Source organism: Topomyia yanbarensis, chromosome 3 (genome assembly GCF_030247195.1).
Source record: "Topomyia yanbarensis strain Yona2022 chromosome 3, ASM3024719v1, whole genome shotgun sequence".
In the NCBI taxonomy this organism is placed as follows: Eukaryota; Metazoa; Arthropoda; class Insecta; order Diptera; family Culicidae; genus Topomyia; species Topomyia yanbarensis.
The window spans coordinates 5,895,996-5,956,943 of NC_080672.1; the positions used below are offsets into that span (position 1 = coordinate 5,895,996).

Sequence of the window (60,948 nt, forward strand, 5' to 3'; positions counted from 1 at the left end):
TGATTCTAAATCCCACAAAATGTTCTGCAATCACCTTCTCGAGGAAAAGAGAATATAAAACTTCGACTATAATCTCTCAGGACTGCTTATTCCGCGATAATGTCCCGTAAAAATCTTGGAGCGATGTTAGGTTCTAAACTCACTTTCAAGAAACACGTCTCCTCATATGTTATTGGCCATCACAAAACCTGAGGTTTATTTACCAAATCTTTCACGGATATATACCGAAAATTTATACGATTCGCTCTGGCGGGATCGTGTTCGGCTACCTAGCTACGAGAGCCGTTGTCAACTAATTAAACTCGACACCCTCCATCAAAGGCATTGAAGCATTTTTCAAATACTATAGTGTATAGGTACATGAAAAAGTAGCGAAACGTGGCTCCATTGGTCATCAATGATATGAAACTTAAATAAGTAAACGATTTATATGTTAATTTATATTTTAATTTCATTCGCGCTGAAAATATTTTATTTGAGTTAACGCGATTACACGCGTATCCATTCTCGATAACCACACAACATCGATAAACATCTATGATATTCGAAATATAACGAAAAAAATTATCCTCTACATTTCGTGTTTAAGTTTGTAAAACTGAGTCTCGAATCCGTTGAGAACACTAGTGATATAGTAAAAGCTAACTTATCTCATGACTAGTAGATTTCAAAACAGTCCTTATATTTAGTAGCAAGTTTTAAAAAAATTTCCCACTGCAAAAATTTATTTATGCGAATACTATTTTTATTAAATTTCGTTATTAAATTTCTTGATAGCAGTTGTTGCAAAATAAATCTGTTAGTTATATCTAGCCTTACGTTGATTTGTTCAGAAGAATGCACAAAATATAGTTTACTTTCATCTATGATACCACATTAGTATCATGGGGATCTTCAACATCAGAGTCAATTATACATTCATCACTTGATGTTTTGCTTATTGTGATGACAGGAATGTTATCTACCCAGGTAGATGTATTAGATTTGTTATCAATATGATTACTTTTTCCAGAATTATATTTTTTGCCACTGGCACATTCTAAATTTTTCTTTTTGGTGTTAGATGTATTCGAAACAGAATTAGATTTTAACATGGTCAAAGTATTATCATCACAAACAGTTTGTATCACGTCTTCGGTTTCCTGATTCTGCTCTTTGCGCAATGCTTTCTTCATCATTTTTTGCAGCAACTCACGATGCTTGTTGTCACTGTTTTCGCATGTTTTGAATTCATTCACTTGGGAGTAAGTATTTAATTGTGCCGAGTTTAGTACTTTATGCCAAGAGCTTGATAATCCATTGACACTCTCATTTTGTTGACAATGTTGTTTAGTAGCTATTTTGAACATTTTACGTCTTTCTTCTGTACGTTCTTTCCTTAACTGTATTTTTAAATCTTGATTTGCTTCTCTAAGCGACCCAGTCAGTGAAATAAGGTAGTAAATAATTAATATAAGAAGAACCAGTAATGGAATAACTGCAGCCGGAGAAACAATATAGTTTGTGATGATATCCGGAACAATTTTGTCGGTTGCGTTGGTGAGTAGGTGATAAATTCGGTTGGATTGTGAGAACGGTCCACAGTGCCAGGATGGTTCTAAGAATACTATCGCGTAGCTTACTGGGAGAACACACAAGAACAGCATTGTGAGCAGTAATGCAAAATAGAAATTATTGGATCGAGAAGCTCTGTAAAGAATTTTTATCGTGACAAAATAAGTGATTGTTATCACATTAATGCCTTACCGAAAGACCACCTCATGAGGAACGTTACAGGTAAGAACAGTCCATGAGCGAAGATACATTATTATGACTAGTTTAAATATGTTTAGCACTGCCAGACCTGGTGAGAAAAACATCCCCATCCAAACCATTCCTTGATTGTTCACTAGGTGAAGAATGTTTTCTGCAATCTTGAAATCGCCATACTGAAAAATAGTATTTGAGAAACTATTGGAATGAAATGCGAACATTTTTGTAACCTACCTGAGGGTATGTTTTTTCCAAATCCCAACACCAGCAATTATTCATGTAACGTACGAATAAGGCTCGTAGAAAATCGAGAATCATTGTAGAAAGTATTGTCACAATCTGTTAAAAAATAAAGTTTAAGATGAGCGTTTGTTAGCGGTTGCTGATAATTACCAGATCCATTATAGTTAATTTAGCTAACTCTTGTCCAAACATAGTTTCCCAGCATAAAGTACGTATATCGGCATTCTTAAATTTTCTCTCTTCATGAGCACTCGAATGAGCTTTATCCATATTAGATGGTTGCCAGGAGTGAGTTGGTTTATCAGTAATTGAATGAATGGTATGTGGCATTGTTGATGCTTCTGTAGATTCGTCTTCACTATAAAACAAGACAAACTCAGTTGAAGATTTCGTCTCGTTGTGACAGATCCATTGAAAGCATTTTGAATTTTCTACAATATCATCCCCAGAATTGTTGTATAAACCAAGCAACTCATCATATTTCTCGGATATGTATGGTTGTTTTTCATCAAATGATGTTTCTAAATCATATTCAGTATCATACAAAGTAGTTTCAACTAATTTAGCTACTGAGTTCGTTTCTATGGCATTAGTAGTTGTATCATTAAGGTAGTCGAAAGTGTTGTTAACTTCCCTCTTATTTATAGGAATTCCATCAAATTGATCATTCGGCAAGTTACGCATGCGTTGCTCCAGATAATAGGCCGCATCTTCTTCGTCATAGTTGAAGTCATATTCATCGACTATTTCTGTCTGTGTCGCTTCCAACGCAGGATAGATAGTTGACGTTCTGTAGTCGGTAGTTAAAGATAGTTCGCTAGAACTATACGAGAGCGTTGTTTCATCTACGTTAACATAAATCGAAGTTGGAACGACAAACTCTGGCATGACCGGCACTGATGTGTAGTTTGATAAGAACATAGTTGTTACCACCGCAGTACTTAATGTGCTATGTTTGGCACAATCCACGACAATTCTATAACAATTGCTAGTTAAATCTGATATCGATGTTTGAAAAAGTGGCTGGAATGACGGTTTATCAAGAATTACACTTGATACATCAGAGTAGTTCATATTTGAAATGAAACATTGGCTATCATAAGAAAAGTTAGGTTTCATTTTTCGCAGTTCTTCCGTCATATGATTAATCTTATCGAATAGTGCAAATATTAACGAATAAAGATTTAGCAGATTCAATACCATGATTCTAGCTAATTGTATTCGCAACTGTTTTCGGGGATGATAATACTCAAGTAACCCTAGTGCCTCGAAAAACATTGGAAAGAAGAATGTTATTAACGACATAACGACAGTTATTTCGTTTCGCGTCCACCACGAGTCTGTTTCTTTAATGTCCATGGATCGTTTTACTACATGTACTACGGCGAATGCGGATACTGCCAGTAGAGCAACAATAACAAAGTTCACCGCTAACCGCAATAAAATAATTCGCCAACTAGAAATATAAGTCGTATGAAACGTGGAATTTATACACTGCAATTGTCATAAAATCTAGAACTTACTTTCTCGTATCCTTTTTCTTCTCAGCCTCTTCGAGTAGGGCTTCCTTGAATCCCAAAATTATAGAAGCCATTCGATTTTGTGATGTCTCTGTATGTCCAATCATATAATCCCAACCAGTAAACAACTTCCACGAAAATACATAATCATCATCTTTTGACGACAGTTTTGACATTCGTGAATTTTTCGCCATCCTACAAATACTTTATTTTTTATATCAAATAAAACAAATTATTAGTCCTCTTACTTTTTAAGTGTTGCTACGAAACTGTATATGTAAACTACCAATCCAGTCAAAAAATACGCCAAAGGTAAATTGTAGCCCCATGCAATTGCCCCAGAAAACGTAGAATAATAACTGTGTACGGAAGGAAAGTGTTTTATGGTATTTGGAACCACATTGTAAAATATAAACTTACCCATAAAATAATGCAGAATACTTCAATCTGCCTTCAAACTCCCATATTGTACTGAAATTTGACGATATTTCTTGCTCTTGCCGCGACATGGTTTTCCTCATGTCACATTTCACTTTTTCAGAATCAACATAAATTTCTTCTGGTACCATTACGAACACTACCAGCAGAAGTGATATTACTATATTCACCCAAAACAACCATCTGAGGAACGTGAAATATGAAGCTACAACAGAACCAAAATGAGATTCTATTTCCTTTATCCTGGATTCCCATGGGACCAGGTACGTAGAAAGGTTAGTGATTTCACGTAATATCTGCCGCCATTTCTATAAACGAAAATTTGTCATTGATATAGTATTTTTTTAAGTGCTTTCATTTACCGTGGCTAAAAAAATGTGGAATTGTGTAAGCAAACTCTTTGCAGTCCTTGAGGTGAAATGTTCCTGTAGGGCCCCTTCATGTTTAGAAACGTAACTTTTTGCCTGAAATAGGAAAACCCTTATTTTGGTTTCTACGTGACATTTGAACATGGACATACCTGCTTCACTAACTTTAGCTTGCGTTTCATGCTCCAGGGTTCTAGTTTAACGGATTGTAGAACTTCCTTATGAAGGCGAATGTTTTCGAATATTTTATCTTGTGTGGAATCGTCTTTTGCTTCCTCGAGAGTTACGGCAGTTCTAATAAAAATGACAGTTTGAAACGCAATATATCACTCTATATTAGACTGTGGTTCGAGTTCTAATTCTACCAGGGACATCTGCTCCAAATTTAATTTTAATCAAGTCTAGCTACTAAACCAACACGACATGCTTGAAGTTTGAATCCTAAAAGATAATACAACTTTGTCGACAACACTTTGTCAGGAGTTGGTTCGGTAGCTAGACATTTTTAATGCTAGTTTTTTGTCTAGATTATAGATGTTTTAACCTTAGAGTCATTCGACTCTTTTTCGGGTTAGAAAAATCACAAACTCTCTTTGGGAATCAACATCATGTAAGCTGCACACAAGGCAATAACTTACCAACTACGCTATACCGTCCCCCTAAATGCTAGTTTAGTTGACACAACTCAATGTGTAAGCTTGACTGAGCCATTAGTCTTTTAAACTTTTACAATGGTATGTAAAAACACGTGCGTCAACAAGACTCAACAGACAGGCACTAATGTTATGCCTGTCTGTTGGGTTTTGTCGATGTAGTTTACTGCTGCTTTTGAGATCCTTTTTCTTAGTGGTGAAGCATTAGCTACATTGCTCATTGCAGTTTGTTAGTATTCTCACTATTTTAGACATCGAAATCGATTCGAACACTAAGAATACGACGACTGACTTGAGATACTAACTTCTTACCTTCTGTACCGCAAGTCGACTAGATGTACAAATTTTCGTGCATAGAGTTAGATATTGTTCTATTCCGAAAAAGCGAATGACTCGCAAATCCTAATCTCTAGGTTTAAAACAAATAAGAAAAGTTAAACGAATGTGAATGATCTAATATCAAACTTATGGAAAATAAACGAATGTGGTAAACTTTACAATACTAATTTAATTACCAAGGATATGACTAATTCTTAATCGTGAGCAATATGTGTTAGGAGGTACATAAAACATTGTTTCAAGTTCGCTACTTACTCTCCTGAGCTAGTCGTATACGCACTCGAACGCCTTCTTTCTGCTCTAACGGATCCCATGATTGGATTAACTAGACTTGAAGTACGCCGATGTCCGCGCGATCCTCGTTTCTTTTTAACACTAGCTTTTCTTTTAAAAATTGCATCTATGCTTGCGGAATAATCCTCGTCATCCAACTGTTGCATCTCAGAATTGCTATTTGTTCTTTGGAATTTGAGAAATTTAAATTATATAATGCTTTTAAAAAAATTAAACGTAGTATTCCAATTATTATTATTTGATACTATTTCTGATGACGCCATTGAATATCGACTGTTCAACATACCTCGATGTGTTGCTGTCAGTTGTTTTCATGATACCTAAATTATTGTCCTCAAACGTTCTATCGTCACTAATTTCAATACGCGCATCTGTTTCATCGCAATCATTATTACTATTAAGTTGAAAAGCCCACGTTACTGACAATTGAGGTGATACGGTAGATGATGGGGAGAGCTGCAAAAACAAACATAATGGTTGTTGTATCTTTAATATAACTATAGTACAATTACGATTGCGTTATATACATGGTGTAAGATGAAAATGCATGTAGGTCTTTCCTATCTAGGTGTAGGTGCAAATCACCACATTGTCATAAATTCAGGCGGATCGATAAGTAGTTAATACATATCCTTTGGTATTACTTTTCTTCTCTTCGAACTTGATGAAAGCATAAATAGTTGTAATTTTGGATTGAGAGTAATAAAACGATTAGCCATTCAAAGTGTAATGGCTTAAGTGGAAATCCTTGGGGACGGAAAACACTGCCTCAATTCATATTTTTAAAACGAGAAAGTTCTATTAAATTGTTCCCGAGGGTATTCAAAATATATACAATAGGAATCTTTGGGGGTGTGCGGGTTAAGGCATATTCTGATGCAGATTAGTACCGTGAGTTAATATCTCAGTCCTTTTTCAATTTTTTGGCCCGAAACTATTGAAAAAAACATTTTTTAGTTTGTTTCCTTTTAGAACAATAACAGATCCAAACCCATGCGACTTGCACGACCTTATAGGTTGCCTTATCAGATCTACCATAGTTTGCAGATGAAACTTGGGATGGCAGGTTGCTAGCGGATTGACAAAGTACCAGATCATGCTGTGTGGGGTGCTGTCCCGGTTAACAATGAGGCGAACGAGATATTTGCAGATACGTCATTTAGTAGGACAACTGTCAGTTTGCTGGTTGAATTTAATTTGTTTTTTTTTTTTTTAATTTAAAAATCATAAAAGAATAATTAAGGTTTAAGAATGATATGAGCGTACACGTAAGGACACCCGCTACCAATACATATGAAAAACTGGCACAATTTTTCCAAATTAAAGATCCCTATTCAAGTTGTTTTATAGAAAAGGTGCAAAAATATGGTCATTTTTCCATTGTCTCTCTCGCAGGTTGTACACTGGTGTCTAGTGTTGCGGCTAGGACGCTGGACATATTGCACCGAACTAATTGTTGTCGCTAATATCAACGTACTTTTATTGCTAATACAAAGTATAAGGTATTTGATTACACACTTTTGAAAAAACACTTTTGTATCCACTTTTTATATCGACAAAAAATCTACCTATAACGAGGGGGGTCGTCCAGCCCAATCCTAATTTTGATCAGGAAAAAATGATACTGTGAGCCGTTTTGACACATGAAATGTCATTCGAGTTCGGTCACTCTAGAAACTAGGTGCTGAAAAGGATTATACGTCAAGTTGGTCGGCATGTCCGGATCTGTTCATGTCTCGATATAAGAAACAGTTGTGAGTAGACCCGTTTTACAACAAAGGTTGATCAGCCAATTAGCAACAGCAGTAAAGGAGGAAAATCACCACGAACTAACAACTCTTAACTGACAGCTAATCTCGTCTCGTCGGAGTGGCTGAGAACCAAATGGGTCACGAAAACGGGCATAGGTATCGGGAGAAATTCCGCCGCCGGGAAGCTCTCAGCTGCAGCAAGCAGATAAAAAGGAACGAGTAGCTCCAAGAAGGATAAGAAACCCTGCGAAGATGGGTTTAAAGAAATGTAGTCCTTGTGGTCGGCACCTTTGAATCGGTTCGTGACGATAGCTCATGATATTTGCAGCAGACCTGAGCAGGTCAGCTATACCGCAACAGGTTGGACAGCAAGTAAGAAACAACAGCAATGGAGAAAAATACGAACGATTAACACAAAATAAAAAAAAGTCATATCGCAAGCCTTCCTAAAGTGATGTTGAAGATTACTTCTCAAAAACAGCCATTGACCCAATTGGTTGAGTTGAGTGAATTGGTACACAAGGCTCGGTCCTCCAGGCCTAGGAAAAATCTTCAAAGTTTGAGACTTTTTATTTTATAAGAAACGCAAAAAACAACTGAACAACAATCAACAATCCTGAGAAGTTCCTACCCACGGCTTTGTTAGTTATTATAAATAAATTATGAACATACAAATAGTCCCCTGAGATCACACAGCAATATCTGAATTTCGGCGCAACTCGTACCAACCAAAAGCGAAAAAACCCCAACATTTTTTTTTCTGAAAAAGTTTAATTAAAAACAACAGGGCGTTTTCTTGACTGCGCTGGCCGTTTTTTCGCTGAGTACTTGTTTGCACGACAAGGACGTATCGCGTACAGCGAACTTTAATTAATCAAATCCATGATACTGATGCGATGAAATCCAATCGAAAAATCCATCATTCACTAAAACCAGTCACGTAGTATACAACTATGTTTTATATTTAATTTATTTTCTCCTTGATAAGACACGATGGTGAGAATTTTCGAAACAAATACATGATACGAAAAATATTGAAAACTGCTGCACTAGTTCAAGATATAGGTGTAATTGATAAGACCATGTTATCTTCAATTTTTCCATGTAATTCTTTTTATAGGTACATCACTGTTTTAAATTGTGTTTGCTGTTATTGTTTCTGTTACTAGAAGTTTGTATAAGCATTACCTTCAAGTTAATTAGGTAAATGTTTTCTAATTACTAAACTAATCATTAGCTGGGTCATTCCATGCGAAGTGATCAAAAAAAGATGCAAACTTGAAATCGACCTTCACGGATTTGAACAAAATTTGGAGGAATTGTTCATCTAGGGCCAATATATAAAAACCCAAATTTTTGTGTCAATTGAACCACCCCTCGTGTCATGGGAGCACCCCCCGTTTTGTAAAATTGCCAAAACCCTTGATTTTCTTTTGATCATATCTCCGGTTCTATTTACTCTAGAATCAAACCATAAGATGGCTTTTGAAGAAAATTGTTCAAGGAGTCTATAAAAAATATTATTTTTTGCCGACAGTGTTGCCAACTATGTAATTTTTTCAGTTAAATATTAAAAGTTACTTTTTCTCTCAATACGTATATGTTAATTTTGAAAATTTTAATGCCATCGCGTTTCTCAGACATTTTTACATAAAAAACACTTATCATCCCAATATAATATGAGCGCATCCTGAGATATACCGTTTTAAAGGGAAAAACTCCGATTTTCTCATATAAAAATACATTTTTATTGGCCAAAATTGAGAAAATCTTCAAACTGTCATAAAAATCGACCCTGATCTGCTAGAAGCAAACCAAATACGTAGTTTTTCATCATTTCTCGTCTACTTCACGAAAAATTATGTTTGAACTCAGAATACTCAAGTTGGTTTTTTTAGTGTTGTGCGCTTGCGATTTTATATGGGAAATTGCGGTTTTTTCTCTTCAAAACGGTGTATCTCAGGATGCGCTCATATTATATTGGGATGATAAGTGTTTCTTATGTAAAAATGTCTGAGGAACGCGATAGCATTAAAATTTTCAAAATTAAAATATACGTATTGAGAGAAAAATTAACTTTTAATATTTAACTGAAAAAATTGCATAGTTGGCAACACTGTCGGCAGAAAATAATATTTTTTATAGACTCCTTGAACAATTTTCTTCAAAAGCCATCTTATGGTTTGATTCTAGAGTAAATAGAACCGGAGATATGATCAAAAGAAAATCAAGGGTTTTGGCAATTTGTCAAAACGGGGGGTGCTCCTATGACCCGAGGGGTGGTTCAATTGTCACAAAAATTTGGGTTTTTATATATTGGCCCTAGATGAACAATTCCTTTAAATTTTGTTCAAATCCAGGGAGGTCGATTACACGTGCCTTGATCACTTCGCATGGAATGACCCAGCTGTATTTCACCATTTCACATTTTCCGGTTTAATCATGGTATAATTCTTCAGCTTTCTAAACAAATAATTATTAAACTTTGCCTGCTATTTTAGTTCCTTTATCCAGAATCCTTCACACTTAAATATTACACTGATAACCGCACGTTCATTCGCCTCAAAAAACACTGCAATACTGAAGGACAAGGTATCTGCAAACCAAGAATACTGTTGCGTCCAGTTGACCACCCGTTGATTCGTCATACCCATTTCATCGTCGATATAAAATTAGTTTTTATTTCTTCTTTGTGGGAGCCCGCAAGACATTGGTAGGCAATGTAGCAACATGAAATTATTAATGTCCGATTCAAGCCAAACCTCGCCTTCCGGCACCAGTGTAGCATCCGTTGAATTGTAGTCTTTCCTTCATGGTGGATTCAGTTGTTTATATTTCGCTCACACTTAATGCTGTCCTATCCTTAATAAACAAGCCCTTCTTTTGGACTAGATTCGCATAGCTGATAACGTTCAAGTGATAGACATTTTCGTAATATTCATTCACTTATATATAACAAAGAGTCACGCTAGTTTGTCTGCTCCAACTATTGGGTCTAATTATTGGCTTAAGAAAGATTACAGTTTTATATGCATTTTTAACACATACCACATCTTCAACTATGGTTGACGGTTCAAATCCAGTTGACGAGCCAGATAACCTCCTGGTTCTTAGAGGATCCAGTTTCAAAATTCCGGGATGCTTTCGCTTTGTTCTGCCGTGTTCGGAGTCACTCATTTTATTAGATACTATTAGTGGTACGACTACACTCACCAAATGAAGAATGAATAATGTTTCTGATGATACAATCCTCTAAAGCAGTGAGATGTTTCACGTTAGGTACAAATATTTACAATCTATGCTTGATTCCTTTTATGCTTGTTACCTGTGCTAATATTGCTGATTAAGTTACCTAGTAGTGCAGAAATATCAAAATTAATCATGAGTATTTGAGGAAAACACTTGCATTACCTTACCACGCACTTCGAAAGACATGAATCGCATATCTTGTACAAATGTGTATAATTGATTTCATGTAATTTGCACTGAAAGGCAAGGACGATAATGGTTTCTGTATTTTAGAAAATATTTATCTTTATTATAATCATAATTTTTCCACTTCTGGATTCTTGTATATTTACGGCTTAGGTTTTTGGAATGTATTATTCTAATTCGTCAATAACTCGTGTGATTTCCGTATCTTCAGATGCATTTTTCTACATCATATCAGATAATACCTCTTCCTTGTCGCAGATCGCAAAAAAGTATTAAATAGCTAATGTGGGGGAAAGGCTGGCACATTAGGTTTCACCGATCGCTGGAATAGACACGCAAGGATACTAGAGCTCGAAGCAACAACACTCGGTTATGCATGTAAACGCGCACTGTTTTTCATTTATAACGGAGCTTTAATGTATGTCACACCCTAAAATAACTAAAGCAAAGCGTCATATCAACAGTTCTTCATTGAATTATTTTTAAAGCAGATGGATACACAAAGGTACACATAAAAAGCACATAAATTTTTATGTTTTAATGAAATCAATCCATCTAAATTTCGACACATATTGTTTTCAACATGAATCAGTGTGTTGAAGCATATTGAAGTGATTAGCCATAATCATGGATGAATTTATGCAAAAATTCAACACACAAAATTTATTGGAGGATGGTGGCGTGGCCAGAGTTTACGTATATTCCTCTCTTCCCTCCCCACCAAACTAAATTTTCTCAACAAGAATCAGCGCGGCTTATGTGATCTGGTGCCATGCACAAAAACATATAAACAATCGAGTAGTAGAATTAAATGGGAGCAGTGATGTATCAAGGAGGGTAGGTTGGCGATTAACAAAAAATGAACTTCAGCTTATAAAACTACTTGAATGTTATAATTGTTATGTTTCAAGTGCTTTTTTGTTAGGAATTCTTAGGACTTTTGAAAATTGATCTTGTGCCAAAATTGTCAAATCATGTAAATATCAAATATTATCATATTGTTGATCCAAAACATGTTTTTGTTACGATTACCTAGGACTAATTCACATATTTTTTCGGACTAGAATTTTTTTTAGGAGTGATTCACCTCTTTTTTTCGTTTTTTTTAATTCATTGCACATTCTGTTGGAAACCTAGCCAAAAGTCTTAAATTGCATGGTAGAAATTTGTCTTCTAGTACACATAGTCATTCAGATGGTGCTGTCGAACGCAATTTTTTGTGGAACACGCCCAAATTCCCATATGTCAGATGCTGGAACAAATAAAATTTTTACCGCCTCACACTTTTATCAAGCTCTTGACAGATCAATATTATTCAAGTTCGATAGATTCATATTATTCAAGTATTTTGTGCCCACCGCAAGATTTTCCATTTGAAACGTTTTACAAATCTTGCCCAACATCGTCTCTTTTTGGGTAATCTTCGATTATGGGAACATTATTACCATGGAGGCTTATTATAAAATCTTTTTCGTTTAAAATTTGGACACATTTTTTTTAATGACAGTAGCATCTCTGGTTTTCGAAGCTAGAGGCGCATATTCATCGGGGCCCATTCATTAATTATGTGACGCTAAATAAATTGCTCCGAAATTAACTCCCCATCACGTACGTTACGAGATATTTTTATTTTATTTATTCTTTTTTTTTAAATTCGTTTTTTTGACACGGCTCAATGCGTTAGCTTAGTGGAGCCATTGGTCTTTTATATACACTCAGGTTTTTTACGCGTTTTTTTTTGCGCGGTATTTTTTTACGCGGTTTTTTGCGTAGATTTAGCAATTTACGCGTTTTTCATTTACGCGGATTTTGAACAAAAGATACCATTTGAAATAACTTGGAAGTAGTTTCGCCATGTGTCCTCCGTAATAGCTTCCATTGCATCGAAATGAATCTTTTAATTGCCACTTTGTAAGTAAGTGGAGATAAATCATGTAGTTTAACTTCTATATTTCCATTATCCATGTATATAGGAATCATGATTTCAGCGTTGTCACACACAAGCACCTGTTTTAAGTTGTTCTGCGAAATGAATCTTTTCGCCTGGGCGAATTTGTTGAAGGTTATCAGCACCGCATGCCTGACGTGCTCAAGTTGTATGAAGGTGACTTCCGAAAACACGAAGCTGCATTTTCACCTTCAGCAGATGTTCCACATCACGAATACTTGGTCTTATGCGAAAAGACCTGAAGTCAATTGACCTATTCGTCTTCAATCGTGATCACCGCATACCTCTTAAATAAAAAAACGGGTTCGGGGAAAAAGCCATAACTCCGCCAATTATCAATATATCAATATATTTTTAAGCTTATGGTTGTTTATTTCACTGAAAATTGTTCTACCAAAATACTATAAGTTTGATGTGATGAAATCATTGCTTTATTTCTTTACGTAAATATAAACATTCTTCACATTTTTCTCACAAAAAGGTATGTAACCCCGGTTTCGACAACATGCAGTAGCAAGTTACTTTACGCTTGTCCGGACATGCCGTAGACTCAGGTGATTCGCATTTCTAATGGCAAAAGATCCTGACTCCTGCGGTAGCAGACAAAGGGTTAAGTCGTCGGTAAACTCTAAGCTTGCTCATATGACACTATGACTATGACCCATATGACGCTTTTCTAAAACTTTCTTCCTTCAACTCCTTGCTCTCCCTGAGGTGCTATGGCTTTTAATATTGAAAAATATACTTCACCTTCAAGTCCCCTGTTAATTATATGCCGTAACAACAATTTCCCCGTAATCAGTATCTTGTTATTATATTAAATATAACTTAATACCATGTTCACACTACAGAGTTAAAACATGTTATAATAATTAGCAACAAAAAAAATGCCATCAAGATAGCGTTAAAACACGTTTTAACTCGCAGTGTGAACGTAGTAGTAGTAGTAGTAGTAGTCCGAAAATGACATATATGTTTTTTCACGGAGCGCGCGGTAGACCAGGAGGGGCGTAGAAATCATAATCGGTCTAGCAAAATAAATGAGGATAAGTTATGAAATAAGTCAGGATAAGTGTGCTATTTCAAGTCAGGATAAGTGTGCTATTCTATAAATATATCTGACGTTTAAGACGCGCAAACTGACATCTTGCATTTTTCTATGATTTTCTTCCTTTAAGCCCAGAAGCGGTTTGTTTGGCTCTCAAGTCACCGTGTAAACGATTTGTTTTGCTCCAGATTCAAACGTTCAAACGGCTCAATACCAACGCAGTTGGATAAGCCTATATCAGAGCCTCTGACTGCTTTGACAGCGAATTTTTTGAGAAAAATAAATTGAAGACGAGATCCTACACACCCACCCAAGTCGTTTTCCAGTTTTCTTTAACTTCCCAACATTTTTCGATTGGGTGGAATAAGTATTTATTTTTGTTCAATTTTGTTCATCTAACATAAAGTCCCAATAAAACTAGTGTTTGGAATGCTTTTTCGAAATCCAGATTCGGTAAGGTTAAAATCAAATCGGAGAACTCGTTGATCATCTATACCATTGCGATGTCTGGATTGTTTGGCAGCCTAGTTGGTCTCATTTCGGGAAGAAGTGTACCTGATAAACCGTCTATGAGTCCGCTTTGATCCTATTGATCCAAGCAGTATGGTAAAGATTCCAAACGACATTACCAAAGTCCAACATCAAACGCACCAACGAACAGTAAAGAGCTTAACCCTCCGGCACTCATGTGAATAGCTCCCCGAATGAGCAGCCGCTGGTGCTGAAAGAAGATTTCGCTAGAGTTTCTGAAGGTGTTACACTAAATACAACGGCGCGAGTGCCGGAGGGTTAAAGCACAAAAAATCACGAAATTCACTGGAGATCTTAAACATGAGTTGTCAACTGTAACAGAGAGATACCGATGGTAACTAAGCTAGTAATCCAAAACTTACTCCAATGCCTTTAATGTAGTCAACACGTTGCCAACGATTTACAGAAATATTGTAGTCACATTCATGGCATTTCTGGTGTCATGAAAACTGATGACACAGCATTTAAGAATACACAAAATATCGACAATGTCATTAACAAACAGCGTAAATAACAGCGATTCGAGTGTACCGCCTTGAGGAACTTCAGCTGTTTGAAAAGCAATTATTTTGAGCAGTGCCAATATAACTAGCAAATTAACGATGAACGAGACAGATTGAATCCAGTCAGAGAATCTAGTCGTGAAGCAAAGTTTATTAACTTAGCAATGAGGATAGGGGCCATGCATAAATGACGTAGCATTTTGGGGGGTAGGGAGGGTATACCAAATTTGTGACAAAGTGTGACGAGGGGGAGGGTAGGGTCAGAAGTTGTGCGACGTAGCATTATGTTTAAAACCCATTGTTTAGAGAAAACAATTTAATGATCCTCCATTCCCAAGAGAAATGAATTTAAATTCCAACAAGTTACTTTTGATGCAGTTTTTCATGAAGTAAATTTTACGATTCGCAGAATTTCAATTTCAAGTTCGCAAAAATACGAAAAGATTTTGTCTGCAGATTTAACTTGCTACATTAGTTAGCTAATGTTGCTAACTAGTAGACTTAGTTTGGAAGCTGAATTAAATTTTCACTTCGGAATCAACCAAACTAAATTTAGTGATTTAGATGAACGTATGCTTCTTAGAATCATTGGCAGCTACAGGATTGAGAAAACTTCTCTTCGTGCTCCCCTTGACATATAAAATTCAAAACAAAACTATCAACACTATATTTGTGATGAAATGGGCTTGCACGTAATTTGCTGTTATAATGAAAATGTTGATAAAAGTCGTCAAACATTTCGAAAATTAAAATAATTGAAAAGCATGTAATTTTTTTTCATCACTCGGGCGCTGTGCATGGGACGAGGGGAGGGGGTAGGTAAATGCTACGTTATTTACGAGGGGGAGGTTAGAATTTTGTGACCAAATGCTACGAGGGGGGAGGGAGGGGTCAAAAATCGCTGAAAAAAAGCTACGTCATTTGTGTACGGCCCCATATCGTATTTCACTCTGTGAAAAGCGGATTTCAAATCTGTACATACACATAATATCCATACAAAATGACGTAAAGTTCACAGGATTAGTCTCCAGCGAGCGGCCAGGATAAAAGCAATGCTGACAAGTGTACGAGTTTTTTTGAAACCATGTCCTCGATATCGGTACCATGAATACCGCAAGAACCGTTCAAACTATTCTCTTCATTTTTATAAATTAAGTTATCGATTCTTCAACCCTGATTTTTTTCAAATGCTTTGAAGTTTTGAAAAAGATGGGTCAGACAAGATAATAAAATATGCTTTAAGACTTTGGTTGAATTTTTTATTTCCGATGAACTTATGAGCCCCAATCCTTGGTACCATTTATTTTCTGCATAGACAACTTTATAGAGCCAGAGGGGAGTGGTAAAGCCCTTTTCGCATTAAATTTTAAGAAATGAGCACACAGTAGTTCAGAACAAGGTATCGGTGAGATCGTTTAATATTATTGTTCAATGCTAATATATATTATATAACTCACCTTTTGACGCCAAAACGAATTACCGAACCTGTCTACGCTTCGGATAATTGCGCTGTCCTTGCAATAATAGGGGCCATTTTGCCCCAGTGGGGTATATTATACCGTCTTACCATACACGGTAAATTAGTTCTCACGAACTCAATGAAATCGCGAAAAAAAACTCCGCTCATCTGAAAACTGTTTCAAACATGCTATACTCGTACCATACTATTTGGGATGTGTATGTATACTTGAGGAATTTCTCTTTATTTCTCCATATTAGAATACCAAAAATGATAGTTGTATCATATTTTTGTCGTATGTATTATCCTGAATAATACGCGATAGATTGATAACGAAAAATATAAATGTGTGCTCGAAACATGATATACTTATATGAGCACAAATTACAACTTCTATTTCACTGATTTACTATCTATACATTTCACTATTGTAAACTGGAATCATCGCTTTTCATTAAAAAAAATGTCAGTCTTAAAAATTGTTCTAACGTTAGTGATTGATTAGTTAGTTAATCAACTTCCGTAAAACGCAGATATTTAAATTTTATTCTATCGATAGTAAGATATTCATCTCTGCATCTAAATTAGCAAATCTTTTACTATCTACCTAGTAAGAATGTATTGTCTACTGCTAAAAAATTAAGTTTAGTATCTAATAGTACAATTTCGAGTAATTTTCGATGAGTTTTCGGACTTTAAAAATAGAACTTAAATTGTAAGATTAACTAATAGTACGTATTATAGTACCTACGTTTGAGAAGTCCAATAAGTGCTTGTAACACCATAGGCACACAGCATTCTACTCAATGAATAACATTCTAATGCTCGAATGGGAGGAGCCTTCCACATAATAAACTATGTTTCTATTTTTAGGCAAAGATATGAAATGTTTATTTTCCACTTCATTAACCATTTATCTTAGAAATGAATTCATCATCTAATATGTAACCTTATTCTGTTTGTTCTTGTTTCCTTCATCTAGTATCCAATGTGGGTTTGATGTACTGGAAAAATCGGCGTAAATTGTAATACCATAAGTTTGTCAACCTTTATTCTGATTACAACAGCGTTTAAACTTGTCGCCATTGAACTATAAATCGGATTAGGCTCAAAACTGAAAAACACCCCCAGTGTTGTGCGAAAATTCAATACGATTCTAATAAAATGGTTGAAGAACTTTCAAATAAGCTTTTAAAATTCAGACTGAACTTTTAACAGTTTGAAAAATTCGAGGGATAAACTTTTAATTTGAGTTCTCGATTGGTGAAATCTGTCAGCGGTTACTGCTGAAGAACTCCAAAACGCAAAAAATTTAAAATCATGAAACTTTTTTTTTGCAAATTAGTGTTATAGTGTAGACGATATTTAATTTATTTTACTGAGCCAAATTCAAAATGTTGTCACTTTTCCAAGTTTCATACTTAAGAGCTTCTTGCGTTTCTTAACATTCAGTTTACTCCATAAATTACTAGTTCCCTCAATCAATAAATATTCGTCGCACAAATCCACATTATGTTGCTGTTGATGGTCTTTGGTTATGCTATCCGCTATATCTGCTTCTGACTTCTGGATCTTTTCCGAACGCGAATCGCCTGACACAAATCCACTTTCTGGTCTCGACAAGGGTTGAGTTTGATTTGTCCACTGTAGTTGATGAAACCAACGAGCTACTTTAGCTGAAGACGAAAGCTGAAAACAAATACATCACGATTAAAACACATATTTGAATTCTTCTACTAACAGCACGGTTCATAGAAAATATGAAGTTTAATAATTGCCACAATCAGTTGGGTACATTTTTGCATAAACGACATTTATAATATTTATAACTTTTCGCCTAATTTCACCGTTTCTTCGGTCTTCAAAGCACCATAAGAGAAATATTCAATAACAATTTAAGTATTTGTAACAGCAGACTGCGGTCGTGGAGAAAACGAAAAGACATAACCGGTTGATTGGCACGCGTTTAAAGCAGGCGAATTTTCCTCTTCATGACTGGAATTGAAAATATGGAAACCTCAACCTGGTAGCCGCATGATGCCCGTGAAATTACAGGTAGACACTATTATAGTTATAGAGAACAGTTAGACACATATTTTTAGAGAACATTAACGCAAATATTGATGCGAAAATTAGTTAATCGATTGAGCACAATCACAATCCATCTCAGGTACCGCTGTAGTAATGCTGGAGTCTGATTGTGCTCGATTGATTAACTGGCTTCACTGTTTGTGTCACTTTTGGAGTGCCTCTTTACTAACGCCTTTGACAGGTAGAAGTAATGTAAGGGATATAACCAAGTGGATGACATGGCCATGTTCATATGTTCACGGTAACCTGAACGGACTGGTACTACTTTTGTACGTTCTTCTACGCTCTGTTGGCTACGGAACTTAACCTGACTACGCAAACCGTGTATAGTGCTGAATTATCGATAGCCCCTGATTGATTAAAATTAATTTTCGGAGAGTGTTTGTCGCTTGTAAAATATGCTACATCTAAATATCTCTGATGGTGTCTTGCAAAACGGCCTTTAATTTTTAAATTGCTTTCCCTCTTAGGTGTTACGATCAAAATTCAATCGACGCATGTATTTTAATCGTGCATTAACATCCTGAACTTTCTAATTTGGTAGGTGTGCGTGCGCAGAATGAGGCCTCTATTTAGATTTTGTAATTTGAGTGAGCGTCGTGTCGTCTCGATTTTTAAATGCAGTGTAACGAGGGGGGAAGGTATAGTGTCAGCAGTTATGCGACGTAGCATTAGATTTTAAAAAAGCCAAACCTCAAAAATTGTTTCCAGAAAACATTTTAATAAAAAAAGATGTTAAAATTAATGTTTCCTCATACCTAAAGGAAATAAACAATAGAAATTCCAAGTACATTCAAATCAACTTTCACTTGGCTACGCGGTAACCCGAGCAAATTCTCATGGGCTCAAACCCCATACAACCCCTTAAAAAGACTATTAATATGGTCCGTATCAAATTTCACAACCATGAAAACACCATAAAATGGTCTCAAATATGGTTTTTACATGGGATCTACCAATCATGGTGATGGTGTTTTTCATGATCCCATTACAAACACTATCAAAATACCATATAATGGGGCTGCATTTGGACCATGAATATATGGTGGTATTATGGGCTTTTCTCTTGCTCGGGAAGTTAGTTTATCAATTCGTATAATTTCAAGCTTGCAAAAAAAAATGTATGGGCTTTCTTCAACGCACTTCCTTAACCAGAAAAGTAGAAGACTGACCGAAACACGACACCTTTTCAGTAAGTAAACCTAGTTTAGTAGCTGAACTTAATTTGCTTGTTTTGGGAAATCGTATTCTAGACGAATGATTCAGCGGTAAAACTACAGACATACTTTGGAGTAGTAGCATAAAAAACCTTTTATAGTTTTTTTTTATTTCGATTATAGAGGTTTTACCCTTAAGGTCATTCGCCTCTTCGCGTTAGAAAAATCTCTTATGAAAAATCTCTAACCCTATGTGCGGGGTCGGGACTCGAACCCAGGTGCGCTGCAATCGATTTACCAATTACGCTACGCCCACCCCCCTTTTATAAAGTGTCATAAACTAAAACTCTCTTCAATTTAAATATTTTACTAGCATCGTATATTCAAGGAAAATGGCGAACTGACAACCATTTCCCATAAAACGATTCAGAAGCTAAACAGAATAACTGAGACTCTATGCTACAATATGACAGCAAAGAGGAAACCATGGTTGTGGGCAACATCGCTGATGAAAGTAAACTAAAACCCAGCTGTTATTACATGACGCTGAGAAATCTGATATATGACCAAAGTCAATGTGTGTTCATCATTCCCAACAAGGACGTGTCTTCTCAATACATTGTAAAAACTTTACAGATTTAGCATACATGAAGTTTTTGCATCACACTTAAAATACAAGATATACGATAGCACATAACAGTTTTTGCAACCGGCCGAGACGGTTGTGCCTCCAGGTGGAAGGTTTTGTTCTCGAGAGAGTGACGGAGTGCGAGACGCTGTATGCGTTTTTGTGGGAGAGAGAGAGACCAGTTTGTTAAGTGTGAGTCGACAGTTGATACGTCGGAGGCGTGGTCAACGGCATCCTCGGTGTTTTGACAGCAAACCGCGGGTAGACGAATTTGCCTACCGCGGTGGCAGAAATCGACAGTGATCGTGCCTGTACACACAGAAAAAATATATTGTATTGGTGTCGTCGGGCAATTCTAATCGACGAGAGGGGAAGCGTCACAGGTAGACCCATTTGCTCTATTCGTCTACCGCAGAAGTGGTACGACGAATAAGGAAAATAAGTGGCACCGAAAAGTGCCGCATCGACAGTGGGATTTTCGCAGCAAGCCACAGGTAGTCACATTTGTTTACCGCGGCGGTGGAAACGGAGAGAACGCGCTTGTGGTGGTGATACCGACGAGCAGCTTAACCGGAGAGAGTTTTGAAGTGTTGCAGGTAGGCCTATTTCTCTACTGAAGAAGCAACGCGACGAAGAAGGACAGCAAGTGTCACATTGTCAAACAACGGGCACCGAGTTTACAACGTAACACATGAGGTGTGTTCTACAGGTATAACAGGTATATTTTTCATTCCTTTTTGTGATAGTTTTTCTTGCTAGGTAAAATGGATGAAGAGATGGGAGAACGAGTAACAGACCCTCCCCCTAAGCCTTATGCTGAAAATGTAAATCCGACTAGAATTAAAATTTACCCAGAGTCTTCAACGGGACCATGGATTGTATTTATTAGGCGTAAAGTAAAGGCGCTAAATATTATTCAAATTTCTAAAGATTTGACTTCGCGATTCTCGGATGTAAAAGAGATCGTCAAAGTCAATAAAGATAAAATACGCATTGTCGTTGGTAGTCTCAAACAAGCCAATGCAATTGCTTCTTGCGAGCTTTTTACGCGTGAGTATAGAGCGTATATTCCTTCAAAGGAAATTGAAATTGATGGGGTCATCACAGAATCGAGTTTGACTGTTGATGACATAATTAAGCATGGGGTTGGTCGTTTCAAAGACACCATACTTAAAGACGTAAAAATACTTGAATGCAAGCAATTGCATTCAGTATCACACGAAGGAGATAAAAAAGTTTATCGACTGTCTGACTCATTTCGAGTGACTTTCGCTGGGTCTGCGCTGCCCAACTATGTCATTATCGATAAGATTCGTCTCCCTGTTCGTCTTTTTATTCCTCGTGTAATGAATTGCCTTAATTGCAAACAGCTTGGCCACACAGCCACTTATTGTTCCAATAAGGCACGGTGTGGCAAATGTGGGGGTTCTCATCAAGAGGATACATGCAATGAAAATTCAGAAAAATGTTTAATGTGCGGAGAAAACTCACATGAGCTCCCTGCATGCCCCATTTATAAATTGCGTGAGGATAAAATTAAACGATCCTTGAAGGAGAGGTCTAAGCGCTCCTATGCAGAAATGTTGAAAAATGCTACCCCTAAACCCATTTTCTTAGAAAACACTTACACATCTCTATTTTCGGAACAGTCTGACTCTGACGGAGCGTGCGAAGGTACATCATTTGTTTTACCCGGAAATTCCAGAAAAAGAAAACAGTCTTCTTTTCCCAAGCTGCCAAGAAAGGGCCTTAAAATTTCTCCACCAATAGATAAACTGCGCCCAAAACCGAAAAATTCCGATTCAAAACCGAAATCAATTCCGCCCGGTTTTGGGAACGTACAATCCAAACAGAACACCATTACTGGAAATAATAAAATTTCGACTTCCTCTGAGCCTCAGCCGGGGGTAGGATTATTGAAATTTTCTGAAATTGTTGATTGGATTTTTAAAGCATTCAATATTTCTGAACCACTAAAGAGTATACTTTCAGCTTTCCTCCCAACAATTAGAACATTTTTAGAGCAGCTGATTGCTCAATGGCCCATCCTTGCAGCGATTGTATCTTTCAATGGGTAATTCACCTCCTCCAATGAAAGATTCCATCACTGTTTTACAGTGGAATTGCAGAAGTATCATACCTAAAATTGATTCCTTAAAAATTTTACTGCATAATTTAAAATGCGATGCTTTTGCTCTATGTGAAACATGGCTTACCTCAAACATTAATTTCAACTTAAATGATTTCAACATTATTCGCCTAGACCGAGACACCCCGTATGGAGGAGTGCTTCTAGGAATTAAAAAGTGCTATTCTTTCTATAAAATTAACATCCCCTTGTATACGGGCATTGAGGCTGTAGCTGTCCAAACGAACATTAAAGGCAAAGACATGTCTATCGCTTCTATATATATACCTCCCAAAGTTCAAATTGGACAACATCAAATTTTTGAGGTAGTGGAATCCATGGCTGCTCCGCGTCTGATACTGGGAGACTTCAACTCGCACGGAGTATTGTGGGGTTCCCTCTACAATGATAATCGATCCTCTTTGATATACAATGTGTGTGACGAATTTAATATGACAGTTTTAAATACTGGCGAAACAACACGCATCCCCAGACCTCCTGCACGTCCAAGTGCATTAGATCTGTCTCTGTGCTCGATATCACTTCGGTTAGATTGCACGTGGAAGGTTGTACCTGATCCTCACGGTAGCGATCATTTGCCAATCGTTGTTTCAATTAACAGTGAATTAGGCCTTACGAATTCAATCAATGTTCCTTATGACTTAACACGAAATATTGATTGGAAAACATACGAAACATTAATTTCCACTTCTCTTGCTTCTACAGAAGAGCTACCCCCTACCGAAGAATATGAATTCTTAGCGGGTTTAATTATTGAAGCAGCAGAACAAGCCCAAACGAAATGCAATCCTGGAATGACAATAAATAGACGCCCCCCTAATCCTTGGTGGGACAAAGAGTGCTCTGATGCATATGAAGCTAAACAAGTTGCCTACAAAGAAATTATGAAACAGAAAGGGGGTATACGTGAGAACTTTGAAAATTATTTCATTTTGCAAAACAAATTTGACAGTATACGTCGTGCCAAAAAGTCTAGTTATTGGAGACGCTTCGTTGATGGCTTGTCAAGAGAAACATCAATGAGTACTCTTTGGAACACAGCCAGAAGAATGAGGAATCGAAACGTGACTAATGAAAGCGAAGATTTTTCGAATCGTTGGATATTTAATTTCGCCAAGAAAATTTGTCCCGATTCTGCTCCTGCGCAGAAAATCACTCGCGATGCTCCCACAAGTAACGATTTCATAGATTCGCCTTTGACAATGATGGAATTCTCAATTGCACTCCTCTCATGCAACAATAATGCTCCGGGACTAGACAGAATTAAATTCAACTTGGTGAAGAATCTGCCTGACCTAGCAAAAAGACGCTTGTTGAATTTATTCAATAAGCTTCTTGAGCAGAACATTGTGCCGCACGACTGGAGACAAGTGAGAGTTATCGCTATTCCAAAACCGGGAAAGCCAGCCTCCGATCATAACTCGTATCGACCGATTGCAATGCTATCCTGTATCAGGAAATTGTTGGAAAAAATTATCCTACGACGTCTCGACAATTGGGTTGAGGCGAACGGCTTGCTATCAGATACCCAGTTTGGTTTTCGGAGGGGAAAGGGAACGAATGATTGTCTGGCGCTACTTTCGTCAGAAATCCAACTCGCTTACGCAAAAAAAGAACAAATGGCGTCTGTGTTCTTAGACATAAAAGGAGCATTCGACTCAGTCTCCATTGATGTTCTCTCGGAGAAGCTACATCAATGTGGTCTTTCACCGATATTAAATAATTATTTATACAATTTATTGTCAGAAAAGCACATGCATTTTTCATATGGCGATTTGGCGACACTCAGAATAAGTTACATGGGCCTCCCACAAGGCTCTTGTCTAAGCCCCCTTCTCTATAATTTTTACGTGAATGACATTGATAATTGTATTGTCAGCCCATGCACTTTAAGACAACTTGCAGATGATGGGGTGGTTTCTGCCACAGGACCAAAAGCTATAAATTTACAACAACCATTGCAAGATAGCTTGGATAATTTATCAATTTGGTCTTTAAAGCTGGGCATCGATTTCTCTACGGAGAAAACAGAGTTGGTCGTTTTCTCAAGGAAGCGTGATCCAGCTCAGCTTCAGCTTCAGTTGGTTGGTAGAACGATAGCCCAAGTCCTGACTTTTAAATACCTTGGAATTTGGTTCGATTCTAAAGGCACATGGGGAGGCCACATTAGGTATCTAATAACGAAATGCCAACAAAGGATAAATTTTCTGCGAACAATAACTGGATCATGGTGGGGTTCTCATCCAAGTGACATGATAAGATTGTATCAAACAACAATACTTTCAGTAATGGAATATGGGTGCATCTGTTTCCGTTCAGCTGCGAACACTCACATTATTAAACTGGAACGGATACAGTATCGCTGTTTACGAATTGCCTTAGGTTGCATGCAGTCGACCCACACAATGAGTCTTGAAGTACTAGCGGGAGTTCTTCCTTTAAAAGACCGATTCTGGGATCTCTCTTCTCGTTTACTTATTCGATGTGAGGTTATGAACCCACTGGTAATTGAAAATTTTGAAAGACTTGTCGAGCTTCAACCCCAAACCAGATTCATGACAGTGTATTTCAATCACATGTCACAAGAAATAACGCCTGCTAGGTATGTTCACACATACGTCAATATACTAGATATTCCTGAATCCACTTTATTCTTCGACACGTCCATGCAAGCAGAGATTCGTGGAATTCCGGATCATCTACGCTCGCGGGAGATCCCTAAACTATTCACAAGTAAATATCAACACATAGACTGCCTTAAAATGTTTTACACTGATGGGTCACGAATCAGTGAGGCCACTGGTTTCGGTATTTTCAACAATAATTTTTCAATTTCTCTCAAACTTGCAGAACCCGCCTCTGTTTATATAGCGGAACTAGCAGCAGTTCACTATAGTTTTCAAATAATTAATACTTTACTTCCGAACCATTACTTTATCCTCACTGATAGTCTCAGCACAATTGCAGCTCTACGCTCAAAGAGGATTGATAATCACGATCCATTCTTTTTGGGGAAGATACGAGAATCTCTGAGTAACCTGACAAGAAAATGTTATAAATTTACCCTAGTGTGGCTCCCCGCCCATTGCTCTATTGCGGGCAATGAGAAAGCTGATAATTTAGCCAAGATTGGTGCACTAGATGGTGAAATATATGAAAGACCCATCGCTTACAATGAATTTTATAGCGCTTCTCGACAGAGGACACTTGCTAGTTGGCAAACATCTTGGGACAATGGAGATATGGGACGATGGCTACACTCAATTATCCCTAAAGTATCAACGAAGGCATGGTTCAAAGGATTGGATGTAAGTCGGGACTTCATCCGTGTGATGTCTAGGCTCATGTCCAATCATTATACTTTAGATGCGCATCTCCGTCGTATTGGGCTCGCTGAGGGTAATCATTGTGCTTGTGGAGAAGGTTACCACGACATTGAGCATGTTGTTTGGTCCTGCACTGAATATCGTGAAGCCAGATCACAATTAGTAGATTCTTTACAAGTCCGAGGAAGACCAATCCATGTTCCTGTTAGAGACATCCTGGCGTATCGCGATCCTCTATACATGGAACTTATCTATCATTTTCTAAAAACAGCGTCTGTCAAAATTTAATTAAATTCATCTCCTCATACTCTCATCCAAGGCTAATCATTCACCAATTAAAGTGTCCTAGAATATTTAGTTTTTAAATTTAGACAAAAACAGAAAAAAAGTAAATAAATGCACCCGAAAATACTAGATCATTATGAAATACAACAATGTAAGGAAAAAAGCAAACAATAAAGTGATTTCAGTGTTAGTTTTAGACAAAGTACTAGTATAGTTAAAATTAGTCTTAAGGATTTTTGTAACGTGCTATGTAAAAAAGAAACTGGCGTAAAAAGCTTTTGCAAATGCCGTGTCAAATAAACGTATGAAAAAAAAAAAAAAGATGTACGATAGCTAGGTATAGATATACAGTAATGTTTCGATTATATCACTATGCGTTTATATCAATACTCGTTTATATCACCCTCGAATATATCACGGTTTTATCTCGATTATATCACGCTTTTTGAAATACAGATAAGGCACACTACATTTTGATCCAATTAAGCCACATGTTGTGTCCTGGCACTTTTAGGGTTTTTTACAATTGATTTGCTTATTTACATATAGGGTAATGAGCCTATTATTAGGTTTCGGACTATTTCGTTAAGGGTTTATATATGATGAGGTCGGTCAAAAAGTCGTACTTTTTTATTCTTTAAGATAAAAGTATAGATTCTTAAGAAAGTATCTGAAATTTTTATAGAGGTATAAGTAGTAGAAGCAGTTATAGCGCTGTTTATCTTGTTCCTTTAAGTGAAGACAGGGCGTGGCGCGAAACATCAAACGTGAATAATCTCGAAATCATGTTTTACCAAGACGTTGTTGCAATGGCTAAGATTGCCGAAATATTCTTCGACCGATTTCAATTTTAGTTTTAAATTTTTCGTAACTTATTTGCCGTGTCCTTAAGGGACCGTCTGGAGGGACCGTTTGGCGTAGCAGATAAACAAACCGACTTCTTTTTTAAATTGTTAGTTATCCGCAAGAAAATCTAACAAAATAATGAGAAAAACAAATTACGCAAGATATGGTAGGTATGCCTAGATATGCATTTTCTCTTGAATCGATGTGAATACTTTTTTTTTTTTGAAAGGACAACATCAACAATTAGTGATGGGACTATTTCTATGGATGTTGAAACAACGAGAACTGAATCGTAATCTCTTCGAATACACTGATTTTAATAGTCAAAATATTTGTCCAAAACTTTAAAGTGGCAGATTCCTTTAAGTTTAGTTTTGGGTGGCTCAACTATTTTAAGAAACGATATATTCTACGTAAGGTGAAGCTGTGTGGGGAAAAATTCTCCACTGATGCCATACCGTTTTACCCAATGCGTTGAACAAAGATTGCAGACGCTGCCATCGGCTTCAAATGGGTAGTGTGATTATAGAAGCATGGCAAAAATAGGCCCATTACCCTACTATGATTTATTCTTTTGACTAACTTGACCTTATCATTACTTTTTGTTTATAGAAATACATGGATTAATGCTTGAATGTAATTTTTTGGTTTGTTTTGAATATATCACGCTTCAAATATATCACGCTAAAATACAGACCGACCGTGATATAATCGAAACATTACTGTACGAGCATATGCCGAACTAGCTAAGGTAAGTATTTACTCGGCATACAATCGGTGGAATGCGTCTAAATTGGCAGCTACATCTTTTATTCGTTCTTAAGTTCGTTCTTAAGCATATTAACATGCTCAACTCGAATCTTGTTTGAGTCAATGCGTTGAACAAGATCGCAGACATTGCTCTCAACAGCGGCTTCAGGTATTTATAATATAAGAAAGGGAGAACGGATGTGATGAAAAGTCAAACAAAAGTATATTATATCCTCGTTTTTGCACCGTATACATTGTACACACGTTTACAGTTCACATATTACAATTTTCTTCATTATTGTAATTTCTAGAGAATATAATTCGGTATATATTGTTGGGATCACCATGCAGATCTAATCTCCAATTTATTTAGTGGTGTGGCGAGCCCATTGTGTACGTTGAACTTGACTCATTATTTGACTACGATTTGGCACCTTTTCGCTAGTACTGCGGGTTATAAAACTAGGTGTTGCAGGTAGCCTCCTTGTTACTACACCACTTTCGTCAGTTATTTTTAATGTTACCAGGCTTGGAATGGAAGATTTTTTCTCTTTTGAATCCTTCAGAATTGATACATTTTTGCAGCTACTTTCATTACTGGCATTTCCAGACAATTCTGAAAATGACGTTGATTTGCGATTCATGGAAGTAGGAATCTCCAACTGATCGTTTGTATTAACAGGTACTATAACTTTGACTTTTCCATCAGCGTCCATAGTTGTTAACGTCCCTACTTGCGAAAGTGGCTTTATAAATTGGGTACTCTCTACTGGTGTCGACTTTTCGTTGAACCTTGAATCCTCCTGTGTTTTGGTGCTCCTGTTGGTCGTGGAATCATCAAGAGCCAGAGACAATCTACTATTGTTACTGTTTCTGTTTGATTGATCGACCTGACTTAGTCCCATGCTACTCGGGCATTTTATACTATCATTTTCACCTGAAAACGGCTTGACGTTATTGAATCCTGTTGCATTCTGGTTGGCAAACATAAAATTACTGAGATGCTGCTGGCTGGAATTCATACTTGTCGGAGATAGGGTTGGATACATTGGATTATAGTTTGAATTGGCAAGCTGACTCAAAATGCTTTGATTCAAATTATATATATCCTGTGTAGTGAGTGGACCAACCGGGAGTTTATTATGTAACTTGTTGAGCATTGGACAGCTCATTCCAGATGCATTACTCATTGGTTGCTGCAATGGTGAGCTTGGTTGCATTGTGGGGAAATATTGGCCTAATGCTCCAAGATTTAGAAGATCACTGAATGTTTGGTGGTGATTCTGTAAAAAAGTTACAGTTCATTGTAATTTTCTTATTATGTATTCATCTACACAAAAGTACAAACAACATAAGTCGCAAACTTACCTTCAACGACATCCATTAGTAAATAGCATTTGAAAATCGCAATAGCATCGCCATTCATATTAGTATGATTTTTAAAATGCTATGCGTAAAGTACACTGCAGTTTCGACAGTGAGTTTCATTATTACACACAATTTGTTATGATACACTTTACACACGTTTGTAGGGTATTCTAGACACAGCAAAACAATTCTTCACAAGTACTAGCAACGTAAGACATACCTGCGGCGCTAATCCAATAGCGGTAGCTGACATTCCTGGTCGATCGGAATCATGAAATCCTCCAAGGGTTGCAATATGCTCTAATAGTTCTCGATTTTGTTGTACCAATTGTTGAATGCGTGCCTGTTTTAAAATGAAAAAAAAAATGAATATGTCTCTTATTGGCTAATGCAAGCATTTTTGTTTGTTTCGATTATTAGAGCTTTAATACTTTTAACACTATGAACGCAGGTTTGATGTACACAAGACGTTTAATTTATCAACTACACACACCTATATGCAGAAGTTAATTTGTAATATCTGCCAACGTGAAAGTTAGCAAAAATATAAAAAATACCTGTTGTGTTACTATCAATAATGGTTGTAAAAATCAATCAGTCAAAAGGCAAATTGTATTTCGAAGTCATAGATTCTTGCACAGAAGAATTGCAATTGCTAATTTTAAAGGTATAGGTATTATTTCCGTAACAGGCAAGTAATGGAAATGTATATCATTCCATAATATATTAGAAAAATATTCATTCACTGCAAAGGTCATTAACGAAGAGAAGAGTAGGAAGATAAGAGGCTCAAGGTGGTACGCCTGAGCGTTCAAAGAATCTGAATATGCAGTTCCAAGTCTTATAGATTCACTACGGTTTGTAGCATACGAAAAGATCCAATTGGTCAACTAGTCATGGCAACCTGCTATTCCACAGCAGTGTGAGGAACACGATCGAAAGTTGCCGTTTTTCCAACTTATCAATCAGTGTCGATACATAGCTCAACAATTTCGTCATTGTCGGTAGATGCACTGCAGACAGCTGGAACCCGTCCGATCACGGTCTCTTGTAATTGTCAACACCACAAAGATTGGCGTATACTTCGCGTTTGGTGTATGATGTTGCAGGCAAATTCAAGAAAAACGTTGATAGAGCTCTCGGGTACGATTCAGAGAAAGATGTTAACTTATTAGTAGTGTTCTACTTCGATAGCAAACGTTTTCAGGAATTCGACGAGTGGACGTTTTGTTCCACAAAGAAACAATTGCCTCGGGTTGTCCTTCAACTTTTTTTACTTTTACTTTATTTTTATTAACGTGACTTTAAATTAATTCATTCGTCGCATCCGCTGTCCTTCAACTTGCTCCCAAGTCGTGTAACATATGATCGAAATCGAGGTGCGTTCATTGATTCGAATTATCGTTCAAAATCTCGCACAAACGATTTATAGTCTCACCTTTGTCTGTATCGATCGTCCACGAGTTATTCTTAGTCGACACAGGAAATTCCACCAAAGTTAGAATCACGGTAGTTTTGTCGGCGGTGTATGTGTCACCTCAGAGTCAAGCCATTTTGAAAAATTAAGTCCAAATCACGATAAAGCTCAGAGGGAAAGGGCTTATTACTACTTGATGCAGCGTTGTTCGGCGTAATTCTAGCTAAACATTGATAGCTTTGGCAGCACTATAGCAGATATAGTCGGCGCTTTCTGACTATTGTAGTTGCTGAGCAGTAGCATAACCATTTTATAGTGATTATCAGCAGATTCGCTCTTTGCATTTAGTTTCCAATCTCTTCGATCTTCTTTAATCTCCATCGTCAACATTTTCGCCTCTTTCGGTGTCTCTTATCCGCAAACCCGCGCCCCTTACGTACCGTTTCATAATGATCCCATGATGGGCTTCTGCCATGATTATAACCGATTTCAAACTTACAGTGACGTTGAATATTGCATCCAAACCGGGTACTTTCTTCTATCGACACTGCTAAAAGTTCATCGTTGGAGACTTGTATCAATTCCATGATATTCTACTCTATCAAACGGAACGGTATAATTGATTATATTCTTGATTAATGCTTCGGGAAGAGTCCTTCAGCGCTGATATTCAGTTTATGAGGACAGATTTCCAGCTCATGGGACATCGGTTTCTTCTGTGCCATCAGCATCGCATTACGGTTTACGAAAGTGCGTCAACCACTATTTCTTGTTTGTCTAAAACCACTTTCTCGGTCGTTTGTCGATTTGTTCTACCTTTCTGGTCGTCGGTGTAAGGAACGTTGGTTTCGGGAGGACTTCGACGTCTCTTATGTTTCCTCCGAAACTTTTTTTCAATTTGGCCACATTTTGCGTTTTTTCGGCGTTCTGACCTCACGTCTTAGGCGTAGTATGTTCATGTTGGACGGCGTCCACGGTGGACTTGATACCCGTTGCTATTTGTCTTATTCTAGTATCGATGGTGTACATATCCTTAATGTACTTGTAGATCTTTCCCATGTTTCTTTTAAACGACGTTATGTTAGACTTCCCAAACTGTAGTCCTTTTTTGTGGAAGCATGTGGCTCAGAACATGGCTTTACTCTCCTTGTTTGTATATATATGTGTGTAGATATGTATATAACAGACACTGGAGCATCCTGACTCCTGTTAGTGTCGGATTCCAACAGTCTACAGCTCAAACTCATTTTTTCGTACCCTCGTCATCCCGTAACCATTTTTAGATATTACATAATATTTCAACGGACACAACCAGCGTAGATGCCAAGTGGCATCCGGCGGTTTGAAACAATTTTAAATTGTAGGACGCGTAATTAATGAGATTTAACAGATCCAAAATATGCAAATTTCTCATGTTAAAATTAAAAATCGATTGTGTGGAGTTGGAATTGTAGTAAGTAGTTCTGATAATTGGTCATTATTTGGTCCATGTGTCGTTCTTACCTGAGCTTCAATCCTAACATTTGTCTCTGTTATTAGTTGCTCCCTCACAAGCATCAATTGTGCCAAAATCTGCCTAGTTTGAAGTTGCTGTTGATCAAGCTGCTCCTTCAATGACACAATTTCTGTAGAAGCAGTTATTGGTGTACTTTCTGAAAATCCTTCAATTGCTTTTTCCTAAAATTAAGATGATTAGCTCAGTAACTCACGTTTCGAGATAATATAACCATACCTGAATAATTGGCGTTCTCTGGCCTATATTGGATGGTGGTAAAATCTCTAGATGACTCGGTCTTGTATGTCGTGGTAAGTCATGAATTGGAATCATGTTGTCTAGAAGTTAGAAAAACACAAATTTTACTATCATATATTTAATTCAAAATTAAAACAATATATAGTGAACTGCATTATACAGATTGGTTCATCACCAACCATCTTTTGAGAGGTCACAGGGAATCGCATTTGGTGGAAAAATCGTTGTACACGCCATCAAGCTTTATATTAATTCTTTTGGTTCCATTAGAAAACTGAACTTTTTTTTATTGATTAATGTCCTTATATCTTTCAAGTAATGGGCTTATACAACCTATCAATTTCTTGAAAGTTAGCGTATTTTTATCTCGAAGAACTGAATATAATTATTTTTATCATTTATATTGTTCATTAAAAGAGATGTATGTATATCGATATATCCCTATTTATTCTTAGATTTCTGCTTTTGGTCTATTGCACTTGGATTTTTTGGTCTATCTTTGTTTTATACTAATTCTAACTTAAAACGTATGTCTTATTCATTTGTTTTAATTGGAAAGCTGAGAATATCTTTCCTAGAAAAATCTGAAATCTTTCAGTAAAAGGAAGTCAGTATACTTTTGAAAGTAAAATAATTAAAAATCAGTGTTATTATTTAATGTTTTCGTCCATTTTCTCACATTAGTGAATAACAAATGTTATAATCATCGAAATTATAATGCCGTGTGCTACAATTATTTTTGACATTATATCGCTATCTCTTTTCGTTTCGACGTAATCTCATTTTAAGCACATCGTTTCACATTCAAAAACGTCGATTTCGAACCCAAAAGACACAGAAATATGAATTTAAAAAAATAATAATAGACCATCATGAATTTCTTCGGTTGAATGATCAGAATTGAATTATTTGGTTTTTAGGTTGCGTGTGAGATTTGACAGTATATGCAGAATGATTTTTTCGTTAAATATACACCTGAAGAGATTCCTAACGAGGACCAAACCACATATACCGACAATGTATGTTTACAAATTTTCTTTGGAGTATTTGTAAAATGGGCTCGGTCTTGTAAAGTGGATCAGATTCATTTTAAGATCCAACGGACATATATGAAAATTTAATTTGATCGATAAATCATCATACCAGAAATAACGTTAACGCTTTATAAGGCATCAACAATCTGTTTTTACTATATGGTTACATCTTTTGTGCCTGATAGAATGTTACTTCACCCGTGCACCTCAGAATGCCATTTTTTTCTTCTATTTGACGTCATTGTATACCTTGAATTGACCAAGTGATCGCGCATCGTTGGTAATTCGAATGCGACGGTAGCGATGGCGATACTGTTTGAGAGCGCTCAAAAGTGCCTTCTGAGAAAACCTTAGCTTTTACATACACATTCATGTGCAAAAACACACCAAAATGAAAAGCAAAATCCGCAGAAAGCTGCGCATGTGCACGAGCAAGCATTTTTAATAATCGCATACAACATAATTCCAAGTCGTATTCTGCTGAACTCGGTCGATATATACATACCTAGTATTGGTTAACTAACCTATCCACCGAATATTACTATAATAAAACAAAGTATGGGAGTAAGAGCGCTTCGGTCTTACTTTATGTCAGGAAGATCAATTTTCAATTTTGATAGTTTCACAGCCAGTTCTTAGCTGGCAGGATAATTGTAGGGTAGATTGACATAAACAATATTGGGTCGAATAATTAGCCTGTGAGACCAGGATATTAGCACTACACTGATGAGGCGGTTCTCACAAGGTAATGCGGTAGCGTTGGAGTAGCGAAGAATACTTGGTTCGAATCCGGCCAATAGGACGGATTTTTTTGCGGGAGTGGGGGGTAGTCGCTAGAATATATTTTTCTAATTTTAAATTTAATTTAAATATTATAAGTTACCTTTTTTATCTTCTTCTTCGCTCACTCTATCGGAGTTTCGATCGATTTCTGAGAAGTCACAATGGGATGGCTCCGAATGCTCATCATCTACGTTGCCACCGACGTCTGGCATGGACAATTTATGGCAGACTTCGAATGCTTGTCCCACTGTTCTAACAATACGCATAGCTTGTGACTGAGAAGTTGGAAATGTAAATAAATGTATATCGTTAAAAATATATGAAATATGCAAAAATAAAAATAAATGTGAAGGAAAGCCATGTCTCAATCAGTTAGATGTTAACACTTACAATACATGTACCTATGATCGCAAGTCTTGCTTACGATTATTGACAATACGCGAATCGAATAACCAAAAGCATTTTAATTTTTATATCAGTATCATTGAAGCAGGGAAAATACCGAAAGATAACTTGGAATTTTTAATAAAATTACCGATTCAGTCATAATTGACTGTATAGTCCCCCAAAGTCAGTCCAACTAACGAATTCGATTGCAAGTTAGGTTGAACGACAGATGTCATTAACTAGACAGAAGGTTAGAATACATTTGTTTGCCGCTTTAACTTTAACTATATGTTTGATTGTCAACGAGGATTTGTCATGATTATGGTTGTACCTAATGATGGATACTAGTATAGTACCCAAAGAACATACATAAAAACGAGTACCTAATAATGGTCGAAAAGTTCTCAACAATGAGTTGTTTCCCGGATAAATCTATCAATTATCGAATGGTCTCCTACAAAAAGATGCAATATTGGACAAAACATTTGCAACCAATCAACTACAGTTAAGAAACTATTCATTCAAGTGGCGAACCAAACTAATGTCCTGGTCTCAAAAACATCCCCACAATCTATCTGCTTATCTCACCAAGGGCAGAAGTTAAAAATCCCACCGCTTAACTTTAAACAATCTGGCAACGAACGATTCGCGAGGTGGAACAATTACTAATACGTTACGAATGAAACTGAGAGAAACTTTCCAGGTATTTCCAACTGAGTGTGCGCGATGATAATGCCGTCGGTACATCTTATTCTGTTCTAACTGACCATTCCATGCATACTTGATGGTATTGTTCTTAATGAAGCAACATTAGGCACTTACACAAGTCAGGTCGATACGTACCACTTCCACCAAGCTGCAATTAATTAATTTGAAGGTTATATAATACAATGACACAGCAAATGATTTTTCTCTGTGAAAAAGGATCTACTGATTATTAGCGCACTCGAGTTAACAAACAGTCTGAAAATTATTTGTATATTGTACAAATTGTAAATATATAAAAGTGCAACGGCTCAGTCAGACTAATGCATTAAACCACCGTATAACCTTCTCCAATCTTCGACAGTACAGTGAATGTGTATTTCGAGTCCACCCTTCGCAGGGGGTAAGGAGAAAAAGCCGGACTCAACGGTACGGAGCAAAGCGTTTCAAAACAGTAAAAAGCTCCCCAAAATTAATAATGTTCGGGAAAGTTTCTGGAAAAGTCTGCTTTTGTTATTGATATATCTATCGTTAATCTAGTGGTGAGATTTGAAATTTATTTCTTCGATCCTGGATATCAATTTCATAAAAATTGATATCCAAGATCAAAGTCTTCGACAAAGTTGTAGAAAACAGCATATCGAGATATTTTACTGAAGACACTAGGTGTTTTCATCATTGGCGAAACTTTTCTGAAGAAATTGAAAACACAAAACCCAGAAAATGAAATAGTTAAACACATGACAAACCCAGTAAGCATAAAAACGGGTACGGTCACTATGAAAAACACTATACTAAAACTGCTAAGAAAAATACAGCTACTGAAAAAAATCTGTCCGATTGTATGTTACGAAGAAACCGAAGACAAAACCCAGAGAACTATAAATCATTCATGACCACTCAATCAATAGTCGATATTTTTCTCTGAACTCCAACCTAAAACTGCCAAGAACAGTTTTAGTACTTGACGTCTCAAATGGTAAAGGTAATGGTCGTTTCTATACATTTCGACAGAATAAACAAATAAAAGTGTAAAGTTGCACTTGTTTCGTTCAACGCAAAATTAAGCTTGTCAACACCTTTCTAGTCATATGATCACCCATAATAAAACTGTGATTCCTGAACCGTCGAATACAGAACGGTACTTCGTTTCGATTCGAGAATGATCAAGTTTACTGATCTTTTTTATCAATGTTCAATATAAGTTGTAAATGTTTTGCTCAAGACCTACAATGCTATTAAGCTTAACTATCATGTATAATAAATTAGATACACTTGATCCAAAAACCAGGACAGGTACATGAAATCAGAAAGTAGGAAATCGCCTTCTAGTTATCTTGAATTTATGGCTGTGCTATCGATTATAAGTAGTTGTATCTTGGAAAATGGCTTATTTGCCTACTACTTGTCGTCACTGTGATTACTTTTCGCCAAAATTAGATAGTGATTTTTGAGCATATAGTAATCGTTGGTACAACACAAATATTTAAAACAAAAATAAATTTTAGAGATTGCTCACAAATAATCGTAGCAGGCAAAAGCATTGTAAATTGAATTCTTCTCAAAAAGTATGATATAATAATCAAATTATGAAATAAGAGGTTATATATGACGTTAAATTAACCTGGCAATGTCATGCAACTAGTTGCATTGCTATATTTTTCCCTTTTATTTAACTATGTTCATTTTCCAAAAAATGAGTACTTTACACCAAGGTTTTCTCACGTATATAATGTGCCATCTAAATTTTGTTTCGTAAATCTACTTTTATATTGATGTTTGAATATAATTCAATGAGAATTTACATTAGCGCACAAGTTCGAAAATTTAAAAAAAAAATTGCAAGTTAAATAGATCTTGATTGCGCAATGGTGCGAAAATTGAAAAAAGTCAATGTATCCATAATGTACTAAAATTATCAGCAGTGTGCCTTTTTAGTTTATTAGAGAAATTTACCATGGAATGACAGAGAGGGCAGTGGAAGAATATTTTGGGATTCTCCAAAATCAAGGATTTACCTGATAAAAAACTGATATATAGCAAATCTTTTTCCGGAGAAGGAATAACCACTGATTTCCTGCATAATGAATTCAAGTGAGTTTACACTAGTTCAAGAAGAACCACAGTATATTGGGAATGAATGTCTAATCAAAGTTAGGCGAAAAGTAAAAAACCAACTCACAAGTTTTGCCATAAATGGATTATGCATTTATTGACAGTTTACCACTGTCCACTGTTTAGTTTTATGAGCACAACATTCACTTACAATTATTTACATTCACACAGTCAATGGTGAGACAGTAAATCAAGCAATTTAAAGGATTCAAACTTGATTTTTTAAAACTTTTTTCAAAGTGTAGCTCGTGATAGTTAAACGGGTATCATGTAAAAATAACTTTCTATTTTTGTCTATGTACATCCAGTTTACAGGATAGTTAAAGGAGGCTAGTAGTGAATTACGATTGTATGAGTGAAGTAAATTTAAAAAAAAAACATAAAAATTACCTCAAGATCCGAATCAAGACTACCACTTCGAGGTCTTAACATATCCATGTCTAAATAATCATTTATATTTTTGTCAATCTCGCTCTTTTTCACATTTTTTCGACTACGGGGTAATGTATCACATTTGGTTTTTTCATCATATATGGGTTCTTGAAAACATATTTTTCTGCTAAATTTTTTATCATTTGGCTCCTCCATTTGGTATTGGTTTTGTCGCACCAGTAAAGGATCTGCTGATTCGGCGTATTGATTGAGATTCATATTTGCACTACTTGTAGGCTGCCTATAATCTATTGAGTATTCTCGGGACAGAGTAGGTTTCATGTAAGTTGCTCTTTGTATCACCTTTGGTTGATCTTCAGAATGTCCTGCACTCTTCTGAACATTCTTCGTAGTTTTCACAACGCTTTGTTCGTTAGGTATGGTAGCACAAGGAATTAGCGATGATTTGTCATCTCTTGATATTTTTCTTTGTAGCATTGGTGTAGATTCATGTGCTTTCCGATTTTCTTTTGCAGAAAATGTTTTGAAAGGAACACCTTTATGCTTTTCCCTGCCATGATATTCGTTGAGCGATTTAGTTTTACACGGTTTTTGTGAATCCTTATAATACAAAATGTCATTTTCCTCATTGAACAGTATATGTTTTATTGGTGCTGGACTTGAGGGATTTCTCGTATTTTTAATATTTTGAGCAGAATCGTCATCGTACCGTTCATCACATTCCTGATATCCTCGAGTATTTTGTGTATACATGTTTTTTTCATTATATGATTTTGGCCGACCATCAAACTGTTTGTTTGAACCATCTCGTGCTGTATAATGTATTCCTTCCTCCATTGAATGAGTAAATTCAGCTTCAGTTGCATAGTCATTTGATCGTTCATCAAAGTTGATGGAATATTTCGCACGTTGCGAAAGCCCATGTGGTTGATAACGTATTGCCGATGTACTAGTGTCATATGCGGTTTTTCTGACAGTACCTGTAGCAGCGTTTTTTGCCTTAGGCGAGTTTTCATATTCACATATTAAATCTTTTCTTGCTTCCTCTTCAATGTCTTCTTCATTAACATCACTCAGTTGCGAAGGTTGCGTTTTAAGCTTATCTTTTTTTATACTTTTCGCGAACTCTTTATTCTTACTTTTCGACCAAAGAAAAAAATCTAAGGAACTTTTGTCTTTTGGAGATTTCGGGCTACGAGGGGCAGGCGCTTGATAATCCATGGGCTCCAAACTCCAATCGTTAGAACAGGTTTTATGTTGTGTCTCTGACAAAGGGCTAGATGGAGCTGAGTTGCTAGAAGTATTCTTATTTCCTTTCAACACATCCCCCAAGCTGCTTAACGTGGAACGAGCTTTACCCATCATGTCATTTTGTAGTTGCTTAAGTGCAGACTCATTTTTACGTTTGCTGGTTGGCGATGACAATGAATTACTGCACTCTGCTCGTAAATCTTCTGATTTATTCTTGATCATTTTCCAGTATTGATTGTGTCATTCGGAGAAATATGTCGTATTTTTCAGCAGTTTTGATTGATGAGAACATCGAAATCACCTTCATTCCATAAGCATCTTTTATGAATTTTAGGTCACTCTAGTTCACTCCATAGTTCAATTTATTCTTCTTCGTTACAAGCAACACGAGATTCTTCTGACTCTATTTTCTACACCGAAATGAACGTGCCAATATTATTGTCGCCAAAGCAATTACATTTCATCATAACTATTGCTGCTACCACAATCATCAAGTGTCGTTTAAACAGACAAATCAAACTTAAAAGTTTATATTTAGAATAGGTCAAGCCTCTCCTGCATCTTTTCCCGCGGGCGCACCAGTTTATTATTGCAAAACTTATTTTTATCCACAAAATATCAAATAATAAAAAATATATCAAAAACCATGATTGTTTTCAACACAACACATACTTATATTATTTGCTCATGTAAGTCGTCATTTTGCTGTCAATGCACAATAAACTCAACATGTTTCTCAGACATTACCTCGTTTTAGTGTGTGTATTCGTAATTGCATGAATTGCTATGTTGTCTGTCATTTGTCATCGAATATATCGTTCATGTCATTTTTAGAGGACCTTAAGTCCGTAGTACAAACGTCTAAACAGAAAATCAGTTGATATCTTATACATGGATTTAGATGTGAGATCATTTTCGAGCGAAAGTGTTGCTAACTTGTTAGTCCTATATCAAATTCACTTTGGATATCGTTTTATTTTTAGAGCTAGCTTAATTTTTTATCTTAGAATTCCACAATGTCACATAAGTTTGGCCGTACGGTATTGGCACACACTGATTTTAACTTATCGCTCACAGAAGTCCTTTTCGGGTTATTATATAATTGTAAATTTAGTGATGGTTGAACCAAAGTTCTTTAACAGTGAATCTCACACCAGCACGAAACACTAAACATTGTAATCATTAAACATAGTTGGGCAAACGTATGAGCTTCTAAATTATGCCTCAAAATTTAATCTTTTCTATTGCAGAAATTGGAGCGCACAATTCAATTATTCTTCACTTTGCATGAGCGCTACATATAATTCATCAGTCCATTGGTCCGTTCAAGTTCTTTGAATAAGTGATCCATCATCGAAACTAAAATTTAAGATTTTTCGCAGCACAAATAGAAACGATCATTTTTTCCACAACAAACCATACTGGCTAAATACTTGGTACGCACTAACTATGTGCAGAACACATTGAGAAATATCTCCGTCTTCTTCGCTTTATGAATTTTGGTATAATTTTAAAATTCTGCTTCATAAACCTTTGGTACACACGGACGCGCAAGTTTTTTTTTGTGCTGACCAGATGTGTTGGTGAGTCTTGCGCGTCTCTCCGGCTAAGCATTTCATAGTGGAGCAAGAGAGCTTCATGGGAGAATCAAATAAAAAGAAATATTCCTTGATTCGAACGCTGCCCTTACGTGCTGTTGGGGAAGGTTTTGATATATCTAAATCTCGGAGGGTGTCTATAGTGATAATTTGGATCTATGATAAATGGTTGTGCATAATACAGAGGTAAAATGAGGCAGCTGCAATGCGTTTTTCATCAGCCGTTGTGTCTTATTTTAAGGTGCAGTGACACTGATATAGGTACAATTATTTTGAAACTATTTTCACTTACATTTGGCGAGGCATTGTAATACATCTATTGAGGCATAGCTTTTTCAGTGAATTACAAAAATAAAAATTACCTTTTTATTGGTTTTGAACACACAACATTTGAATACATCGCTGCTTCCATCTCTTGCTATGTAACTGAAGATTTTTAAATCGTTGCTATCATGAGACACGTAGAAAATCCTATAGATGGGATGGCTTAACATTTCAACTTCAAGAGGTTCATTCCACTGATGCTGCTTTTTCTGAATGGAATAAAAAGAGCTGGTGAAATTACAATATTACAATTCACGGACAACATGAGGCTTATAAATATTTTACATTTAACTCGATAACTTCACAGTTAGAATTATTTCATATATTTATGAAACAAACTAATCACGCTGATGTATAGTTGCGAGCAAGATGCATTACCTACGTTACTGGGAAATTATTTTATCATAAAAAGAAACAGTAAACACTACACTGGAAAAAGCATTTAAAAAGGCTGTAAGAAAAGCTTGGGAACTAAATTGTCTTACTTGACAGCGATTTAGCGATTTCATTAATTATTGTCCATGTTTTTACATCACTAATGAAAACTCAAACAATTTACAACATTGTTTGAAAACAATGGTACTATCATTGTTTAGTTACAATTATTTTTAAAAAACGAAAGAGATATTCTCTTTTCAAATGGCAAACTAGATTAATTGAATTGGATTATGGTGATGGTGGGGTGGGTGATGTCAATCTCACAAACCAATTGGTACGAATTCAACATAATTCTATATTTTATATTACCTACCTTTCGTTTTTTACGTTTCAAACAAACCCTTACACCATCAACTGAGATGTGAAACGCAACTTTTCTCTTTTTAGTATTTTGTACTTTGCACTCATACTGCAGATGAAAATAAATAATAAACATTTTTAGGATTTTTTATTACAACTGGTTCATCGCATGCTAATAAACAGCAGTGTTTTGTTAAATTTAGGAATTGAATAAGAAATTATGGTGACGGTTAAATTTCGATCGATTTTATTAGCCCATTTTAGGAGAAACTCAATTGAAAGAAAACATATGTAATAGCATTTAATTTGGGTAATGCAAACAATCGGAACACTACTGCATATTAGTATATGAAAGTTAACACTGAATTATCGATTTATTAAACTTACCCGTATTCTACGCATTGCTTGAACTATTTCAGATCGACTATTTGGTCGTGAAACTATCTGCCAACCGATCAGCTGAAAAAAAGTTGATACGAAAAATTACGTTAAACCATTGTACATTGCGTTAGTATGACAATTCTTTGTTTATAATATTAGGGTTGAGGTAAACTTTTGTTAAAAAATCTATTAATAGATCTATCGGCGATGTTAATTCGTTAAACGACAGATTTCAATCTCTATTCCACAGATTGTTTATTAATCTATTTAGGTATTCAAAACCGCTTGTACCACTATAGGAACACATGTACCAATAGTGGTGCAATCGCTAATTTCGTTTCCAATCATTGAAAATTCTATTGATTTATTATGGGACTTGCAACTATAGGTACATTAAATCAACTATAGGTGTAAGGGAGTAAGAAAATCAATTTTTTCAATAGTTATTTGAGCGAATTTCAAGGATAACAGCTTAATTGTCGCATGATTTTAGTGTGATGAACCAATAAAAATAGTTGGTTGTGGTTGGACCTACTACTGAAACATTGGTACACCTCAACTATGGAAGCACCCACCCTATCACATAAGCATTTCGAGCATTTTTATAGTTTAAAATGACAACATAAATTATTTTAACATTTACACGCGTAGCGCGAGAAGAATAAAAACTCAATTGATAAATTTAGATCAATTGCATGAATATATTTTTATTATTACCGTGTAATTTTACCAACCTGTGAGTTGCATATATGAGCTTGATTAGACAAAGTTAACAAAAGCGAGAGGAAAATCATTCGGACACTGGATAGAGGCGGAATAACTGGAAGTCTTAATTAGACTGGCCATCTCTCAGTTATTGCCGCGTTGATTTAAAATCTCTTATCACATTACATATTAAATGCTGTCTACCTTAAGGAGTTATATAAAGGGTGTTTTTATCATTATTTTCAAAATGACACCCAAACAATCGTTTGCAGCAATTAAACGGCTAGTGTCCAAAAGGGGCTAATCAAAACTTTTTATCCGAAATTGACATTTTTGATTTTTTTTTAATAGTGGACTGCCATTTGGGAAATTTAAAAATAATTTTTAGATGTTTTGCTATTAGTAGTCAAAATTGACCATGGGGGTAACCCCAGTACTAGCTGGTGTCCAAAAGGGGTAACATCACGTTGTGTCTTATGGAAATTCCAGTTTTTTCGTTCGTTTTCCCAGGTATTAGGAAAAAGTAGTCTACTGATTCGCCATCAGTAAACATTATGTTATAGCTCATATATCGGTGAGCTCGATATAATATTGTTTTTAGTTGGATAGCATTGTACGTTGGCGTTTCGGCCCAAACAGTCGTTCCTGAAGGTGAGCGCCGATCACATACTTGCTATGAATGGCTATTTCCTATCTATTATATACACGAATGTATATTGTTGAGCGCATTTTTCGAAAATTCCTCTGAAAGTGTCATGTCTCTACATTGAAAGTTGACCGAGCAATAGGGAATGAAGAGAAAAACAGTACATTGTAGTCGAAAAAAAAGTGAAGTCAATTATTATCTTTCGTTATAGAGTTATGGTGTCTTCGGAAAAGTTCCTGTATGACGCCTATCGCTTTATTTGGTTGAACCATATGAGTTTGGAATTCAGTTACCAGGGCGGCACTGTTATCAACTTTTTAATAAAACTACATTGAAATGTCTTGATTTCGAGAAATCATTTTAAATATATCTTCTGAAGATGCAAATTTTGTAGGTCTTTTATGTTTCGAGATGGAGCACGCTTTGGCTAAAAATTTAACTTACAGATTATGTTTTCAAAAATGCGCAATATTTCAAAACTTGAAGGACCTACAAAGTTAGTACTTATAATTACCTGACATACAACTTTGTCGTAGACATTATCCTTTTATCTTGTTCCATTAAAAAGTTGATAACAGCGCCGCCCTAGTAATTGAATTCCGAACTAATATGAAATGATCAAATAAAGCGCAAGAGTCTATGCAACAACTTTGCCAATGACACCGTAACTCTAAAACGGTAGGTATGGAAAGGATGTGTGAATTGTGATGATGATGATCTTATTTGTTGTACCACGTGTAATGATATTATTTTTTTATAGACAACACGAGTCAAATAATAATAAATGTGAATAACGCACTCAATGTTGATCTTTAGCTCATCAGTTGTTTTCTGGATGTGGGTATAGCCGATAGACTTGACGTAACACCATAAAACAATTCCAAAGACGTCAAACCGTAAGAACGAGGCAGCCAATCGACACAACCGTTTTTGCGATGTCTCGCAATGGTCTCGTGCTCGATTTGAATGACACTGACAGATAAATGCGGAACAAACGATAGAGCTGACGAGTCCTTATCCAGAGGAATTCAACATCGTTAATACCAATCATGGGTCACGTCTGAAAAGATAATGCTTTAGTAACCTGCGAAAGGTCATTTTTGCATGATGAAATTGCAAAGATAACTGACGTAATTAAAAATGTATTAGGATCGTACGTCCAACTCAGTTGTCAGAAAATCCCACGTAAAGAAAAACACCCTTTACGTTGAAGTCGGTCAAGAAATATTTTTTTTTATTATTTTATCTTAAAGTATAGGTTTTTAAGAATGTTATCTCAATTTTTTTTATAGAGATCCAAGCAGTAAAAGTAAAGCAAGCTCTCTTACGGGGGTATGGTTTATATTTGAAATATTAAAAGCGATTATCTCGAAATAATGTTATTCCAAAGACGTAGTTGCGGTGACTAGGACCGCCAAAAATTTTTTCGACCAGTTTAAAATTTTGTTTTTAAATTTTTCGTAATTTATTTGCTGTGTCTGAACGATTCCATTTTTCCTGCTTAATGTTCATATCAATGTTATAAATTTAGATTTTTGGAAAAATCATACCAGCTGTTGGACTGGATTTCCACCAAACCTCTTTAAAAAACACGTTTTGCGGAAATTGTTATAATTTTGACGATTACTAGTATTTTTTAATGTTCTCAAACTGATTTTGCATAATAAGTACTCATTAAAAACATGGCTGTACGAAAATTCAATTTTCCCTTTTTCCCGTACCTCAACATATACAGTGTCGGCCAAAACAATTTTTTTCTATAAACATGATTAAACAATTTTGAATGTTTCTCGTAATTGAATATTACAACACCTCCCGCAAAAGTTTAGCATCACCTACAAAAGAATGAGTTCAAGATGCTGAAATCCTGATTATCTACAACCCCGCTCTTCTTTAGACCAAAGCGGCTTGTCAGGCGACCATCTTAGTTTGGAATTCTGTCGCTAGGTGACGCTAGCGTACATATGAATTTGTGCACTTCAACTTGTTTCATCTCGTTTTCCTAACGTCCTAGAACAGCGGTTCTCAACCTTGTTTGCTCCGTGGACACCTTCGAAATCGCCTTGGGTCATCGCGGACTTCTTCGAAATTATCCTGGGCGGTCGCGGACCCCTCCCAAATTATCCTGGGCGGTTGTGGACCCCCACGGCTTAACATCGATTTATATGCTGTCAATATATTATTTTCAGTCTGATACGATAAAAAAACTTGAAGTTTCAATATCCGTCCGGAAAAGATTTTCCTCTTCGCGGACCCCCAGAAAAGTCTTCACGGCCCCTTAGGTACCCCAGGTTGAGAATCGCTGTCCTAGAACATCCATATCTTTGGAAAAATCCCTCCTGATATCATGCCCATGCGCATGACAATCATTTTAACTCGAAACTCTGTCTACAGGTGGTGCAAATGTATATGTGAAATAATAATACATTATTGGACATATTTTATCTGGTGATCCTGATGTTTGATTCGGAATATTGGAGAAGGGGCCCTGATCAGCCGTACAATGAAGCTTAGTCGCGATGCTCTCACAAGAGCGCTGGATGGCACTTAGGTCCATCTTCCGGATACAATTCCGGATTCTGGTGGTCAACTGCTTCGTATCCTTGGCTGCCAATTTTTGTACACTAGGGCACTGAGGGAGCCGAAAAAATCATCACTTGGACGGCACTGGAGCAAGTTGGTCGGGTTCCTCTCTTTCGGCACGTACGATAACTTTTTCTGCTCAAGATACTCCAGCGTCTTCTTGGCGTAATAGGAAGACGCCTTGTCCAGCCAAAAAACGCAAGAAGAACGGTAGAAGAATTTTCTCAAGACACTCCTCCCGGTACACTTGTTGATTGATGGCCATACCGCTCGTCTTGAACCTCGGCGTCCCTCTGTCCGATATGGTGATGAACAGCGCATTTTTTTCAAATTTATGCTTGAACTTATATTTTACTTCGAGGAGTGTGGCCGAATTGTCTCTGGAATAGTAGCTATTATTTCCTGGAATGTGGGTCTTCAAGAGCAAAAAGTAACTTTCGTGGTCCCACGGTAGTTTTTCGTCATCCACCGGCACTGCGATTTCACGATCGCTCTCTGCTTGTCCGTGTACACGGAGAACCGAGTTTTCTTCCGACAGATGATGTCATCCATCTTGAGGGTTCGGTGAATCAAGATATCAAGGGAGCAATTTTCAATTTTCGGCCGGCAAACTCGTTCCGTCCTTGTTGTCGAACAGCTTTTTCAACGCTTTCTTCTTCTACTTCGTCATTATCTTCGCCGGACGGTCGCTATCGGCTTTCCGCTTTACGCTGAAAGATGCCAGAATCTGGTAAGGGACCATTCATAAATTACGTAACGCAAAAATTGCCCAAAATTGACTCCCCCCTCCCTCTATGTAACAAATTGTCACAAATTTCTCCATCCCCCCCTCCACTGTTACGTAACAAATTCCAAGAAAAAATTTTTTTTTTCTTCGAAGAAAACATGTTACGTAACGATCTAGTTAACACCCCCTCCCCCTTATGTCACAACTTGTCACAACTAGTCGTACCCCCTCCCCCCCCTAAATGCGTTACGTAATTTATGAATGGTCCCTAAGCTGTACTCACGGGCACGTTTTCGTCTCGAAAGTCTACCGTAAACTTTTTTTCCACTATGACCATGCGTTTCATAAAACCGTACAACACGATCGCGGAGTGCTTGCTGTTTCGACGCCATCTTCGATTGAACTGACAGCACCCGAGCGAAAAGAAACATGCCACCCATTTCTAGGAAATTCAGGGAGCAATCCTCTGAAAAAAAATTACGCTCTTTAATTACAGAGTGGTATTGAAATCATTCTCATTTTTTATTGAACACCCGTTATAAAACCAAGCTCGTGTGGCTAGCAAGCTTTTTGATATGGAATTCTATGTTTCTCTTGAATTTTCGCGTCATCAGCGAAGTTGTTTAGAAGGCAAATACTGCGATGATGTTGGTGGTGTGTTCGGCTCGAAACTCTGTCATCACGTAGCACTAGTATAGATATTAGGTTTTGCTTTTTAACTTGTTTAATTTCGACTGTCTTAACAGTCTACAAAGGTCGTGCATTCAACAAAGTTGTTTTTTAGGTCATGACCACGTACATGGCAATCATTTTGATTTTAAGCTAAATCATTTCATAAATTTGAACTGTTAAAAGTTTGTTTTCTAAGTATTTATATTTTAGCTTCCTGAAAATATATTGCACCAGTATTGCCTTTTAAGAGTTTCTTCATTGATATCGCTGGAGCATTCTTTTAAACAGTGCCAAAAAAGGTTATGATTGAGTGATCGCTATTATTACTTTACGATCCAATGCATCCTAAAGAAGCTGAATGGTATTTAAATAATATGATTGAGCTGGACTGATCATATTGACCAGTATTACTTGCTGTTCGAGATCTTTTACATGACCCCTAATAGGAGTGATTTATGAAACACTGGATAATAGAAGTTGAAACCCATGGTAGCAGAGTACCCCATGGTAGCAGAGTTTCGAATTAAACTAATCACTATCCGCACGGCATTTCTCTTCTTATAAATTTATCTGAAGAAACGAACTTTCTAGGTAGTCAAAATCACTTAATTGAAAAAGTTCAAAATGCACTATTACACATGTACACTAGCGCCACGTGGTAACAACATACCTAATTAAAATGATTATCATCCTCATTTTTGAACAACTTTACTGAAGACACGAACTCTGTGGTTCATTCGGGAAACGAGATAAAGCAAGCTAAAATACTTAGCTTCACATGCACATTAGCGCTACATAGTGACAAAATTCTGGCTCAAAATGTTCACCTCCCGAACCCACTTGACTTTTAGAACAAATTTGCTTATGAGAGTTGCTTTGCAGATATGCAGTATCTCAAGATATTACATCCTGAATTTACCCTTTTAAGATGATGTCAAACTTTTTAAAATGTTGCAATACTTTTTGAAGCGATTCCAAATTTTGGACTAGTAGTGTATCTGGAGTAATTAGGGTTACTGTGCCCTAATTCATCTTAGCACCTCTATTCATCCCATCAATTTAAACACATTAGTTAGAGCAGTGTCTGCTATCTCTATTTATCGCATTAGCTCAAATGGTGGGATGAATTAGGGTGCGTTGTACTCGACTTTTTGCTTCGCTCTAGCGCGGGTATTTTACATTTTCCAAGCCAGTTTTTTTATTGATCTGCTTCTTAAGAACGAAGCAAAGATGTTGATACCTATTTAAGTGCAATCCAATCAGTGTAAGGCGAGTTATCAGCGAAATAGTGTGACATCGTGACTAATGAGATGAATAGGGGCACGTCTACCCTACCAAATAAAATAGTTGAAAGTCCTTGCAGAGAATGGCCTTTAAATTTGTCTTAGTTTAATACAATCTATACTATACTAAAATCATAATTTTATTTAGCTTAGGTCCGTCTTCTATGGTGCAATGGTTTATAATCTCCGCAGCTCACTTAATTTTGCAGTTTCCCATTTATCAGTAGTTCTACAAATTAGCGGCTGAAAATAAAAGTCGCAAGAACGGAACATGATGCGTACAACTCTTAAAAAAATATTCCCACTTCTTACAAAACACTTTTATTAATCTGACTGTTAATATTGAATGTAAGGTTACACGAATATCTGAAAACGAATAAATCCAACTTCAAATTCATCGTGCAATTTCTGCACGGAAAGCATGAAATCAGCTCTGGTGCTAAATCCAATTTCTGTTTTTGAATTAGTTGAATTCAACAAGAAAACCGTCAAATCAACTAACGGCTTAGTTGAAATTAAACTAATATTTTTCTAAAAATCTTTCTTGTTTTTAAAGGAAAGTTTTAGCTGGATGAAATCCTGGACACAATACAGCAAAATGAAAACTAAAAATAAAACTCGTAATTTCAACTATGCTCGCAGTTGAATTTAGAAATTAAAACAGTGTTTTCAACAAAAACTGTCGAACATACTATTCTGTTTTTGCTGAGCTGTGCGATATGCTGTGAACATTCAGCATATGTAAAAAGAATCTTCAGTAAATTTTCGCTCGCGTCAGATTCGATTGAACAAGCACAAAACTTTTATGGTAGTTCTTGTGCAAATATTTTTCACGAAAAGTTTTGTTAATGAACGATATTTACTTCCGTCATTTCCAGTGAAAAAGGATTGGTAAAACTACAATCAGATAAGTCAGAGCTGTGGCAGCAGGACAGAGTTTGGTAGGTAGTATCAAATTTAAAAGATAAAAAATCGGGTTGTCTGAAAATGCATTAAAAACATGAATTTTAAAAATATTTGGCGGAATTTATTGTATGTGGCAGTGAATTAATACAATTAATTTCCAGGTATCAAGTGGCACTCGTATAAAGTATGCAGTCTGTTAAAACAATTGGTCGTATCTATAGTGGTTTTCTTGGAGAAAATAAGATAGAAGCCTATTCAGTGCCATAATGACATCGAATTGAAAAGTGAAAAGTTTTCTCTAATAATCGGATTAAATGCACATTAGAAAACATTATTACAAGCCGGTTGATGGCTAACAATGTGCATATGTAAGAGTTCCGACCAAGAAGGATTTGAAAGTTTCACTTTATCTTTGGAACAATTCAGATGTAGTCGTTTTCGTTGTCATGTTAAGTTCAAAACAGCTTCTTGTCAATTTATGGAACTTCTACAGAGCCAAATTTCCACAAGGTTCGGCGCTTTTCATTTAAACAATTTCGTTGTCAAGTGGTGCAATCGAAACATTGCATAGTACTCGGTATCATTCTTCACATCATTCGGTCGTAATAGTACACTAAATCTGACTTGACAACGTATTGTTTTTGAGTGAATCGTGCCTTTGCAATTAAATTTAAATTAATGAAAATTAACGACGAAACGTCTACTTGTTCAATAATGAAAAAATAATTAGAATCGGTCAACAAACCATTGAAATATGGCCTTTTGAAGTAAACATTCCGACTTTTATCCATTTTTTTAATTTACACATTATATTTAACGTTTGGTAGACAACCCTATTTTCATATTTTTAATTGTACCATATAAATAACACCTTTTGTACATTATATTTATGTAATTAAATGATCAGGTTTTCTTTTAAAAACCGCGGCACGTATAAACGATCTAAATAGTCAATGGACAAACATGGATTCACGCTTGAAGTCTGGTAGAAAACCCATCTATGACCGCATACCACATCCAAACCGTTATAAATTTCGATTCCGTCAATGGAATATTTTCAAACTTGCAGGGGATATAATTGATTACTATATCTTTCGAATGCCATGTACTAAATAAGTAGACAAAAAAAATTTTGTTTGTAGAGATAGGACCAAACCCGTGGGTATTTGCTGGTAGCCTTATGAAACGTGTCATAAAACTTCAAGTTTGTTACTATGTTTTAATTGCCGCAAGTTTCTACTGTATCGATTTTGTTGGCTATTTTCGGCAAATTTAAGACTAAGAGAAACGAAAGCAATGAAATTGAAAGACGGATAGGTATTCTAGAGCGAATCAGTTATAAACTTAGAACGGAAAACTAGAACTAGGCAGGCTCATATGGGCATGATCGAAAGGAAATGTGAAGAATTCTTTGCCTTCTGCAGAGTAGGAGTTGGGCGTTGCACCCAAGTCTACCGCATGGTCTATGGTAGAACATAACTCATCATCATGTTTTACCGCCGACGCCGACCGTATGCCGTACGCCCAACTCCTAATCTGCAGAAGGCAAAGAATTCTTCACATTTCCTTTCGATTATGCCCATATGAGCCTGCCTAGTTCTAGTTTTCCGTTCTAAGTTTATAACTGATTCGCTCTAGAATACCTATCCGTCTTTCAATTTCATTGCTTTCGTTTCTCTTAGTCTTAAATTTGCCGAAAATAGCCAACAAAATCGATACAGTAAAACTTCAAATTGCAATTTCTCTCGAATCCCTCGACGGATCATTTTGAAATTCACTGAGAAGATGCTTGGATACTGTATCTTTCGAATGCCGTATGACAAATTTATGATCATTTTTTTTTGTTAATAACGGTTTTAGGAACACCGTGTATAGGATTGGTGACCGCAGAGTGATCTGGTTTGTTCGTAGTTTTGAGTAACCATTTTGGTTCAATAAAACTAATTCGAACTGGAAACTGGTTGGAATAATTGAATGATTTTTCTGATACACAATGCTTGTATTTGCAATAATCGTTAGAATTAGATTGGAACGTACGGAAGATTGATTTCATGTAATCATTAAATGATATTCGTATACTACGAATGTTTCACATGATCAAACATGACGCGATATCTACAATTTAAGAACAATATTAGCGTGCATGTTCCAACCCTCGATAAAAACGCTTATTGTTCGTGCAGGTGTGTCGTCAAAACTTCATAATGAATTGCACCTGCCTGGTGTAGAGAAAGCAGTGATAACTAAAGAGATCCGTGGTTATGGAGAGTATGTTGACTGGTTCATACATGGAGTGATATTCATTAGGGTGGATCCATTTTTCATGTTTTTGAAATGCGTCACCATCAAATTTACATTCGGAATGCCAAGTTAGAATTTCCAATCTACTTCAGAGTTTATCTGTTTATTTAGTTTTTATTCATGTTTATTGCATTCTTTTCTCGAAATTATAATTATCCTTACGTTTCACTGCGTATTTAACAATTTATTTAAAAAAAACTACGATTTTAGAGGTTACATTGACGGGTAAAAGCGTAGTGATGGAGTCACGCGCATATCGTACCGTAGTGAAATATCGTCACAGAGCATTCGTTCAATACTCGGATACAAATGCAAAATAAGGAAACTTCGTAATTACAATTAAACATAATATAAATGGGATACCAAAAATTTGAGCCAACAATATCATAACATTGCCTTAATTAGTAAATATGTAAACGTTTGATCAAGCGTAGTAAATTTTATTTAACAAAATGACTCTTCTTGTTTTTTGTATAAAAGTTTCATAAAAAAAACCAACCCCAGCTAATTTGGGTACTATTACGCACGACTACGTGCTTGTTTGAATTCTATGCTAAGCTTCAAATCCGTTACCGCTTTCGAGGTGCGTTAGCATTTGGTACCTAATTGAACCCTAGTTGCCCAGAACGGAATCAAGAATGCAATAGAAATATCAACGTCATGATTGTTGCTGAGGAAAACATGTAACTGCATAAGCAAAAACACATGACTCATTTTAATGCAATGCAGCAGTCATTTATCGGTTGAATGTGAGACTGTGTTTGCGCTCAGAGATTGATTCAAATAATTACTAACACAATTTATCTGAGTATAAAACTTACCTTTGCTTGGAACGTAAGTCCATTTCCGTAAAAAGCTTGTTCGGGATACTGGGGTACACGAATGTCTTGATCATCCTTCACTAAATCGTAAGGTTGAGAAGGCATTTTGCTTTCAATAATTCGGCTCCTACTCACGACTACTCGTTGTTAGTAATGACGGAGCTATTGGATCACTGTATACACTTTTTAGTTCTAAGTAACATTTTTTACTTTTGCAATACACTTTTTCGTCGAGGTCCAATTAAAACACAATGCTTTGATTTTCTTTTATTTCGTTGCATTATAGTTTGTTTTACGTCGAATTTGGAAGCCTTATCACTTTTGAAGATAATACCTATTAAGAAACTATGCTAAACATGACACAAAAGCAACGGAAGTAGCACATAACATTTTGATGCTGTACTCGTCTTCCTTTAGCGGCGCACACCACAGATGAACCAACAAAGACTGAATTAAATTCAATCGTGATTCTCTCATCGTATTTTCTTCGTTTAGAACATTCAGCATCGTCATGTTGGAGCATACCTTCAACCATCGAGTTCAGCACACGCGGTACAGAAAGTAGTAGAAAGCAAGGCAGAAAAGAAAAAGTTTATGATCCTAGCCTATGTATTGTTTAGTTTCTTTTTATTCCTTTTTGAGTGGAAACTGGATAAACCGGTTCCCAATCCCGCGACGGTTTGCCGCAATATAAGCATAACAAGAAGTAGAACCTAACACTTATCGTTGTTGTCGATATGTGCTCCTTCACACAAAGAAAATCATGTGTAACTTACTCACAGTGATTCCGTGCGGGTTCCATAAGAATTCATGCTGGTTAACCAGTAAAAAACTAACACTAGCATATTAAACAAATTAAGGCGGATATGCAGCTGTGTGCATACGCAGGTCAACTATTTGAGATAATCTATAATCACATTTAATTTTTCAAATTCCTATAAAATGTAATAATGTTTCAAATTATTCATTTCAACGAGCGAATGTTTTAAAATTGCGTATTTTTTATACTATACAAAGTGACCCAATCGAACTGCAATTAATTTCACACTACATAACTCTTGGATCTACCAAATACAAAAATTTGTATTTGGATCTACCCTATCAATATGTACATTAGACTGTCCAGAAATCGAACAAATTTTTGAAAACCCTTTCTTCCCACCTCTGAGTTGATTCCCAGTATCGCCAGGAGTGTCTACTCTAAAGCAAGTCAAAGCGGTGTGAAAATTCTAACAGCTTTGTAGAAACGTTATTGGGGCTGAAAAAATTGTATAGGGTGTTGAGCCTATTTTCGCCCTGCCTATTCAAAGCCGTTGGTTAGAGCAGCGTCTGCCATCGTTGTTCAACACATTGAGTGAAATGTTAGCGTAATAATAGGGGCGCTCGATTCGAGTTTTCATTGTGCTCAAACACGAGAATTTCACCGTTTCCAACGCATTATTATCTAGCTTCTTAACCACGAAGCAAAGCTATTGGTGCCAATTTGCTACGCATTCCATTGATTGTAGGCCAAATAAATAATGAATTAGTGAAGCACCCTCCTTAGCATGGTGAAAATAGGTACTTCACCTTATGTTTTGGAAGAGTAATCGTGCAGCGAGCAGTCCGCTTGTCGAACGGCTCAGATATTTAGCATCTATAGACTAACGGACATAAAACTGGTCATTTTAAATGTTTTTAGTTGAGACTGTGGTCGCATTTGCGTTAATGGTGCCACTGACATATGCACAAGTATGCGAGGGATAGACCACTAACGAAAAATTGTCTCCAAGCCTGCGGGATAACGTGGTAGCAAACAAGTGTTTGGAACCGTGTATAAAAGGTCTGCGAAAATTGGCGGGTGGATATTTTTTGGAGGAATTTCCTCTTAATGTTATGCCTTTTAGTCTGGGTCTATAGTTCATGCTAAAGGCTAGTTTACAGTTCGGAAAACATGTCACGGGATTTGGGTCCCTGTGTACTTTAAATGGAGCTCGAGATTTCAAGATTTCGTGACGGGAAATGAGTCTACACAAAAATGACAATTTTCCTGAAGTGTAAACCTAACCGCGGGAAACATGATTTAAAACTCTCCACAGAAATCCGGCCGGGATCAATTCAACACAAATTGTTTTCGACGGGGAAAATACATCGAAAGAGACAAAAAATTCATTTCACATGTCAAAACATGTAACATTCCATTATTAGACAGCAAAATACGTCACAATGTTGTTTACGTCAAACGTAATTTTCATTTTTTCTAAGTTTTTCTCGTTCGGTTTGATAAAAATAAATTCTAATACAAATGATTAAAAAAACTTGAAATAATCGGGCAAGAATTTGTTGTCTAGTTCCATAGCGAGCCCTAGAGGAGACAAAAATATTGCCTATACACTAAAACTATATTGAAAAGACTGCTTCGATGTAACATTCCATTATTAGACAGCAAAATACGTCACAATGTTGTTTACGTCAAATGTAATTTTCATTTTTTCTAAGTTTTTCTCGTTCGGTTTGATAAAAATAAATTCTAATACAAATGATTAAAAAAAACTTGAAATAATCGGGCAAGAATTTGTTGTCTAGTTCCATAGCGAGCCCTAGAGGAGACAAAAATATTGCCTATACAAATATTGAAAAGACTGCTTCGATGTATTTGTCAATAAATTAGCTATTGTCCATATATCTGATCGCGTAGGGTCCACTTATCTCATGATATACACTAACAAAGCGTATCAATTTAACGAATAAAACTAAATTATATTGCAGCAAATGGTTTTATATTGGCTCACTAAAAATACTCGACTGTATATTCTACTTGTATGACGCCCTCGAAATGTATAAGCGTGTAACGGATCGTGCGGAAATCTTGAATAAAAGTATTGAACAGGTTCGGGTTTCTGAATGAAGTCAGTATGGTTTCCAAATCAAATGTAACAACCGAATATTTTGACAAGGTGGTAGGAAGTTGAGTTCTACCGATTTTTTATTACATAAATCGATATACTCAATTTACTACATGTAATCTTGTTTATGTTCTTAGAACAATTTTCGATTGATTTTCTACGAAAATGTAAACAATTTTTTTTTCAATTCGTTTATTTGATAAGGCAGGTTTGCGTTAGCTTAAAGGTGCCAATTTTGTTTTGATGTGAACAATTCCTTGTTTTGCACTATCGATGTTATTTGACAATGTTAATTTTTTTATTTAACGGCGCAGTTAAGTTATTTGCAATTTCCAATACTGGACTGTTATTTTCGCATAGGTCCAGTCTTCTAGCTCTACTGTATTAGAAAGTAGAGAAAAAATAAGCCCGCCCATTAAAAAAATCCTACTAAGCATTCAGTGAGTAATGCACTATGATCCAAAAGTTTTATTCAGAAAGACAAAATCCTTTACGCCCAGGCTGTTAGATTCGGTGCCTTCAGGTTTTCTTAGTGACGCATGTTTTCATTATCAGATGAAAATCGCGAAACAAACAAATCATAGCACAGCTCATTTTTGCAGTTTTATTTACTATGCTATATTTCTGTGGAGAACAATTTTGGTAAAAACTGTTTTTCTCCATTAAGGAGAAAATTGTTTAAAACCATCTTTGCGCGTGAAGAGCACGAAATGCTATATTTCTGTGGAGAACAATTTTGGTAAAAACTGTTTTTCTCCATTAAGGAGAAAATTGTTTAAAACCATCTTTGCGCGTGAAGAGCACGAAACCTATAACTAAATTAGTTATGGAATTTGCGTTTCGACTTCATCTCATCAGAATCCGACACTAACTGTGTTAGCGGACTAAGCTAGCGTCGGATTGACGCTAATTCCTAAAAACGGAGACAATTTGTGTTTCCGAGCAAATCCCTAGTCAAGTGTGATGTGCCGCAAGAAAAGAAGCTCATTTTAAGCTGATGAGAACTAATGAAATCGAAACATTTGGTTTGCTGTTTTCAGTTTGTTAGGAAACAAGACTTAAAATTTCAATATGCACTCGGAAAATTTATTTTTTTCGCGGACCCCCAACAACAACTTTATGTCCCCTTAGGGGTCCACGGACCCCAGGTTGACTAAAGCTGCACTATGCTATCTTGCATTGGTCTGCTAAGCCAAACCAAATCTTTCGATTTTATTAGTTCTCATCATCTTAAAATGAGCTTCTTTTCCTGCAGGACATCACGCTTGACTAGGGATTTGCTCAGGAACACAAATTGTGTCTTCGTTTTTAGGAGCTAGTGTCAATTCGGCGCTAGCTTAGTCCGTTAACTAAGTTAGTGTCGGATTCTGATGAGACGAAGTCGAAACGTAAGTTCCACAACTAATTTAGTTTTATTTAGCTATAACTACATTAAAAACAATATAAATCGTCTCAAGATTGGCCTATGAACAATAAACATGATGAAAGCTGGACTTTTTATGATTTAACGGTATATACAGTCTATTATGTCTTTAGGCATACGTTATGATCAAACAAATGCTTAAACCTTCATTGAAATCGGTGCCCATAGACTTATCCAGCTGGGTCGGTGTTGTGCAGCTTTGACGTTTAAATTGGGAGGAAAACTTTTACACGGCAAATTGGGAGGCAAACAAACCACTTCTGGGCCTGAGGGGAGGGCGGTAGTATAAAAAAGCGAGATTTCAGTGTGCGTATTTTAAATGTCAGATATCTCAATAAAGAAGACTTCTCAGGCAAAGGAGTGTCCACCTTTGAGAAACTGCTTTTAAGTTTTATTTAATCTGGAGAAATGTTTTAATGGGACCTAAATCTGGTAATAATATACTGTGCCAAGTGTTCGTCAGAGAATTAAATTTCGATTATCATTAAATTTTATTTGGAGAAATATTGGACGTCTTCCCTGCACGCGAGCAAAAAGACAGTGTACTAGCGGCTTAAGTAACATTTTTTGTTTGATTGATACAGCCCTCAATACAGCAGTGTTAGTGTGAAATGCATCCCGGCCTACAGTTTTCCCGACCAATACGAACACCTAACACATGCCATGGGCAAAAATGTTGAGCAGTTTGACTACATTCAGCTTACTTGGCATGTTATTGTTTTATTTACATGCCATTCGTTTATTTATAATTTCCATCAAATTCTGAATAGCGATTCATGTGTAATATTTCGTTTTGCCGACACGATTGCATACCAGCAACACTTTTTCATACATTCGCCTCAAGAACCACCCAAGGCATAAAATCTATTTTTGAACAGCGTTGGATATTTTAAAGAATGATCCAAAACTGATTTATCTAGTCCAAAACTCTGATTGACTGGTGCACAGATTTTCTCATAGAAATGAGTTTTTCTGATGCTAGAGCTTATTCGTGTTGCAGTTCGATATATGTTCCTTTCTTTTATAAGGTAGGGCACATATAAAATCTGCATAATTACAATGACTATACTGAATGGAACTAGTGAGTCAACAATGTTGAATCAACGCAACGTAGAGATAAATGTAGAATAAAGCAGCTTCCGGTTTATTTAGATAGGTATAATCGAGTTTTTATTCTCACTTTCCTCAATTCAAGAACCTCAAATACACTAAAACAGATGTGGAACGCCTCAGGTGTAGAAAGGGAAGAACACAGACATGCGATACTGGAACTAAACGGTTTACGGTAAATGTTACACTTGTTTGACGTTTTATTTGCTACTTAACGCATTTATGCACATTTAAACTGCTTTGACACTAGCTGCAAGGGTTTTGCTGCACTTAATAAAGAAACTAAATATAAAATGTCCATCAACGTTTCGTTAGGAAAAACATATTATAAGTGTCCAATCAAAGAAAATTTCATTTTTGTATCATTGGTCTTCAGATAAACAACTTTGAAATACAGAAAACGCTACGAACAACACCCAACTAGCACGACAAACGCCAAGGAACTGACTAAAGCTTTTTAAATATGAATAAAACGCTGTGCCAGTTTGTGTATCATCATGCATATAATGCAAGCGGCCCAACACAGATGCACTAGGCACAAGCAGAGATGCCAAAAAAAATTTCAGAGCATCTGACATTTTATTGTAAAAGTATGGAATAATTACCTGGGTTACCTTAAGGTGAAAAAAACTTGCGCGTCTATAAGAATTGAACGCTTGATAGTATGCGTCGGAAAAAATGTGTTCAGCTTTACCACCGGTTTCTCCATATAAAACTTTTCCAAAACTCCAATAAGAATTTATTAGAACATCATGATTGAAATTATACAAAATAGTTGCTGGAAAAACTATCCAATTAGCTGAATGGTACTTTTGAAAAAGTGGCTGTGATTTTCGATCACACTACCATACTGTGCTGGAGCACGCAACACAACTGCGTAATGAAAAACCAAAGCGACTTTCGCAAAAGCACCATTCCGCTCGGTCAATTCTTTTTCCCTTAACTATTTTGCATAACTTGAATCGTGATAATCTAAGCCGCCATAAGAGTGGTCACGACAAGCGAGAAAACTTGTTTACTGCGAATCCAAGGAATGATGTCAGGGTGAAAGCCGAGCACATCAACTACCTGATTTTACTCTGACAAGTTTCATTTGATAAGCTGCAAACAGGTATCACGCATTCTAACGTCAGTATCAGCGGAATTCCATTTACGACGTTAAAGAATGAGACAATTTACGATCAAATAACTCAGATCTCTCGTCGATAGTGTATGTCATTTGCTCTTAATTAAGCAGTGTTGCTCTGATAACTATTTTGTCAAATTTTGGTCTATTCCGATAAAATATAGTTAGATATTATACGCAGCTCACCTTGATTCCCATCCCTGCACATAGGGTTAGAGATTTTTTCAAAAAAGAGATTTCTCTAACCCAAAAAAAGCGAATGACCCGAAGGTTAAAACCTCTATAATCAAAATATAAAAAAATAGATATTTGTCTTCAACAAAACTGGAACATATATTTCTAAGATTGTTTGAACAATTTCAAGTACAACCCAATTTGTTTAAGTCAAATTTCAATGAAGTCAAAGAATGTGAACATCTAAAGTTAGACAAATTTTCGAAAACTTTCTCAACAGTCAAGATTACATAATTTCGAAATCATCAACTTTGAAGGTTTAACAACTTCGAAGAAGTTTTTCAACGTAACACAGCGCATTTTTTCAAATACGAATTCCTAGAAATAATTCCTTATCAACATTTGAATAGGGCTAATAAGATTTGTAAACAAACTTTTGTTTTGCTGATTTCTCTTAATTGGTTATCATTTCAACACAGAAAGCATTTGAAATTGATTCTACCAAGGGCAAAGATGTTGATTCATGTGTATTTTTCACAAAACTCAACTCTGTAGCGGAAAAATGAGCGAAATAAGTTTGTTTACAAAAGTCTCATTAGCCCTTTTGAAGAATTACTATTGAATTATGAAAAATTAAGCATAAGCCTTCAGCATTGTTAACATCATTTAAAACAATATTGTTGAAAGTATGAAGGCTACACGAATGCAGCATATTGAGATATAAAACAATATTTAAATAATATTTTAAAGCTTCAGAGACTCATATCTTGAATGCAATGTGAATTTTATTGTTTATGAACCGCTAATCGGTCAAAAATACCACCCATAAATCGGTCGGTTGTTGCACCGACTCTTATGGGAGTTTAATATGGGCGTCTGCCGACGCAATAACTGATTAAAATCTGACAAAATCTGTTGAAATCAGTCTATTTGAACCAATTATCGGTCGATTAGTTGGTAGTTTAAAACTGGAACCAGATTTACACAGATTAAATCTGACGTGACGAAAACCCAACTCAATCGGTTAATTAATTGGTCGACATCAAAGCAACCGATTTCCTTGGTCGACTGGAAAATGTATCGCGACTGTCAAATTTTCTATGGAGTAGTTGCGCCCAGCTGTTCTTCCGTGGGTAATGCTGCTTCCAGCCCAGGTAGCGCTGTTGGGCCTTGGCGTCCGACTACGATGAGTGTTGTACACCGTCGAGAATTTTGAGCGCATGCATACTGCAACTAGTAATGGTCCGAATCTATATTCGCACTGCGGTAGGTACGAACGTTGGTGATATCAGAAAATAATCGCCCGTCGATTAGAACGTGATCGATTTGGTTTTCGGTGCGTTGGTCAGATGATCTCCAGTTGGGTTTGTGGATATCTTTGCGGGGAAGAAGGTACTTCGGACTACCATGCCACGGGAGGTTGCGAAGTTCACGCATCGTTGGCCGTTGTCATTTGATACGGTGTGCAAGCTATTTGGCCCGATTATCGGTCTAAACATTACCTTCCGTCCTACCTGAGCGTTCATACCGATGACGATTTTCACTTCCCGTTGCGAACAGCCATCGTAAACTTCCTCCAGCTTCGCATAGAACGCTTCCTTCTCGTCGTCGGGTCTCCCATCGTGTGGGCAGTGTACGTTGATGATGTTGTAGTTGAAGAAACGGCCTTTGATCCTTAACTTACACATCCTTGCGTTGATCGGAGTCCATCCAATCACGTGTTAACGCATCCTACCCAGCACTACAAAGCCGGTTCCCAGCTGGTTGGTGGTGCCACAGCTCTGGTAGAAAGTAGCCGCCGATGCCCGCTTTTCCATACCTTTGT

The 60,948-nt window shown here is 36.4% G+C and overlaps 2 protein-coding genes across 11 annotated transcripts; both read right to left on the reverse strand.

Moving 5' to 3' along the window:
- Nucleotides 1–459: 459 nt before the first annotated feature.
- LOC131689084 (transmembrane channel-like protein) lies at nucleotides 460–10,625 on the reverse strand. The gene is made up of 12 exons (XM_058973880.1): nucleotides 10,407–10,625; nucleotides 5,894–6,063; nucleotides 5,569–5,772; nucleotides 4,474–4,615; nucleotides 4,316–4,417; nucleotides 3,936–4,261; nucleotides 3,764–3,874; nucleotides 3,519–3,710; nucleotides 2,146–3,451; nucleotides 1,987–2,091; nucleotides 1,747–1,928; nucleotides 460–1,689 (listed from the first exon to the last, which is right to left on the reverse strand). Exons 1-12 carry the CDS (start codon nucleotides 10,533–10,535, stop codon nucleotides 864–866), a joined length of 3,795 nt encoding a protein of 1,264 aa, XP_058829863.1. The 5' UTR covers nucleotides 10,536–10,625; the 3' UTR covers nucleotides 460–863.
- Nucleotides 10,626–16,556: 5,931 nt separating this feature from the next.
- On the reverse strand, nucleotides 16,557–58,255 carry LOC131689086 (capon-like protein). Of its 10 annotated transcripts, none has more exons than XM_058973892.1 (10): nucleotides 58,052–58,255; nucleotides 52,406–52,739; nucleotides 41,768–41,839; nucleotides 41,394–41,489; nucleotides 40,681–40,851; nucleotides 33,970–34,144; nucleotides 32,032–32,132; nucleotides 31,803–31,976; nucleotides 29,103–29,225; nucleotides 26,231–28,797 (listed from the first exon to the last, which is right to left on the reverse strand). In XM_058973892.1, exons 2-10 carry the CDS (start codon nucleotides 52,508–52,510, stop codon nucleotides 27,880–27,882), a joined length of 1,935 nt encoding a protein of 644 aa, XP_058829875.1. In that variant the 5' UTR covers nucleotides 52,511–52,739; nucleotides 58,052–58,255; the 3' UTR covers nucleotides 26,231–27,879. The 10 variants fall into 10 exon arrangements, with proteins under 10 accessions (XP_058829876.1, XP_058829870.1, XP_058829869.1 ...); XM_058973891.1 differs by having other exon boundaries at nucleotides 52,406–52,750; XM_058973890.1 differs by having other exon boundaries at nucleotides 52,406–52,723; nucleotides 58,040–58,255.
- Between the last annotated feature and the right edge of the window lie 2,693 nt (nucleotides 58,256–60,948).

Bases quoted from the DNA above. Each gene is read 5' to 3' on its own strand.
- LOC131689084 (XM_058973880.1), bottom strand. From the start codon at position 10,535: ATGAGTGACTCCGAACACGGCAGAACAAAGCGAAAGCATCCCGGAATT. The intron at 4,418-4,473 runs GTATGTCCATGT...TTCCTATTTCAG, and splicing joins AGCTAAAGTTAGTGAAGCAG to GCAAAAAGTTACGTTTCTAA. The intron at 1,690-1,746 runs GTAAGGCATTAA...AATTCTTTACAG, and splicing joins CCTCATGAGGTGGTCTTTCG to AGCTTCTCGATCCAATAATT.
- LOC131689086 (XM_058973885.1), bottom strand. From the start codon at position 38,942: ATGATCAAGAATAAATCAGAAGATTTACGAGCAGAGTGCAGTAATTCA. The intron at 34,145-37,466 runs GTAATTTTTATG...CCAACTTCTCAG, and splicing joins GTCTTGATTCGGATCTTGAG to TCACAAGCTATGCGTATTGT. The intron at 31,977-32,031 runs GTATGGTTATAT...TCTTAATTTTAG, and splicing joins AGAGAACGCCAATTATTCAG to GAAAAAGCAATTGAAGGATT.